The sequence below is a fragment of the Arachis hypogaea genome, chromosome 15 (assembly GCF_003086295.3).
Source record: "Arachis hypogaea cultivar Tifrunner chromosome 15, arahy.Tifrunner.gnm2.J5K5, whole genome shotgun sequence".
NCBI lineage: Eukaryota > Viridiplantae > Streptophyta > Magnoliopsida > Fabales > Fabaceae > Arachis > Arachis hypogaea.
Window position 1 is genome coordinate 126,659,772 of NC_092050.1, and position 72,089 is coordinate 126,731,860.

At 35.1% G+C, this 72,089-nt stretch overlaps 1 protein-coding gene and 2 non-coding genes across 3 annotated transcripts; 1 reads left to right on the forward strand and 2 right to left on the reverse strand.

Annotated features, from left to right (window-relative positions):
• Positions 1-7,300: 7,300 nt before the first annotated feature.
• On the reverse strand, positions 7,301-7,404 carry LOC112752910 (small nucleolar RNA R71). Its single transcript, XR_003177318.1, has one exon. It is a non-coding gene; the product is annotated as a small nucleolar RNA R71 (small nucleolar RNA).
• Positions 7,405-17,114: 9,710 nt separating this feature from the next.
• LOC112752242 (small nucleolar RNA R71) lies at positions 17,115-17,218 on the forward strand. Its single transcript, XR_003176690.1, has one exon. It is a non-coding gene; the product is annotated as a small nucleolar RNA R71 (small nucleolar RNA).
• Positions 17,219-29,624: 12,406 nt separating this feature from the next.
• Positions 29,625-47,576, reverse strand: LOC112747139 (2-alkenal reductase (NADP(+)-dependent)). Its single transcript, XM_025795148.3, has 5 exons — positions 47,285-47,576; positions 38,425-38,605; positions 34,382-34,548; positions 34,193-34,275; positions 29,625-30,128 (listed from the first exon to the last, which is right to left on the reverse strand). The coding sequence occupies exons 1-5, from the start codon at positions 47,516-47,518 to the stop codon at positions 29,750-29,752; spliced, it is 1,044 nt and encodes a 347-aa protein (XP_025650933.1). The 5' UTR covers positions 47,519-47,576; the 3' UTR covers positions 29,625-29,749.
• Positions 47,577-72,089: the final 24,513 nt, after the last annotated feature.

Sequence of the window (72,089 nt, forward strand, 5' to 3'; positions counted from 1 at the left end):
TTGGATGGATTCTAGCACATGAACTCACACTTAAGTACCAAAATAGCATACTTTTGTGTTTGATCCCCAACTTGGACTTAAATGTGAAAACATACAATTTTGTGCCTGAAATGAGCAGTTTAATTCTACTTTTATTTCATTTGATGCCATGACATGTTTGTTGAGTGATCTCAGGTCAATTAGGCAAGAATGGGTAGGAAAAAGTGGAAGAAAGTATGTACAAGGGAGAAAACATGAAGAAAACAAGGAAAAGCACACACAGCGAAGTGTGCGTGCGCACAGCCCTGCGTGCGTGCGCACAAGCGAGGATTTCCACGTGTGCGTACGCACGAGCAGCTGTGCATATGCACAAGTCAATTTTCAGCCGAGTGTGTGGACGCACGCATATGTGAGTCCGCACAGGTCCCTGCACGTGATTGCATTAATGAAACACGTGCTGCGCGAATTCTGAGGCCTCTTGGCCCATTTTGGAAGGCTAGAAAGCTGAAATGGAAGGCTATATAAAAGGGATATCAACACATTTGAAAATGGGGGAGGACTTAGATTTTATTTTTCATAGTTTCATATAGTAGGAGTAGGAGTAGGAGTAGGAGTAGTGTAGCTTTGCTCTCTTAGGGTTTAATTTTCATTTTCATTGTAGTATTTTATAGCAAGCTTTGATCTTTGATTTTGCTTCTCTATTGTAAGTACTCTCAATTTCCTCTTTAATTATAGCACATTTACTTTCATTTGCCTTGGTTCAAGTTACTTTGTTTATAATTGCAATTTTGAGTTTCTTGAAGTTTTGATTGATGAATTTAATGTTTCACGCTTTCTTTATGTTTGTTTGGATGTTTATTGTTGGTATTGTTGATAGTTGGTTATAGTTTGTTAAATTTTCTTGCAATTTTCTATGTTTTACTTTTATGCACACAAGGTGTTTGTGAAAATGCCAACTTTAGAATTTGAGTAGATTTTCCCACCTTGGCTTGTAGTTTGAGTTCCTAGGATACTATAGTCATAATGTCCGACATTTAGTGGTAATTCTTGGGTAGTTAGTTGACTCTTGTTTCCATTGACGCTAGCTTTTTTATCAACTAATTTGGTAAGTTAGCTAGGACTTATGGATTAAGGTCAATTATGCTTGCTTGACTTACTCCTCGATGGTTAGGGTTGACTAGGCGAGATTGACTCATCATAATTACCATAGTTGTGGTTATGGCAATGATAGGAATCCTTGGATCCTCATTCCCAAGTCAAGGCTCTTTATTGCATTTGTAGCTTTTTCATTAGTTTTGACCTTACCTTCTCTTTACTTGCATTAACTACAATTTTGATAATTGTTTAGTTCCTTTATTGCTTAGTTCTTTTAATCTTTTGTTCTTTGATTACAAAACCCCTTTTCCTCACAACCGAAAGAGAAACACTTTCAATTGCATCCTAGGGAGAACGACCTGAGGTTGAAAGACTCTCGGTTTAGATTAGAAATTGTAAACTTTGATCGAGCATTACTTGTTGGTTGAGAACTATACTTGCAACGATGTTATTTCTCCTTTACCGAGAAGGAATTCTTAACCGACGATTTTGCTCGCATCAGCTGATGCGGTATTTTTATAACCACACTTACTAACCGGCAAGTGCACCGGGTCGTACCAAGTAATACCTTACGTGAGTAAGGGTCGATCCCACGAGGATTGATGGATTAACCAACAATAGCGTTTGATAGGATTAGTTAGACAGACAGAAAATAGTGTTGAGATGCAATATAAAAGACATTAAACAATATCAAAAATATTGAAGAAAGGCAAGTAATTAAGATGGGAATAATATATGGAGAAGATAGTTAAGGTTTCAGAGTTATCTATTTTTCCGGATTAACTTTTCTTACTAACTAATTTAATTATACAGGATTTAATTTATGGCAAACTGTATGTGACTAGACCCTAATTCCTTAGACCTTCCTAGTCTCCTCTAAAATTCATCAACAGCCAATTCCTTGGTCAATTAATTCCAATTAGAGGGTGATAATCAATTTCTAGTTTATATGCCACAAAAACTCTAATTACCCAAAAATAAAAAGATTATATGTCACGTATCCCGTTAAATCCAAATAATTAAAATTTAGGAGAAATTGTTTTCAAGTTGTTATTCAAGTAAAGAGCTTTTCCAAGTTTTACAGGAACTCAAATAGAAAGAGGGTCATACTTCCGTTCCACCCAAATTCATAAAATAAAGAGTAAAAACAATTCTTAAATTATAAATCCACACATAAATTAAAATAGTAAAAGCAATAAAATTAATCCATAGAAATAGACAGAGCTCCTAACCTTAACAGTGGAGGTTTAGTTGCTCATGGAAATAAGGATTCAGGTAAAAAAGTATCGTCCTCCAATCTGATGGCATCAGATCCCTTTTTATAACTAATCCTAATAAATTTAAAATCTAATATTTAAAATTAAACTTAAGATAATATTTTTTCCTAATTTAAGATTTGAATTTAAATTTGAATTAATTAACAGATCTTCAGTTGATGGGTGGGGACCACTTGTTCTGTCTATTCTGCAGCTTCTAATCTGTGTTTTCTGGGCTGAAAATTGAGTTAAAACAGCCCAGAAATCGCGCCCAGCGTTTTTCTGTATTTTCTGCACGTGGCGCATGTGACGCGTCCGCGTCGTCCACGCGTTCGCGTCATTTGTGCAGATTCCAGTCCACGCGTTCGCGTTAGGCACGCGATCGCGTCATTGCGATTTCCTCCATTCCGCGCGGTCGCGTGAGCCATGCGTCCGCGTCGGTATTCGCTGGTCATCTCCTTGGCTTCTTCTCTTTCTCTGCAGAAACTCCATCAAATTCCGCCAAATACTACCTAAAATAAACAGTATTGTACAAAACTCAAAATAGCATCCATAGTGGCTAAAATATAAATAATTCTTAATTAAATTCAACAATTTAGATGCAAATTCACTAGGAAAAGATAGACAAGAAGCTCACGCATCACAACACCAAACTTAAACTGTTGCTTGTCCTTAAGCAACCAAAACTAATATAAGCTTAGGATGTGAATTTGCATGAGAATGAGAGTTCGATTAAGCCCATGTCTTCTCTTATAGTGGGATTTACAACTGCAATCCTGAACAGTTTTGGCATCTCACTTTATCCTTTGAAGTTCAGAATGATTGGCATCTGATGAGCGGATAATTTATACGCTTTTTGACATTGTTTTTAGTATGTTTTTAGTAGGATCTAGTTACTTTTAGGGATGTTTTCATTAGTTTTTATGTTAAATTCACATTTCTGGACTTTACTATGAGTTTGTGTATTTTCTGTGATTTCAGGTATTTTCTGGCTGAAATTGAGGGACTTGAGCAAAAATCAGATTCAGAGGTTGAAGAAGGACTACTGATGCTGTTGGATTCTGACCTCCCTGCACTCAAAGTGAATTTTCTGGAGCTACAGAACTCGAAATGGCGCGCTTCCAATTGCGTTGGTAAGTAGACATCCAGGGCTTTCCAGCAATGTATAATAGTCCATACTTTGCCCAAGTTTAGATGACGCAAACTGGCGTTCAACGCCAGTTCTCTGCCCAATTCTGGCGTCCAGCGCCAGAAACAAGTTGCAAAGTGGAGTTCAACGCCCAAACTGGTACCAAAACTGGCGTTCAACTCCAGGAATGACCTCTACACGTATAACACTTAAGCTCAGCCCAAGCACACACCAAGTGGGCCCCGGAAGTGGATTTATGCATCAATTACTTACTTCTGTAAACCCTAGTAGCTAGTTTATTATAAATAGGACTTTTTACTATTGTATTAGACATCCTGGATTGTACTTTGATCCTGTGATCTCGTTTTGGGGGCTGGACATCTCGGCCATGCCTGGACCTTTCACTTATGTATTTTCAACGGTAGAGTTTCTGCACTCCATAGATTAAGGTGTGGAGCTCTGCTGTTCCTCAAAGATTAATGCAAAGTACTACTGTTTTCTATTCAATTCATCTTATTTCGCTTCTAAGATATTCATTCGCACTTCAATTTGAATGTGATGAACGTGACAATCATCATCATTCCCTATGAACGCGTGCCTGACAACCACTTCCGTTCTACATTAGATTGAATGAGTATCTCTTAGATCTCTTAATCGGAATCTTCGTGGTGTAAGCTAGAATGATGTCGGCATTCAAGAGAATCCGGAAAGTCTAAACATTGTCTGTGGTATTTCGAGTAGGATTCAATGATTGAATGACTGTGACGAGCTTCAAACTCGCGATTGCTGGGCGTAGTGACAGACGCAAAAGGATAGTAAATCCTATTCCAGCATGATCGAGAACCGACAGATGAATATCCGTGCCGTGACAGGGTGCGTTGACCATTTTCACTGAGAGGATAGGATGTAACCATTGACAAGGGTGATGCCTCCAGACAATTAGCCGTGCCGTGACAGGGCATTTGGATCATTTTCCCGAGAGAAGACCGAAAGTAGCCATTGACAATGGTGATGCATCACATAAAGCCAACCATGGAAAGGAGTAAGACTGATTGAATGAAGATAGCAGGAAAGCAGAAGTTCAGAGGAACGAAAGCATCTCTATTCGCTTATCTGAAATTCTCACCAATGATTTACATAAGTATTTCTATCCTTATTTTATTAATTAATTTCGAAAACCCCATTACTATTTTATATCTGCCTGACTGAGATTTACAAGGTGACCATAGCTTACTTCATACCAACAATCTCCGTGGGATTCGACCCTTACTCACGTAAGGTATTACTTGGACGACCCAGTGCACTTGCTGGTTAGTTGTGCGAAGTTGTGAACCATGGTATTGGCATCATGTTTTTTGGCGCCATTACCAGGGAAAGAAAGAGCGATGAATTTTACATAATCAAAGTGTAATCACAATTTCTGCGCACCAAGTTTTTGGCGCCGTTGCCGGGGATTGTTCGAGTTTGGACAACTGACGGTTCATCTTGTTGCTCAGATTAGGTAATTTCCTTTTTGTTTTGTTTTCAAAATTTTTCAAAAATATCTTTCAAAAATTTCTCCTTTGTTTTCGAAAAAAAAAATGTTTTCAAAAATATATTTCTCTTCAGAATTTTTAAGAATGAATTCTAGTGTTTCATAAAGCATGTTGAAGCCTGGCTGGCTGTAAAGCCATGTCCAAATTCTTTTGGACTGAGATTTTACTTATACTCAAGAGAAGAGTTTCTTTGTCTTTCTTAGCAAATTAGCTGATGCAAGTAATAGCATACTAAAGCTTGGCTGGCTATTAAGCCATGCCTGACCCTTTGATTGGAGCTTTAGACTAAAGAGCATAAGATTCCTGGAATTCATATTAAAAATTTTGGAATCCTTATTTTTCCTTTTCAAAATGATTTTCGAAAAAAATTAAAAGAAAATACAAAAAAATCATAAAATCATAAAAATCAAAAATATTTTTTTTTGTTCCTTGTTTGAGTCTTGAGTCATGTTATAAGTTTGGTGTCAATTGCATGTTCATCTTGCATTTTTCGAAAAAATTCATGCATTCATAGTGTTCTTCATGATCTTCAAGTTGTTCTTGGTAAGTCTTCTTGTTTGATCTTTGCATTTGCATGTTTTGTGTCTTTTCTTGTTTTTCATATGCATTCCTGAATTCTTTATGTCTAAGCATTAAAGAATTCTAAGTTTGGTGTCTTGCATGTTTTCTTTGCATTAAAAATTTTTTAAAAATATGTTCTTGATATTCATCATGATCTTCATAGTGTTCTTGGTGTTCATCTTGACATTCATAGCATTCTTGCATGCATCACATGTTTTGATCTAAAATTCTCATGCATTGCATCATTTTTCTTATTTTTCTCTCTCACCATTAAAAATTCAAAAATAAAAAAAATATCTTTCCCTTTTTCTCTCTTAAAATTTCGAAAATTAGATTTGACTTTTTCAAAAATTTTTAAAATCTAGTTGTTTTTATGAGTCAAATCAAATTTTCAATTCAAAAATCTTATCTTTTTCAAAATCTCTTTCAAAAATCAAATCTTTTTCATTTTTCTTAGTTATTTTCGAAAATTATAAAAATGTTTTTCAAAAATCTTTTTCTTAGTTTTATCTCATAATTTTCGAAAATAACATCATCAATTAATGTTTTGATTCAAAAAATTTCAAGTTTGTTACTTGCTTGTTAAGAAAGATTCAAACTTTGAGTTCTAGAATCATATCTTGTGATTTCTTGTGAATCAAGTCATTAATTGTGATTTTCAAAATCAAATCTTTTTCAAAAACTAATTTCTATCATATCTTTTCAAAAATATCTTCTTATCTTACCTTTTTTCAAAAATGTGTTTTCAAAATATCTTTTCTAACTTCCTAACTTCTTATCTTTTCAAAATTTGTTTCAACTAACTAACTAACTTTTTGCTTGTTTCTCATCTTTTTCAAAACCACCTAACTAACTCTCTCCTCTAATTTTCGAAAATATCTTTCCTCTTTTTCAAAAATTCTTTTTAACTAACTAATTATTTTAATTTTTGATTTTCGAAAATTACTAACCTTTTTCAAAAACTATTTTCAAAAATCACTAACTCTTTTTCAAAAATTATTTTTGAAATTTTCCCTCTCTCATCTTATTCTATTTATTTATTCATTTACTAACATCTCTCCCCCACCCACCAAAAATCCGAACCCTCTCTCTCTCTCTCTCTTTTTGAGTTCAGATTTTTCTCTTCTTCTTTTCTTCTACTAACAATAAGGAACCTCTTTACTGTGACATAGAGGATTCCTCTTCTTTTCTTTTTCTCTTCTCTTTCTTATGAGCAGGGACAGAGAAAAGGCATTCTTGTTGAAGCTGATCCAGAACCTGAAAGGACTCTGAAGAGAAAACTAAGAGAAGCTAAATTACAACAATCCAAAGACAACCTTATTGAAAAATTTGAACAAGTAAAGGAGATGGCAGCCGAACCCAACAACAATAATGCAAGGAGAATGCTTGGTGACTTTACTGTACCTAATTCCAATTTACATGGAAGAAGCATCTCCATTCCTACCATTGGAGCAAACAATTTTGAGCTGAAACCTCAGCTAGTTTCTCTGATGCAGCAGAACTGCAAGTTTCATGGACTTCCATCTAAAGATCCTTTTCAGTTCTTAACTGAATTCTTGCAGATCTGTGATACTGTTAAGACTAATGGAGTAGATCCTGAAGTCTACAGGCTCATGCTTTTCCCTTTTGCTGTAAGAGACAGAGCTAGAATATGGTTGGATTCTCAACCCAAAGACATCCTGAACTCTTGGGATAAGCTGGTCACGGCTTTCTTAGCCAAGTTCTTTCCTCCTCAAAAGCTGAGCAAGTTTAGAGCTGATGTTCAAACCTTCAGACAAAAAGAAGGTGAATCCCTCTATGAAGCTTGGGAAAGATACAAACAGTTGACCAAAAAGTGTCCTTCTGACATGCTTTCAGAATGGACCATCCTGGATATATTCTATGATGGTTTATCTGAGCTATCAAAGATGTCATTGGATACTTCTGCAGGTGGATCCATTCACCTAAAGAAAACACCTGCAGAAGCTCAAGAACTCATTGACATGGTTGCTAATAACCAGTTCATGTACACTTCTGAGAGGAATCCTGTGAGTAATGGGACGCCTATGAAGAAGGGAGTTCTTGAAGTTGATACTCTGAATGTCATATTGGCTCAGAACAAAATATTGACTCAGCAAGTCAATATGATTTCTCAGAGTCTGAATGGAATGCAAGCTGCATCCAACAGTACTCAAAAGGCTTCTTATGCAGAAGAAGCTTATGATCCTGAAAACCCTGCAATAGCAGAGGTGAATTACTTAGGTGAACCTTATGGAAACACCTATAATCCATCATGGAGAAATCATCCAAATTTCTCATGGAAGGATCAAAAGCCTCAACAAGGCTTTAATAATGGTGGAAGAAACAGGTTTAGCAATAGCAAGCCTTTTCCATCATCCACTCAGCAACAGACAGAGAACTCTGAACAAAATACTTCTAATTTAGCAAATTTAGTCTCTGATCTATCTAAGGCTACTTTGAGTTTCATGAATGAAACAAGGTCTTCCATTAGAAATTTGGAAGCGCAAGTGGGCCAGCTGAGTAAAAGGATCACTGAAATCCCTCCTAGTACTATCCCAAGCAATACAGAAGAGAATCTAAAAGGAGAGTGCAAGGCCATTGACATAAGCACCATGGCCGAACCTGTAAGGGAAGGAGAGGACATGAATCACAAGGAGGAAGACCCCCTGGGACGTCCAGTGATCAATAAGGAGCTTCCCTCTGAGGAACCAAAGAACTCTGAGGCTCATCTAGAGACCATAGAGATTCCATTGAACCTCCTTATGCCATTCATGAGCTCTGATGAGTATTCCTCTTCTAAAGAGAATGAGGATGTTACTGAAGAGCAAACTGCCAAGTTTCTTGGTGCAATCATGAAGCTGAATGCCAAATTATTTGGTATTGAAACTTGGGAAGATGAACCTCCCTTATTCACCAATGAACTAAGTGATCTGGATCAACTGACATTGCCTCAGAAGAGACAGGATCCTGGAAAGTTCATAATACCTTGTACCATAGGCACCATGATCTTTAAGGCTCTGTGTGACCTTGGTTCAGGGATAAACCTCATACCCCTCTCTGTAATAGAGAAACTGGGAATCTATGGGGTGCAAGCTACTAAAATCTCATTAGAGATGGCAGACAATTCAAGAAAACAGGCTTATGGACAAGAAGAGGACGTGCTAGTAAAGGTTGAAGGCCTTTACATCCCTGCTGATTTCATAGTCCTGGATACTGGAAAGGAAGAGGATGAATCCATCATCCTAGGAAGACCTTTCCTAGCCACAGCAAGAGCTGTGATTGATGTGGACAGAGGAGAATTGATCATTCAATTAAATAAGGACAACCTTGTGTTTACAACTCAAGGATCTCTCTCTGCATCCATGGAGAGGAAGCATAAAGAGCATCTCTCAAAGCAGAGTTAAACAAAGCCCCCACAGTCAAACTCTAAGTTTGGTGTTGGGAGGCCACAACCGAACTCTAAGTTTGGTGTTGAACTCCCATATCCAAACTTTAAGTTTGGTGTTGGAGAGTCTCAACAATGCTCTGAACATCTGTGAGGCTCCATGAGAGCCCACTGTCAAGCTATTGACATTAAAGAAGCGCTTGTTGGGAGGCAACCCAATGTTTATTTATCTAATTTTCATTGTTTTTCATGTTTTATTAGGTTCATGATCATGTGGAGTCACAAAATAAATATAAAAATTGAAAACAAAATCAAAAACAACAGAAGAAAAATCACACCCTGGAGGAAGACCTTACTGGCATTTAAACGCCAGTAAGAAGCATGTTTTGGGCGTTCAACGCCAGAACAGAGCATGGCTCTGGCGCTGAACGCCAGAAATGGGCAGCATCTGGGCGTTTGAATGCCAGAAATGCACCCTGGAGAAGAGCTGGCGCTGAACGCCCAGAACAAGCATGGTTCTGGCGTTCAACGCCAGAAATGGGCTACAAATGGGCGTTCAACGCCCAGAACAAGCACCAATCTGGCGCTGAACGCCCAGAGTTGTGTGCAAAGGCATTTTACATGCCTAATTTGGTGCAAGGTTGTAAATCCTTGAACACCTCAGGATCTGTGGACCCCACAGGATCACCTCACATACCTCCACTCACCTCACCTCCTCATAATCCTATATCACCCTCTCTCTCCATTCATAATCATCCCTTCTGTTCTCCATTCACCACTCACATCCATACACTCATCCCTCTATCTCCTCCATATCTTCTTCTTCTTCATCTATTCTTTCTTCTCTTGCTCGAGGGCGAGCAATATTCTAAGTTTGGTGTGGTAAAAGCATAAGCTTTTTGTTTTTCCATTACCATTAATGGCACCTAAGGCCAGAGAAACCTCAAGAAAGAGGAAAGGGAAGACAAATGCTTCCACCTCTGAGCCATGGGATATGGAAAGATTCATCTCACAAGCCCATCACTAAGAAAAGGATGGAGCAAACAAGAGAGCGCATTCATGAATCTCAACAGGCACATGAAGAAGCTCATCATCAAGAAATCCCTGAGATACATCAAGGGATGCACTTGCCTCCACAGAATTTTTGGGAGCAAATCAACACTCCCTAGGAGAATTAAGTTCCAACATGGGACAATTAAGGGTGGAACATCAAGAACACTCCATCATCCTTCATGAAATAAGAGAAGATCAAAAAGCAATGAGGGAGGAGCAACAAAGACAAGGAAGAGACATAGAAGAGCTCAAGGACATCATTGGTTCCTCAAGAAGGAAACGCCACCATCACTAAGGTGGATTCATTCCTTGTTCTTATTTCTTCTGTTTTTCGTTTTCTATGTTAAGTGCTTATCCATGTTTGTGTCTTCATTACATGATCATTAGTAGTTAGTAACCATGTCTTAAAAGTTATGAATGTCCTATGAATCCATCACCCCTCTTAAATGAAAAATGTTTTAATTCAAAAGAACAAGAAGTACATGAGTTTCGAATTTATCCTTGAACTTAGTTTAATTATATTGATGTGGTGACAATGCTTCTTGTTTTCTGAATGTATGCTTGAACAGTGCATATGTCTTTTGAAGTTGTTGTTTAAGAATGTTAAATATGTTGGCTCTTGAAAGAATGATGACAAGGAGACATGTTATTTGATAATCTGAAAAATCATAAAAATGATTCTTGAAGCAAGAAAAAGCAGCAAAGAACAAAGCTTGCAAAAAAAAAAAGAAAAAAAAATAGCGAAAAAAATAGAAAGAAAAAAAAGAAAAAGCAAGCAGAAAAAGCCAAAAGCTCTTAAAACCAAGAGGCAAGAGCAAAAAGCCAATAACCCTTAAAACCAAAAGGCAAGGGCAAATAAAAAGGATCCCAAGGCTTTGAGCATCAGTGGATAGGAGGGCCTAAAGGAATAAAATCCTGGCCTAAGCGGCTAAACCAAGCTGTCCCTAACCATGTGCTTGTGGCGTGTAGGTGTCAAGTGAAAACTTGAGACTGAGCGGTTAAAGTCAAGGTCCAAAGCAAAAAAAGAGTGTGCTTAAGAACCCTGGACACCTCTAATTGGGGACTTTAGCAAAGTTGAGTCACAATCTGAAAAGGTTCACCCAATTATGTGTCTGTGGCATTTATGTATCCGGTGGTAATACTGGAAAACAAAGTGCTTAGGGCCACGGCCAAGACTCATAAAATAGATGTATTCAAGAATCATCATACTGAACTAGGAGAATCAATAACACTATCTGAACTCTGAGTTCCTATAGAAGCCAATCATTCTGAACTTCAATGGATAAAGTGAGATGCCAAAACTATTCAAGAGGCAAAAAGCTATAAGTCCCGCTCATATGATTGAAGCTATGTTTCATTGGTAGTTTGAAATTTATAGTATATTCTCTTCTTTTTATCCTATTTGATTTTTAGTTGCTTGGGGACAAGAAACAATTTAAGTTTGGTATTGTGATGAGCGGATAATTTATACGCTTTTTGACATTGTTTTTAGTATATTTTTAGTAGGATCTAGTTACTTTTAGGGATGTTTTCATTAGTTTTTATGTTAAATTCACATTTCTGGACTTTACTATGAGTTTGTATGTTTTCTGTGATTTCAGGTATTTTCTAGCTAAAATTGAGGGACTTGAGCAAAAATCAGATTCAGAGGTTGAAGAAGGACTGCTGATGCTGTTGGATACTAACCTCCCTGCACTCAAAGTGGATTTTCTGGAGCTACAGAACTCGAAATGTCGCGCTTCCAATTGCGTTGGAAATTAGACATCCAGGGCTTTCCAGCAATGTATAATAGTCCATACTTTGCTCAAGTTTAGATGACGCAAACTGGCGTTCAACGCCAGTTCTCTGCCCAATTCTGGCGTCCAGCGCCAGAAACAAGTTGCAAAGTGGAGTTCAACGCCCAAACTGGCACCAAAACTGGCGTTCAACTCCAGGAATGACCTCTACACGTATAACACTTAAGCTCAGCCCAAGCACACACCAAGTGGGCCCCGGAAGTGGATTTATGCATCAATTACTTACTTCTGTAAACCCTAGTAGCTAGTTTATTATAAATAGGACTTTTTACTATTGTATTAGACATCCTGGATTGTACTTTGATCCTGTGATCTTGTTTTGGGGGCTGGCCATCTCGGCCATGCCTGGACCTTTCACTTATGTATTTTCAACGGTAGAGTTTCTGCACTCCATAGATTAAGGTGTGGAGCTCTGCTGTTCCTCAAAGATTAATGCAAAGTACTACTGTTTTCTATTCAATTCATCTTATTTTGCTTCTAAGATATTCATTCGCACTTCAATTTGAATGTGATGAACGTGACAATCATCATCATTCCCTATGAACGCGTGCCTGACAACCACTTCTGTTCTACATTAGATTGAATGAGTATCTCTTAGATCTCTTAATCGGAATCTTCGTGGTGTAAGCTAGAATGATGGCGGCATTCAAGAGAATCCGGAAAGTCTAAACCTTGTCTGTGGTATTCCGAGTAGGATTCAATGATTGAATGACTGTGACGAGCTTCAAACTTGCGATTGCTGGGCGTACTGACAGACGCAAAAGGATAGTAAATCCTATTCCAGCATGATCGAGAACCGACAGATGAATAGCCGTGCCGTGACAGGGTACGTTGACCATTTTCACTGAGAGGATAGGATGTAACCATTGACAAGGGTGATGCCTCCAGACGATTAGCCGTGCCGTGACAAGGCATTTGGATCATTTTCCCGAGAGAAGACCAAAAGTAGCCATTGACAATGGTGATGCATCACATAAAGCCAGCCATGGAAAGGAGTAAGACTGATTGAATGAAGATAGTAGGAAAGCAGAAGTTCAGAGGAACGAAAGCATCTCTATTCGCTTATCTGAAATTCTCACCAATGATTTACATAAGTATTTCTATCCTTATTTTATTAATTAATTTCGAAAACCCCATTACTATTTTATATCTGCCTGACTGAGATTTACAAGGTGACCATAGCTTGCTTCATACCAACAATCTCTGTGGGATTCGACCCTTACTCACGTAAGGTATTACTTGGACGACCCAGTGCACTTGCTGGTTAGTTGTGCGAAGTTGTGAACCATGGTATTGGCATCATGTTTTTTGGCGCCATTACCAGGGAAAGAAAGAGCGATGAATTTTACATAATCAAAGTGTAATCACAATTTCTGCGCACCAGCATCCATAGGAACTCATAATTCAGATAGTGTTATTGACTCTCCTAGTTCAGTATGTTGATTCTTGAACACAGCTACTTTATGAGTCTTGGCTGTGACCCTAAGCATTTTGTTTTCCAGTATTACCACCGGATACATAAATGCCACAGACACATAACTGAGTGAACCTTTTCAGATTATGACTCAGCTTTGCTAGAGTCCCCAGTTAGAGGTGCCCAGAGTTCTTAAGCACACTCTTTTTGCTTTGGATCACGACTTTAACCGCTCAGTCTCAAGCTTTTCACTTGACACCTTCACGCCACAAACACATAGTTAGGGACAGCTTGATTTAGCCACTTAGGCCATGATTTTATTCCTTAGGGCCCTCCTATCCATTAATGCTCAAAGTCTTGGATCCTTTTTACCCTTTGCCTTTTAGTTTAAAGGGTTATTGGCTTTTTCTGCTTGTTTTTTTTTTTTTTTGCAAGCTTTGTGTTTTTCACTGCTCTTTCTTGCTTCAAGAATCAATTTTATGATTTTTCAGATTATCAATAACATTTTTCTTTTTCATCATTCTTTCAAGAGCCAACAATTTTAACATTCATAAACTTCACTATCAAAAAATATGCACTGTTCATGTCATGCATTCAGAATCACAGAAAATACCACCACATCTCAGTAAATCAGACTATTTTTAAAATTAACTCAATTTCTCATGCAACACATCACTTCTTTTTCTTTTCTTTTTAAATTCAAGTTCAGTGAGTGGTACATGAAACATCTTTTCAGTCATTAAAGCAATTAAAAGAAAACTAAACTAGTCCTAGGATTCTAACTAATAAAGGATCATGCAACAAACAAAGCAAAATAATAGAAAACCGGAACATAACATAGATAAAGAGGGGAGGAATAAAAAATGAAAGGAACTCAACCACCTTAATTATCCTAGCGGTCGCTTTATTCTTCAGGTTGTGCTCCTTCGTGAAGATGATTCACCTCCCTTTTGTACTAGAAAACCTATAAGCGCAGCGTCAACACCAAACTTAAAGGTTTGCTTGTCCTCAAGCAAATAAGAACTGAAAATAGAGGAGACAAATATTAAAATGAAAGAAAAAAATAAAAGGATAAGAGAATAAGAGAGAATTAGGATTGGGAGAGAGAGAGAAAGAAAACTGGGCGGTGCAAGCGACGCGTTCGCGTCAATGACGCGATCGCATGCGTCGCGCATTCTTCATAATGACGCGTTAGCGTCAGGCACGCGTCCACGTGGATGGCCATGTATGCAACTGACGCGAACGCGTCAGTCACGCGTCCGCGTGACCAAATTTGTGCTTTTAGCACATTTCTTGCCCCAAGCTGGCACAACTCTCTGCCCAAATGCTCTTTTACGTCGAATTTGCAGGTCACGCGATCGCGTCGGTGACGCGACCGCGTGAATGACGAAAATCACAAACGACGCAAACGCGTGAGGTACGCGATCGCGTGGGATCGTTTGTGCGAAAGGCTCCATTCTGGAGCTACTCCCGCGCAACTCTCTGTAACTTTTTATTTTTTTCTTGCACCCCTAGATGACGCGTTCGCGTCAGCGACGCTGGCGCGTCGGGTGCTTTTTTTTTTTTTTGAAATATAGCTTGAGGTGTTCAGTTCCTGGAAGAACATAGCTGCATGATCAGAAAATTAGTAAGAACTCAAAAAAAAATAAAATAAAATAACTAAGAAAACTACTACTACGAAAAATAGCTAAGGATACGAATTTATCGGGTTGCCTCCCGACAAGCTCTTCTTTATCGTCACTAGCTTGACGGTCAGCTCCTCTAAGGAGGAGGATCATAGGGGCTCAGCTCTTCACCCCTTACTTTGAACTTCTTTCCTATGTCTCCATAACGTAGCTCAATATGCTCCAGAGAGAGGATTTTGATTACTGTATAAACCCATGCTGGATTGCTGGTCAACACCACCTTCATTCCTGGGGAGAAACCTTCAGTGGGGATCTTTTTGTTTCTCCATCCTCTGGGTATTTTTTTTCTTTTTGGGGATCTCCTCTTTGGTAGATGATGCAGTTTCAACACCAAACTTAGGTTTGATGTCAGGCGGAATTTTATCGGTTGTCACCACAGGAGGTTTGAGTTGCAAATTCTGCTGTGCATCATCAGGGGGTTCTTGAAAGTTTGGATCAATAAGCTCAGCCTGCATGCACCTCTCTTCTTCACCTGTTGAATGTACATCTTTGAAGACATGAAAGACCAGTTGCTCATTATGCACTCTAAGCACCAATTCACCCACTTCTACATCAATCAGTGCTCTTCCAGTGGCTAGGAATGGTCTTCCTAGAATTATAGAGGCATTCTCATCCTCCCCTATATCAAGAATCACAAAATCTGCTGGGAGGAAGAACTTACCCACTTTGACCAAGATATTCTCCACTAATCCGTATGCCGGCTTCATAGATTTGTCCGCCATCTGTAATGCTATCTTTGTGGGTTGTGCCTCTTGGATATGCAGCTTCTTCATCAAAGATAAGGGCATTAGATTTATGCTTGCCCCTAGATCACATAGGGCTTTCTCAAAGGTTGTGCTCCCAATGGTGCATGGAATTTGAAAGCTGCCTGGATCTGGCATCTTCCTTGGCAAGTTATTCTGAATGACAGCACTACATTCCTTAGTCAGGACTACTGTCTCATCTCCCTTTAAACGCTTTTTCTTTGACAACAGCTCCTTCATGAACTTGACATAGATAGGCATTTGCTCCAAAACCTCAGCAAAAGGAATATTGATTTGTAACTTTCTGAAGATTTCCAAGAACTTTGAAAACTGCTTGTCCTTGGTCTCCTTTTGAAGTCTCTGAGGATACGACATCTTAGGCTTGTACTCAGGAGCCTTTGGCAGTGTAGGATAAGTGTCAAGAGAGTCTGGGAATGGGTTGTCTGCACGCTTTGGAGGGGCGTGCTCTACTTCTTCCTTCTTTTCATCTGGAGCTTCCTTTTCAACTAGCTCTTCATTGGCCTTGGTCTCAGAGCCAGCTACTTTACCACTTCTCAATTGAATAGCCTTGCAATCTTCTCCTGGGTTTACCACTGTATCCTCTTGAAATGTACTTGCAGACTTCTCAAGTATTTGCTTGCTCAGTTGGCCCACTAGCACCTCTAAGTTTCTAATAGAGGCTCTAGTTTCCTGTATAACTTGTGCTTCCGTACTTGCCACTTGTTCACTTATTACAGTGATAGCCTTGCATTCCTCTCTTGGATTTGGAATTATGTTACCAGGAAGGCTATTAGTGGTCCTCTGATCAATTTCATTAACCTTTGTGGCTAATTGACCCATTTGAATCTCCAGGTTCTTGATGGATGCTTTGGTTTCTTGTCTAAAACCTGTCAATATTGCTTCCAAATCATTGTTTTGTTGGAAACTGCCCTGAGAACTATTGTTGAAGTTCTGAGGTCTCTGAGGTTGGTCCCTCCACCCAAAGTTTGGGTGATTTCTCCATCCCGGGTTGTATGTCTTAGAATATGGATCATTGTTAGGATTCCTAGGGCCACTCCCCATGTAATTCACCTGTTCAGAAGAAGGTTGAGCATAATCATAATTATCATTTTGCATAAAGTTACCTGCCATGTCATAGGAGACTTTCTGTGGTGGATTTTGGGTGTTGATAGCTGAGACTTGCATGCCACCCATCTGTTGAGTAAGTAGATTTATTTGCTGAGACATCAGCTTGTTCTGAGCAAGAAGAGCATTAACAGCTTTTACTTCCAACACACCTTTCTTTTGAGAGGTTTCAGAGTTCACGGGATTCCTGTTAGATGAGTAGAGATATTGGTTGCTTGCAACTAATTCAATCAGCTCAATAGTCTCCTCTGGTGTCTTCTTCTTGTGCAATGAACCGCCTGCAGAGATATCTAAGCTCATCTTTGACATCTCTCCTAAGCCTTCATAAAAGATATCCAGTTGGGTCCACTTGGAGAACATGTCAGGAGGGCATTGCCTAGTCAGTAGCTTGTATCTCTCCCAAGCTTCATAAAGAGTTTCACCCTCCTTCTGTCTGAAAGTCTGAACCTCCAACCTAAGCTTAGTCAGCTTCTTTGGTGGGAAAAATTTAGTGAGAAATTCAGTAACGACCTTTTCCCAAGTATTCAGACTCTCCTTTGGTTGGGAATCTAGCCATAGCTTTGCTTTATCCCTCAGAGCAAACGGGAAAAGCATGAGTCTGTACACCTCTGGATTCACTCCATTTGTCTTCACAGTATCACATATCTGCAGAAAATCAGATATGAACTGATTTGGATCTTCATGAGGAAGTTCATGATACTGGCAGTTTTGCTGCACCAGGGTGACCAGTTGTGGCTTCAACTCAAAGTTATTTGCAGTTATAGGAGGCACCACAATACTTTTTCCATAAAGATCCGCAGTAGGGGCAGAATAAGAGCCAAGCACTCTCCTCTGTTGATCATCCCCATTCGGATTTACCATATTGGCATTAACATTATTATTCACCATAGTAGATTCTGCAGCCTTGCAAAGTCTTGCTTGTTGTAAACGTTGCCTGAAAGTTCTTTCAGGTTCAGGATCAAAGTCTAAGAGATGTTCTTTGTCTCTATTCCTACGCATACACAAGCAGAAACAACAAAAAAAATGGGACTCTCTACGTCAGAGTGCAGAGAAGTCCCTGTGAGGTAACCTATGTAAAATAATAAAATAAAAATACTAAATAAATAACTAAAAAATTTGAAAATTTAAAAGAAAAAAATTAAACAGAAAAATTAAAATAACATTAACTGAGTAACACCAAACTTAAATTCAGAAATTTAGAAAAAAAAAATATTAATACTAAAATATTTATTTATATATAAAATATATTTTTTTTGGAAAATCAAATAATAAAAAAAATTAAAACGAAACAGGGGGAGGGGGGTTCACGGAAAAATAAGAAAGAAAAAAAAATATATTTTTATTTATTTATTTAATTATTTTTTTTTTAATAAAAGTAAAATAAATAAATAAAAAAGGTACGGCGTAAAGGGTGGGGGAAATAAACGAAAAGGAAAAAAAAATAACGTAAAGGATAAAAAGAAAAAAATCAACGTAAAGAAAAGAAAAAAAAATAATCGTAAGAAAAAAAAATGCAAAATAAAAAAAATTAATAATAATAAAAAAAATAAAAAAATTATCTAATCTAAGCAATCAAATAACGAGTAGTTGTTAATCACAATCAATTCCCGACAACGGCGCCAAAAATTTGATGCGGTATTTTTATAACCACACTTACTAATCGGCAAGTGTACCGGGTCGTATCAAGTGATACCTTACGTGAGTAAGGGTCGATCCCACGAGGATTGATGGATTAAACAACAATAGCGTTTGATAGGATTAGTTAGACAGACAAAAAATAGTGTTGAGATGCAATATAAAAGACATTAAACAATATTAAAAATATTGAAGAAAGGCAAGTAATTAAGATGGGAATAATATATGGAGAAGATAGTTAAGGTTTCAGAGTTATCTATTTTTCCGGATTAACTTTTCTTAACTAATTTAATTATACAGGATTTAATTTATGGCAAACTGTATGTGACTAGACCCTAATTCCTTAGACCTTCCTAGTCTCCTCTAAAATTCATCAACAGCCAATTCCTTGGTCAATTAATTCCACTTAGAGGGTGATAATCAATTTCTAGTTTATATGCCACAAAAACTCTAATTACCCAAAAATAAAAGGATTATATGTCACGTATCCCGTTAAATCCAAATAATTAAAATTTAGGAGAAATTGTTTTCAAGCTGTTATTCAAGTAAAGAGCTTTTCCAAATTTTACAGGAACTCAAATAGAAAAAGGGTCATACTTCCGTTCCACCCAAATTCATAAAATAAAGAGCGAAAACAATTCTTAAATTATAAATCCACACATAAATTAAAATAGTAAAAGCAATAAAATTAATCCATAGAAATAGACAGAGCTCCTAACCTTAACAGTGGAGGTTTAGTTGCTCATGGAAAATAGAAAATAAGGATTCAGGTAAAAATGTACTGTCCTCCAATCTGATGGCATCAAATCCCTTTTTATAACTAATCCTAATAAATTTAAAATCTAATATTTAAAATTAAACTTAAGATAATATCTTTTCCTAATTTAAGATTTGAATTTAAATTTGAATTAATTAACAGATCTTCAGTTGATGGGTGGGGACCACTTGTTCTGTCCATTCTGCAGCTTCTAATCTGTGTTTTCTGGACTGAAAATTGAGTTAAAACAGCCCAAAAATCGCCCCCAGCGTTTTTCTGCATTTTCTGCACGTGGCGCATGTGACGCGTCCGCGTCGTCCACGCGTTCGCGTCATTTGTGCAGATTCCAGTCCACGCGTTCGCGTCAGGCACGCGATCGCGTCATTGCGATTTCCTCCATTCCGCGCGGTCGCGTGAGCCATGCGTCCGCGTCTGTATTCGCTGGTCATCTCCTTGGCTTCTTCTCTTTCTCTGCAGAAATTCCATCAAATTCCGCCAAATGCTACCTAAAATAAACAGTATTGTACAAAACTCAAAATAGCATCCATAGTGGCTAAAATATAATTAATTCTTAATTAAATTCAACAATTTAGATGCAAATTCACTAGGAAAAGATAGACAAGATGCTCACGCATCATCAGCGTGGCACGCCAGTTCAACAAGGCAGAGGGGACTGGAAGGTTCAGCACAAGGGCGTGTCACTTGAGCTCGAAGGCGTGGCACACCAACCTTGTTTATTCCCTGGGCGTGCCACTTGAGCTCTAGGTGTGGCATGCCAAGCTAGAAGAGCTCAATACCATAATGGGCATGCCACTTGAGCTCGAAGGCGTGGCACGCCAACCTTGTTCATACCCTGGGCGTGCCACTTGAGATCGAAGGCGTGGCACGCCAGTTCATTGGTCCAGAGAGGAAGGATGCAGCATCCACCATGGGTGTGCCACTTGAGATCGAAAGCGTGACACGCCAACACAAGCCTCCAAAGAAGAAGATCACTGGGTGTGCCACTTGGGATAATGGGCGTGCCACTTGATGATTGAGGCATGGCACGCCAACATTACTTGCACCCAGGGTATGCCACTTGAGACCTAGGCGTGGCACGCCAGTGTAGTTGACCAGAGAAGAGAATGAAGTCCTTATTAAGGGCGTGGCACGCCAGCTACTAGGCGTGGCATGCCAGTTCAACATTCCAGAGAAGAAGGATGAAGAGTTTACTAAGGGCGTGGCACACCAGACTTGGGCGTGCCACGCTAGTTCAAGTCTCCAGAGGAGGATGATCATGCTTTATTAAGGGCATGGCACGCCAGACCTGGGCGTGCCACGCCAGTTCTAATTTCCAGAAAAGAAGGAAGGAAAAGCCACAATGGGCATGCCACTTGAGCTCGAAGGCGTGGCACGCCAAGCTAGCTGGAAGAAGGGAGTGTGCCACTTGGGAGTAGGCATGGCAGGCTAAGCCAAGCTGAGGAGCTGGGCGTGGCACGCCGCTCAACCGCCACTCACACGCCAGGCACATGGTTCATTTTATTAGAATTTCCTTTTCTTTTCAATTGTAATTTTCTTTCCCTTTTTGTAATTTTCCTTTTCTAGTAATAGGAGTAGTATAAATACCCCCTGAGAATACTGAAAAAGGGATTAGACTAGTGGTTAGTTTTAGTCTTACTTTACCCTTCACTTCATCTTCTTTCATCTCTTGTACTTTTCTCTAAGTTATGAGTAGCTAAACTCCCTCTCATTGGGAGAGGGAGCTCTGTTGTACTTGATAGATTAATGATAGTGAATTTCTTCTTCTCTTTATCTTCTCTTTGATTTGCTAGAAGGAATTTCGTTCTTCATGCTTAGTGTTCAATCGTCTTGGAAAAGAGGTTGAATGCAAAATGGGTTTCATAGGAACCTTGGAAAAAGAAACATGAAACCATGCTTGAAATCCCTTCTCACACTTGGGTAGATTTGGGTTTTGGAATTGGATATGGTGACATGAAATCCACCCACTATTTGGATCTATGAGGATGTGCGGTATAATCAAGGACCAAGCATATCTCTCTTCATGAGCAATTAGACCAAGGAATTGGCTGATTATCAAGATTTGAGAGATTGAATCACCAAGGGATTGGGGTTCAATTAATTTTGATTGCCAAGAGGTTAATGAGTTGCATGATCGAAGATGAGATGATCTGAATTTAATCCAAAGAGAGCAACATCTCCTAATCCCAATGAATCTTCCCTATTCTTATCTTCCCCATTCTTTATAGCTTTCTTTTAATTTATACTATTACCCATTCCCCCTTTATAATTCAGTCATTTATATTCCAGCACTTTACAATTCTGTTATTTACTTTTCTACACTTTATTGCTTTCCTTTACCTTTAAGTCATTTAAATTTCTGCTATTTAGAATTCTGCACTCAATAATCTCTATTGATTAGCTTGACTAAATCACCTATTAACTAAATTTGTTCAATCAATCAATCTCTATGGGATTCGACCTCATTCTTTATGAGTTATTACTTGACGATAATTTGGTGCGCTTGCCAAAGAACGGATTCATTATATAGTGAGTGAAATCCGGTCATCAGTATATACGAGATAAACCCAAAAAGGCCCAAAAGACAGCTTACCAAACCTGTTTCTCCAAATAAACCTCTAGGAGGGACAAAGTATAATATATACATAGTGGAGAGATAAACAACAAATATTCGTATAGAATGAGAACCGGAGGTTCTCAGCATGGTAGTGGTGCCGCATACATAAGATATAAGTTCCCGGGAAAGCCAGAGGCAATCCTAGAACTCCGACACTCAGATTATAAAACTTAAAGATTTAAAAACGAAAACCAGAAGTAGGGTGGTTCTCTAAGCTTCCTAAATTTAACTAAAACTGTACTAAAACCCTCAATCCTCCGCCTTTCCTCCAATCCTCCAACTCTGGTGCACAAACAAGCAAAACAGACAAGACAAGCACATACAAAAAGCATATATAACAAGTAGACAATTAGCAATTAACATGAATAAACAATTAAGCAAGCCAAGACAATGCACACTCAAACAAACATACAAATGCACATGATTCATGCCTTTTCTACTGACTGTGAGCTTACATGTCAGTTATATCACCAGAACCCGACACATCCGGCAGCTAACCCGGATATCATCTCTCTAACATGCCTCTACACTCTTGGGATATAGTGCCCGTCACACTCTTGGGATATAGTGCCTGCCACACTCATAGGATATAGTGCCTGTCGCATTTCCTGGGACAAAGTGTTTTCACACTCTTGGGATATAGCGCTAGCCATGCTCTCAGAATATAGTGCCTGTCATACTCATAGGATATATTGCCCGCCACATTTTCGAAGGTAAGGTGCTCCCACACTCTTGGGATATAGCGCCCGCCACGCACTCGGGATATAGTGCCCGTCACACTCATGAGATATAGTACCCGACACACCTTACAACAGAGAGAAACTCAACATACTCATCATCATCAATCATCCCAAATAGAGTTCAATTATCATATTCATTCATAAACATTCATTCAATATTATTATGGCCAAATATTCATCAATTGCATAACACTTTCACACTTCTCAACCATGATTCATCATGTTTTCAAGATTTTTTCTCTTCCAAGCTACCATCCCTTCCTAACTCCACCTTATCACTAAGCATACAACTAAAGTTTAGGGTTAAAAGAGTAAAAATAGAGGTTTAGAGGCACGAAATTATGTTTTAAAACAAAAAATCTACTTTGCTGAAAACAAGGGTCACGCATACGCGAGATGCCCAACCCAAAAGGGTTGGTCGTGTCGCGTGTAGGTGTTCGCATACGCAAGATATGCAGAGTGGCAAAAATGTTGAATGCTGCAGAATTTTAGTTTTGCACTCCGAACTTCCGACACTCATAACTTTTTTGTTTTAAAGCATTTATCATCTGTTTTTTGAACGGCGTAAACTTTACCGAGCCAATTTGCATATGAAAGAAGTTTGAAACAATTTGGGAGTTTGAGGACTAAGTTATGGCTCGCCAAAGTTTGGCCAAAAATCAGTTTTTCGCATAACTTCTCCAACCTCTATTTTACCAATAATCATAACTCATTTCTAACATTCCAAGCTTACAAACAATATCAAGACATACTAAATCATACCTCCTCATCCCACATTCATATTATGACATCTTATATACAATTTATCAAGTCCAACTTCAATAAGCTTAACACCCACAATCATTCCACATAACTTATCATCAATACATAAGCATTCTCAACCCCCACAAATAATCATTATTCATATCAAATATTATCATCATAAATCCATATCATCTCAAATATCACATAGTCTCATCAACTTCATCACTTGAAACAATTATCATCAATTATTTAACATACAATCTAATCACCCAACTCAACAACACTAAGAACAAGTACTCATATGTTCACTAATATCATCAAAGGTACTAAGCATTTAGCATACTCATGCACTCCAAGCTATCCTATGGTCATCTAGCCTAAGTTTTCACAAGACATTATATATTAAATACGAGAAACCAAAACCATACCTTGGTCAATTTTCCATTAATCTCGGAACACCTCAAGCATTCACCGCACCGCAAGCTCCACCACTCCAGTCCCTCACCAACAAACCCAGCCTCCAAAGTTCAATCTCTAGCTTTCAATTTCTCAACTTGTCTCTGATCCACAACCAATTTCAATCTAACATCATAATATTCACTATAATCAACATAGATTTCACTAATTCAACGTTTCACAAAGGGTTTGAGGGTGCTTTCCTGACCCACAGCTCCAATGAGCTAAACCCGAGAAAACCCGCAAGCTAATTCGAACCTAAACACCGAAATTAAACAATTTTCAACATAATTGTTCATCAAATTTTTGAAATTGGGAAGGAAAAAATTGAGGAAGAAAACATGGATTCCTTACCTGATTAGGTACTGGGTTTTGTAGAGCTTGACGCGCTGGTCACGTAACCGCAAACGGTACGGCGATCGGAGTTTCGGATCAAAAGTTATAAGGATTTGAATTAAGGACCAAGGGTTTGTAATTTGAGAATTGTTCTCCCCTCTTTTGCTTCTAAGTTCAGCATGTTTCCATTTCCATTTAAGGGAGAAAGGGCTGATGCCCTTCATTTATATAGCAAGTGGGCTGGACCTTGGGCCCATTTTGGGCCTGTTCACTCGATTTGGCACAATCTTGGGCCAAATTCTTTAGAATTAGTGTCAAATTTTTATTTTAATTAGTTCTACCTCACTAAACTATAAAATTCTATTTTCTAATTTATTTGCTTAATAATTAATTTATTAATTAATTATTCACTCATTTTGCAGGTTTTACGCATCATGTGCATTGCATGTTTTGCTTGAGTGTGCATTATTTTGTTTTGCCTAACTGCTTATCTTTGCTTATCTGCTACTTGCTGTATCTTTACCATTATCTATGTTTTCCTTATTTGATTTGTATGTGTATGTATTTGAGAGATCCCTCATGCTGGTAGAGGTACTGAGAGTAGTTCCACCGGTGATGAGGAGATTTGAGATGACAGGAGGTGTAGAGTTAGATTGGAAATAGAATCCCTTAGATAAGAGTACTGAGTTTCTGGCTTAGTATAATCTTTAAGTTAAAATCTGAGTGTCGAATTTCTAAGAATGCCTCTGGCTTTCCCGAGACCTTATATATTATCTATGTGGATACCTTTATCATACTGAGAACCTCCGATTTTCATTCCATATATATATTATTGCTTTCAGATGCAAGACGTGAGACACTACGTTGAGATTGCTGAAAACTCTTTGGGAGCAAAAATCTACATTTTGGGCTTTTTATATTATGTATTTAGTTATCTATATGTGTACCTTCTCCGATTTTGTATAAAAATATGTTTTGTCCCTCTTAGAGGTTGACTATGGAGAACTAGGTTTTGTATTTGTCTTTTGGTTCACTGTTGGGTTGTGTGTGTGTGTGTATATATATATATATATATATATATATATATATATATATATATATATATATATATATATATATATATATATATATATATATATATATATATTATTCTAGCCGGCCTTTGTTTCGCAGGTCTAGTCTAGAGCTTGATTATGTAACTATCCTTTGGAATTCTACTTATACATACATGTCTCTTGGTTTTTTTGTATAAGCTTTCGATCTTAACGCTTTTCGAGTGTGACGAAATTGTCTGGTCTTGGTTTTTGCATAACTTTTTCCTTCCCGGCTCTATTTTGTTTTTAGAGGTCGTAACGCCTTACCACATTTGATTTACGACCTACGCGTAAAGCTGATCAGCGGATATTTTATACGCTTTTTGGGGGTATTTTCATATAGTTTTTAGTAGGATTTAGCTACTTTTTAGTATAGTTTTATTAGTTTTCATGCAAAAATCACATTTCTGGACTTTACTATGAGTTTGTGTGTTTTTCTGTGATTTCAGATATTTTCTGGCTGGAATTGAGGGACCTGAGCAAAAATATGATTCAAAGGCTGAAAAAGGACTGCAGATGCTGCTGGATTCTGACCTTCCTGCACTCAAAATGGATTTTCTGGAGCTATAGAAACCCAATCGGCACACTCTCAATTGCTTTGGAAAGTAGACATCTAGGGCTTTCCAGAAATATATAATAGTTCATACTTTGCCCGAGTTTTGACGATGCAAACTGACGTTTAAACGCCAACTTCCTGCCCTATTCTGAAGTTAAACGCCAGAAACAGGTTACAAACCAGAGTTAAACGCCACAAACAAGCTGCAACCTGGCGTTTAACTCCAAGAGAAGCCTCTACACGTGTAAAGCTCAATGCTTAGCCCAAGCACACGCCAAGTGGGCCCTGAAAGTGGATTTCTGCACTATCTATCTTAGTTTACTCATTTTCTGTAAACCTAGGTCACTAGTTTAGTATAAAAACTACTTTTAGAGACTTACTATGTATCTCGTGACATTTTACATCAGAACTTGTATTCTCTACGGCATGAGTCTCTAAACTCCATGGTTAGGGGTGAGGAGCTCTGCTGTGTCTCGATGAATTAATGCAATTACTACTGTTTTCCATTCAATCACGCTTGTTTCTATTCTAAGATATTCACTCGCACTTCAACATGATGAATGTGATGATCCGTGACACTCATCATTATTCTCACCTATGAACGCGTGCCTGACAACCACCTCCGTTCTATTTGCAATAGCTTGAGTGCATATCTCTTGGGTTTCTAATATAAGATTAGAACCTTCGTGGTATAGGCTAGAATTACTGGCGGCCATTCTTGAGATCCGGAAAGTCTAAACCTTGTCTGTGGTATTCCGAGTAGGATCTGGGATGGGATAACTGTGACGAGCATCAAACTCACGAGTGCTAGGCGTAGTGACAGACGCAAAAGGATCAATGGATCTTATTCCAACATGAGTGAAAACCGACAGATGATTAGCCGTGCAGTGACAGCACATTTGTACCATTTTCACTAAGAGGACGGATGGTAGCCATTGACAACGGTGATCCACCAACATACAGCTTGCCATGGAAGGAGCCTTGCGTGCGCGAAGAAGAAGACAGTAGGAAAGCAGAGATTCAGAAGAAAGAGCATCTCCAAAACCTCAACCTGTTCTCCATTACTGCATAACAAGTATTTATTTCATGTTCTTTTACTTTTTACAATTAAAACTAAGAATCATTACTAATATCCTGACTAAGAATTACAAGATAACCATAGCTTGTTTCAAGCCGACAATCTCCGTGGGATCGACCCTTACTCACGTAAGGTATTACTTGGACGACCCAGTATACTTGCTGGTTAGTTGTGCGGAATTGCAAAAGTGTGATTGTGATTTCGTGCACCAAAAGCTCTATGTGATAGGGTGTTACAAAGAAGGGTTGAGAGATGTTTGGTTGGATAGGACCCTTGAAAGGTGGAAAAGTTTGAATTTTAGCAGAGTTTATGCCGAAAATTTTATAAGAATCTGCTTCAAATTGAATAAATGATTATGTTTTTAATTAAGATTATGCTTGGAAAAATTAAATGATTTTTGAGTCTTTTTAGAAAAAGTTTTAAACTTAAGATGAATTTGAAGTTAATTGATAAAACTTTGTTAAATGAAAGATTTTAATATTGTCGGGATGGTGATTCGTTTCGCCCATGGTGAGGGCGGCGGCATAGTCCCGCTCACAAATTGATGAGGTTGATTACTTTAATAAATGAATGGGTTATGATGAGTTATATCTTCTGAAATTGGTTGAGATTGTGATTATAATTGTAAATGTGATATGATGACCGGATTGGCAAGGACGTGAGTTTTGTCCTGCTTGCGTGAAAAGGATGTGGATTTTGTCCCGCGTGCGTTGTTGATAAGGCATCGCCACCGGACAAGGATGATGGTTTTATCCCACTTGCTCGGAGTTGTGGTGTAAATATAGGAAAGGTAGAAAGACAATCTTCTTTGTGTTATTCTCCTACATTCTTTCTGGTTGCAAGGTGAGAAGACACTCTCCTTTGTGTGGGATAGCACTCTCCGTTGTTTTATGTGGCATGGCCTCATAGGAAAAACTGGAAAGACACTCTTTTTCATATTATTCCCCCTGGTAATACCTCCAAGAGAAGGTGAAAAGGAACTCTCCTTCGTATTATTTCTCTTGGGGATGCGCAACAGAGATACGATATCTGTGTTAGATATCGGATGTGTTGGGTCTGACAGTTTAACCAACACATGAGCTCACGGCTAGTAGGACAGACATGCATCATATGTATTTATTTGGGTGCACATAATTATTTAGTTTGCCTACTTGTTAATATATTTATTTACTACTTGTACTACTTGAATTATCTGTACTTTGTTGTGCTTGATTTTAGGTGAATTGCTTGTGTTTGTTTTCCACGAGTAATAAGGCAAGATTTGATGATGGTTTTGGTTGGTAACTTGGATTGCGACTAAGTTTGATGTGCTTGGTTAACTTTACATATTGAGATAGTAAATCTTGAAAGAAGTAGGAAGTGAGTAATGTGCCCGATGATCAAAATTAAGAAAAGTAAACGACAGTTGAATTAAATTGGCCAATTTATATTTTCAGGAAATAGAGGAAGAAGCCTATGAAGAGTTTACTAAGCTTTTGGTTGTGCTTTATTTATTGTATTCTCTTAGATCTTTTTCCTCGCCTTTGTTATCGTTATTTATATATCTTTAAAGAGAGATCAAAGTTGTGATTTTATATTATATATTTGTATATTACTTGTATATATTATTCTAATGAATGTAAAAGTGTTGTGATGAGTTGTATGTTTGTATGTACGTATAAAAGAAAAATATTTTCGGTTATTCAAGAAAAAGTCAATAAAAATTTCAGGTAAAGGCTCCTATTTATCATAGTTATATATATAGAAGTCATCGTAATATTCTCATTATCAAAGTGGTGCAACCAAAAACATGACATTCTAGTGGTGTGGGTGTTACAGATTCTGTTATTACTTCAAAAAAATTAATTTCGGAATTAGCTTAAAACTCATCTTATAATCTTCAATTATTTAGAACTAGTTTTGAATACGTGATATATAATTCAACTAGGGATAGTTTTTGAATATTGTGTGGCTTAAAAATCAAAACCGCTTTTCATCTCTTCTCTTGATTAGTTGACCAAAGAATTAGCGATTAATTGGGTTAAGAGAAATTAAATTACCAAGGAACTGGAATTTGATTATAAATTATTTGCTGTGAAAAGATTTTTGCATGAGTTAAAATAAGAAAGGATAAGCATTGTATTTTAAGAATCAAACATCTTCGAGGCCTTCAACTTCCTCATCCATTGATTTTCTTCCAACCTCATAAAGCATTCTCTCGTCATCTTCTTCAGTGTTCTTGCTTCTAATTCAAATCTACAATCCTCTTGCCAAAGTTTGATCAATCTAATTAGAGATTTAATTAGACGTTTCTTGTCTCAATCTATTAATTCTCGTGGGAATAATATTCACTCACAATGGTATTACTTGAACGATTTGGTACACTTCCCAATATCTGAATACATTGATTTTTTGCTCATCAATTAACGAGTTAGACACATCGACTCATTTGACTCATGTTTTTTTTAATTACTTCGTAAGTTTTTAGTAATTCTTTTATAATAAATTATCTAAAATCTAAAAACTAGTTAGTTTATTATGACTCAAACACAATGAATTATATTGTGAGTGAGTTACACGTGCCAAGATATAGTTAGGTAATGTAGCATAGTCAAGTGTATGCATGTCTGATCCATCATTGATATAGGTGCATACAACTTTTCCAACTTAATCTGATAACTTCGAAAGTGTTATTCATTTTACTACACCATCCTAATGTCAAAATAGATAATAAATTATTATTATTATTATTATTATTATTATTATTATTATTATTATATCTTTTTGAGTGACTACTTTTTTTTACCTCAAAATACCAAATTGTGTGTATTATCAGCTTTCATGGTTTCATTTGGTGATTTAATGGACAATAAGGAATATTAATTTTATTAACTTTGCTCATCATTACACACTATTTACCTTCATAAAGGTTAAATTAGTTACACCAAATTTTATTAAATATCATCTGTAACTTATTTGCTTATTATTCTTCAGCTACCTTAACAATTTTCTTTCCAACATTATTTCCATTGAAGATTCCTACAAAAGCAGAAGGGATGCTCTCAACACCAGATGACACGTCTTCAATCACATGCAACTTTCCAGTTTGAAGATAGGCTGATGTTTTCGCAATGAAGTCTGGAAAAACATTCATAAAATCTGCAGCCAAAAATCCTCTAATGTTGATTCTGTTATACACAACATTCAACATGTTTGGTGATGATCTCTTTTCTGCATCAGTATATTGTGAGATTACTCCACAAATAGATACTCTACCAAATGTATTCATATTCGCAATTGCTGCCTCTAGCATTTCTCCCCCAACATTGTCGAAATATACGTCAATTCCATTAGGAAAGTACCTAAAATTAAAAATAGAATAAACAATTTCATATATGTTCGTTTGATTATTAATTACTAGGTGCATTCGAGTATATCTATGCTACAGTAATTACAGTATTTCAAGAAGTATGTTAAAATTAGAGTTAAACATTTTTTTTATAATTTAACAACACTTTTTAAAAAGTGTTACTAAAAGAAATGTTACCAAAATATAAAAAAAAAATTGTGACTTTAATTTTTATAACACTTACATAGTTACTGTAGCTACCATAAACACATACATAGTAAAATCCATTTTATTACTAACGCTTTAAAAGTACTTTTATTCAACTAAAAATATTGAAAAGAGGCCAGGACATGATAAATGTTTTTTATTTAAATTAGGGTTTAGATTTTAACAACAACAACAGCAATAATAATAATATTAGTAGTGGTAGTGATGATGATCAACCATGTTAATTAGATGTGTACTAAAATCAACCACTAGTATAAAATATATGTTAGAATATAAGATATATATTAAAAATAAGTTAAGCAACATATATACATGCATGTGTGTATGTGTGTTTTCTTTTTGGGTAATTTACGTATTTAAATGATATGAACACAAAAATTATTAAATTGTCCTAAAAGCAAATCCTCTCACCGTTAATATAAATTGTGTGATTTATAAATATTTTAAATGAAAATGTAAAACCAACAAAAAAAAATCCACGATTTGTTGGCTTTTAAGCAAATACGTGAAATAATATATAACATAAATAGTTGGCTTTTATTGGGTTTTAAAGTCTTCAAAAATCTATACTAAAATACAAGAAAATACTATGATTTAGTGGGTTGAAGATGCTGAAATACAAATCATTTTAAATGCCACGATTTATGAGGATATGATATAAATCTAAGATGATACCTACGATTTAGGAACGTCAGGAATCAAATTCGTTGAAAGGTAATAATTTAGTGTATGGATTAGAGCATTTTGACGGTATAAATTGGCCAAAATAATATAGAAGAGTGTAATAGAGTGAAAAAATGGATAATAGTTTCTTAGCATTTGTTCATTGCGAAAATTTTTTTTTAAAGAAATTAAATAATCCACCAATCTATTATTGATTAAGTTGATCTTAGTTTACATTTTTTTCTCAATACTTTTTTGAAGTGCTAATATAAAGACAATATTAATATTACAATCCTATATTAAATTGACATATTAAAAATTATAATTTATAATATTACAATATAGTAAGTTAATCTTAGTTAAAATATTTTTTATCTACTCTTTTTAGTATTAACCGAGATGTTAGTTTTAGTTAAAATTTGGATGAAATGTTAACAAATTTGGATGGAATATTAACAAGTAAATTAAATTACACTGTTAAAATTTTTAACTAAAACTTGCATCTCAATTAGTATTAAAAGAGTACATGAAAATATTTTAACTAAGATTAACTTACTGTATTGTAATATTAATATTGTCTCTATTAGCACTCCAAAAAGCATTGAGAAAAAAGTTTTAACTAACATCAACTTGATTAATAATGGACCGAGAGATTATCTAGTTTCTTTAATTTCTCCCATACAATGAACAAATGCTAAGAAACTATCACCTATTTTTTCACTCTACTACACTCTTCTATATTACTTTGACAAATTTATACCATCAAAATGTTCTGATTGACATACTAAATCGTTGCCTTTGATTGAGTTTTGATTCCTTATGTTCCTAAATCGTGGGTATCATCTTGAATTTATATCATATTCTCATAAATCATGACATTTAAAATAATTTTATGCTGCAATATCTTCAACCCACTAACTCGTGATACTTTTCTGTGTTTTAGGTTAGATTTTTGAAGACCTTAAAACCTAATAAAAGCCAACGATTTATGCTACACATGTTTTACGTTTTTGTTTAAAAGCCAATAAATTGTGGGTTCTTTGCTAGTTTTACGTTTTCGTTTAAAACATTTATAAATTTTATAATTTATATTAAAGGTGAGAGGATAGAATGGTAGAAGATTTATTTTTAGGACAATTTAGTAATTTTAGTATTTATATAATTTAAATAAGTAACTTACCTTATATTCGTATACAAATATATAGTAACTAATTTTAATGGCTGATTTTGGTATACTAATAACTTTTTTAGATGATGATGATAATAAAGAAAAGAAACCCAAGCATAAAAAACAAAAACAGACAATGAAAAAAGTGAGAAAAAGAGCTTGGTGGATATATATTATCTAAAAAAGTGCATGTTAGTTGTAGAATAAAATAAATTTTAAAATAAACTAGCATTTTATTCATGAAATTTTAAAATACTAACAAATTTTCTTGTCAATGAACAAAATATTACCTTTGTATCTACGAATGATAAATAATTAAACTACTATTTTTACCAATAAAAATTCAAAATGTTAATAAATATATTCATAAATAAATTAATATTTAGATATTTTTGTTATATGAAATCAATTTTTTATTAGTACAACATAAATTTTATTCATTTATAAATAAATTTTCCAATGTTTTGAATTTTATAAATAAAAATAATAATTTAATCTTCATAAGAATTTTTAATACACAATAGTATCACATGTTCTTTTTATTAAAACTCTTCATAGAATCTTTTATTAAGAAAAAGTAAAATACTATTTTGGTCCTCCAATATTTTGGTCATATTTTAATTTGATTTCTAATATTTCAAACATCCTATTTTTGTCCTAAAAAGTTTTAAAGAGTTCAGTGTTATCCTACCATTAAATTTGCACGAATAATTAATCAGTGAGTGACGTAAATGTTAACAACGTTATTGTTAAGTCATATCTTTTTCCTTATGTTAAAGAAATGTAATCAAAACCTTCTTATAACACTTTCTCTTTTCAATATCCTTTTTGTAATAAAATTCCTAATCCTATCAATCAATCATCAACGTTCCATAATCAAAGAAAAACTTTTACGTTGGTAATCATTGATAGATCAATTTTATTTATGTACTAAAATCAAACATTATTATCTCTTAAATATGCTAATTGTTCATATCAAATTTACTAGTGAGACAACATTGAATTGCTTAAAACTTTTTGGAACTAAAATAAAATGTTTGAAATTTTTTGAGACTGAAATAAAACTTTTAAAATGTTAGAAACTAAATTAGGACTTGATTCAAATGTTGGAGACCAAAATAATACTTTACTCTAAAAAAAACCTACCTTTTCCCTTTACCTGTCCTTAAACAAAACTCTCTTCTCTCCCTTTGCAAAGACCAAGTACCTAACGCTGGAAGGCTCGGTATTGTGTTGGTAGCAGTATAATGGTTCTCTCTCTCTCTCTCTCTCTCTCTCTCTCTCTCTCTCTCTCTCTCTCTCTCTCTCTCTCTCTCTCTCTCTCTCTCTCTCTCTCTCTCTCTCTCTCTCTCTCTCTCTCTCTCTCTCTCTCTCTCTCTCTCTCTCTCTCTCTCTCTCTCTCTCTCTCTCTCCTTTTTCCTTCTTTCCTTCATCTTTTCTCTAGTTATCGTCTTCCTTCTTCCTTCTGCCTCTCTTTTTTTTCCTCTCCCATTTCTTTTCATTCTTCCTCTCCACCTTTTTAATTTTTATTGTTTTGAATTTTACATCTGAATTTTTGAATTTTAGTTTTATTATTCTGATTTTTATTCTAAATCAATATAACTTTTTTTGTGGTTTATTTATCCTCTTTTGTAATGGTAATAATTTTTTATGGGTGTTATAGCTTTGGTAGTATAGATTTTCTAAGTTTAAAAAGAATATTCATAAAAATTTTTATATATTTGAAAAGTATTCAGATTTATTAAAAGAAGAAAAGGTAGTTTATTGTCACATCTATGTATGTAGATTTAGAAACAAAAAACACTTAGATTTGTTTCAATTTTTACTCATTAAGATTTTTCGGAATCAGATATTGTGAATTATATCAATTTATTATTTATCATAGAGGATATTTATCTTCGTTTTTAAATATAAATATTATATTTTTTCTGCTATCTATAAGTATGGTTTGATTTTTTTATGATATTCAGAAAAAACTAATAATTTACTAAATAATTTATCACAAATCACTAACAAACCTTGCCAGGATAGAGGTTAGATCTTTTTCTTCTTTGTAGTTAAATGCATCGTCAAATCCAAGCTTATCTTTGAGTAATGTCACCTACAACAAATTACAATGAATTAGGCTTTTGAAATAACACTAATGTTGGGTTCATATAATGGCAAACTACTTGTACAATGTATAGTTGTAGTGTTGCATAGTTGACCTTGTCTTGGCTCCCAGCACAGCCAACAACATTGCAACCGAATAGTTTGGCATATTGACCAACTAAATTGCCCACAGCTCCACATGCTGCTGACACAAAGACATTTTCACCCTTTTGCGGTTTGCATACTTCGAAAAATCCCGCGTAGGCTGATAATCCATTAAAACCTACAAGCATCAGTGAAAAAAAAGACCAAAAAAAATTATTGAATTTGATATTGATTTTATACTAAATTCAAAGAATAAAACTAGTTTTCTGATGTTCTCATATAACTAAAGCTTATTCAAATTCAATAAATATAGAACTAGTTATAACTATATCTTTAAGAGTTATTCATGATCGGTTAAGAATTTATTAAAACTAATATTTTTATATTTTTAAATTTTAAATTAGACATCTTAGTTTTTTAAAATATTATTTTCTAATTCTTTATTATGAATTTTAGTTTTAAATCATAATCATTTTAATTAATTCATTATGAAGAATGAACATAATTCAAAAAACTAAAATATTACAAAAACAATAGAAGTGGATAAAGTCAATAAGGAGAAAATGTCCTGTTAATTAAGTATATGATACAAGTAACAACTTTTATGAAAATTGTCTCTCAAATAAATAATAGGTTTATTGTGAAAATCTAATCATAGGATAAGTCACAAGGTAGCATTAGAAAAAATAAATTGCATATAGTAATATTTTATTTTTATCAATATACTTCATTAATATTTTTGTTTTTTGAAAATAATGGATGTTAAATGTTTGCCAAGTTAATTATTGGTTAAAATGTTACATCACAATGCTTATTTTAATTTTTTACTCTCAATCAACGTTTTCTTTTCTTTTAATTTATATTTTAAATTCAATTATTTTTTTAAAAAAAATTATTTTCTGCTATTCTAGTTAATTAAAAAAATATATTAGACTTATATCTTTCTTAAGATAAGTCACATATTTAAATATAAATTTTATCCTAATTTATTAGGGTAAAAAACACATATAAGCCAATGGCAGACTAAAATTACACAAATCAGCCAAAACAAAAACTGCTTCATGAATCTACCAATACACGTTTATATGTAGTTCGAACCAGCTAAATTCGAACTCTATTTCTACATAATTCGAACCCGACACACACTAATTCGAACCAGGTGGGTTCGAATTACACACACAGTAATTCCTATGCTGTTAAAAAATTAAAAATATATATTTTATTTCATACATTAAAAAAAAGCTAACAAAATATTTAATTACGAGACTTCTTTAAAATATTTGTGATCTATCAATTCGAATTTCATACAATACTCTTTTGTCCATTTTTAATAGCTCATGAATATTTTTTAATAAATTTTTTTAATAAATTTATTTAAATTATACTACAAAAAATATTTTATCCTATGCAAAATAATTTATAAAAAATGGTTTAAAAAATGTTAGGAGTACTATAAAAATTTGTAATGTTCTAATAACTTAGGTAAATACATGCATGTACTCAAATTTTAAATAAAATACTCTACATAGTCAATAATAATTTAGAAATGAAAGAAAATATTTTATTCCATACAAAACAATTAAAAAAAATTATTCTAATACAAAATAATTTTAAAAAAATGGCTTAAAAAATGTTATGAGTACTATAAAAGTTTGTAATATTCTAGTGATTTAGGTAAATACATGATAAAAATATTTCTTCTTTAATTTCTAAATTATTATTGACTATGTAGAGTATTTCTTTAATGTCCTAAGTCATTAGGATATTACAAATTTTTATGTAGAATATAATTTGAATCACCATATAATTTAGGAGTACTATAAAAATTTATAATATCCTAATGACTTAGGACATTAAAGAAATACTCTACATAGTCAATAATAATTTAGATCTTAAAGAAAAAATATTTTTATCATGTATTTACCTAAATCACTAGAATATTACAAACTTTTATAGTACTCATAACATCTTTTAAGCCATTTTTTTAAAATTATTTTGTATTAAAATAAAATATATTTTTTAATTGTTTTGTATGGAATAAAATATTTTCTTTCATTTCTAAATTATTATTGACTATGTAGAGTATTTTATTTAAAATTTGAGTACATGCATGTATTTACCTAAGTTATTAGAACATTACAAATTTTTATAGTACTCCTAATATTTTTTAAGCCATTTTTTAAAAATTATTTTGCATAGGATAAAATATTTTTTGTAGTATAATTTAAATAAATTTATTAAAAAAATTTATTAAAAAATATTCATGAGCTATTAAAAATGGACAAAAGAGTATTGTATGGAATTCGAATTGATAGATCACAAATATTTTAAAGAAGTCTCATAATTAAATATTTTGTTAGCTTTTTTTTAATGTATGAAATAAAATATATATTTTTTAATTTTTAAATTATTAATTTTTTAATAAATTTTTTTAATAAATTATTAATTTTTTAACAGCATAGAAATTACTGTGTGTAATTCGAACCCACCTGATTCGAATTGGTGTGTGCGTGTGTTTGTGTATAATTTGAATCCACCTTGTTCGAATTATGTAGAAATGGAGTTCGAATTTAACTGGTTCGAACTACATATAAATAGTGGATTCATGAAGCAGTTTTCGTTTTGGGCTAATTCGTGTAAAATTTTACTCCCCTTAATTTATTATTGTGATTTGCCCAATTTATTATTATATATGTCATATATACTATTAATCCTGTATTTGAATTGTAATGATACATGAATACAAAATTCTATTTATAGTTTTATGAATTTGAGAATTTTAAATATAAAATCATCAAATGGAATAAAAATTCTATCGAAAAGGGAATAAGAAAAACTTTTGCATTTTATTACTAGCTATTTACCTCAGTAGTGACATATAACTAAAATGATAATACTATAGAGACAATATGTAAAATTATTTTATAAAACATAGCATTTGTAATTATATATTTATTACATCTAAAATTATATAATTATTCTAGTATTAATTAATGAATTTTAAATAAAATAATTTTAAATTATTTGGACTAATATTTTTATTATTTTTTAAATATTAAGGACTAACAAAATGCAGTTTCAGCCTTTAAGAGTTTAGTTATTAATTAGAATGGATTAACTAGTGAAACAAGAGTTTAGTTTATTTTTAACGGTGTTTGTTTTCAGTTAATATATATGAATGGGTCCATATTTTATCATTTGCCCTAATAAATTGATGCCACTTAACATAGGGGTAAAAAGTATTTTACCCTCAAAATAGTGAAAGGTCCCGGAAAATTTGCTCATTTTTTTATGTATAGTTTTTATAAATAATAAATAATTTTTATATATTATTCAATTTTTTTGTGAGAATATTCGAGAATTATTTAAAAGGTTCAAAAAAATAGTCAAAGTTCTATTTATAAATTTATGTTTGCATTTTATTTTTCTGCCATAGTAACAAAATGTCGAAGTTTGATTTCCAAGGCTCTCTATACGTCTCTTTATATTTGGTATATTTTTGTGTGACAAATATAATTTTTAAGTATATATAAGTTTATGATGATAATTATTATTATAGATTTAGGTAGTTATACAATTTTGATAATACTTAAAAAATATTTTAAAAATTTAATTTTGATATATTAACATAATAAATTATTCTACATAATTATTTAATTATATTTATATTTTTGGATAATTATTTACGTATTAATTATAAAAAATAATTATTTTTATAAATATGACAATATATAATTTGATATACGTATAAAAAAGTTTTATATTATTAATATATCAATATAAAATTATATTTAATGTTTTTAAATATTATTAAAAATTAAATAATTATCGTAATCAGTAATCACCATAACATATATTATTATTATCAAAAAGTTAAATCTTTTGTGTAACAAAATAATAGTTTAATTTGCTCAGTAATTGTTTTCGTTAAATAAATAGTCTCAAGAACATTTTTGATTGTCTTGAAATAATTGACACAACTTCTTCCATGTGCTTTGATTTCTTATTTATGCTTAACTTGAATTACTTAATAAAAATGTACCGACAAAATTACCTAAAACTCCAAGATGATAAGTGAGTGGAAATTCAGATGGCTCCAACTTTTTTATTATGCTCTCTTCCTTAACGAGACTGTACTCTGCCCAAGTGAAAACTCCCATAACCAAATCGTCTTTCTGAAATTTACCGTTGTCAGAAGCCACCAGAACTTTTCCAATAGCAAGACCATCAATTGCCTGTATAAAAGTTGCAAGGTATGAGAGGACACAAACATTAAGGACATCAATTAGTGGAATATTTTCGACTTACCTTAACAAATTTTTTGTTTTTTAAAAATTATAACATCTATTAATAAATTAAATTAAAAATAATTTTAAATAAACACAAATAATAACAAATATATTTAATAAAATAATTTTTAAAATTTAAAAATATTATAATAATTTTTAAAATTTAAATATTAATTAATATATGAAATTATATTAGACTTTTTAATTTTAATAAATACAAGTTAATTTTAAAAAATTCCTCCTAAATATTTTTAAAAACACTGCTAGCTTTTAAAAATTACAAACAGAAACATATGAGCTTTTTTATTTATCAAAGATAAAATAAGCACCTTTTCCAAAAAAAATTAAACTATACTTATATTTTTACATAATATATAGTGACTAATTTTTAATATACATCTAATATTTTTTAACAAATAAGATACTTGATCCATCACCTTATAACTCGGTCTTTATTGTGTATTATGAGTTATAACTCGGCGTTAATTATCATTTATTCTTTGCTTGTAACCGACACCTTCATTACCGACTTAATGACCATCATTTCAATCTTAATGACCAAACGGTCATAACATGAATATCATTCATCAATTCTATGCCTATAAAAGAAATCTTCTATATCTAATCTCAGGGGGCAACATAATACATTCTATATTCATAGAATTATTATAAACACAACATAACACATGATAACTTTCATTTCATGTCTTACATTCTATATTCATAGAATTATTCTTATACTACCTCTTAAACACTTACTGACTTGAGCGTCGGAATGTCTTTTGCAGGTACCCACCCCCTTGTTCTCTCATTGCCGATGTATACCTCATATTTACGGAGAGCTTACAAGTATTCACCGGCGGACGAGTTATACACTGGTCAACCTCAGCAAGAACAATTGGCGCCCACCGTGGGACGAGTAAAATAATTCCCACTCCCCTTAGGTTCATAAAACTTGATTTACATTCAAATTTTTTAACCAATCTCAACAATCTTATTTAATATTTTATTTAATACCTCTTATCAAATTTTAATCTATCGTAACTTTTTATAAAGTATGTACTTTATACATTCAAATTGTTTCAGTTTTACGTATCATAATATTTCACATCTCATAATCGATCAATGAACCAATCCGGAAACAAATTCGGCTTTCAATCAATCCGAGAACAAACTCGATTTTCAATCAATCCGAGCACAAACTCACTTATCAATTTTGCTTACTTTTTCAAAGTTCTCTACTTACACAAATAACATTATTTATTTTATTCACATATATTTTTGCATTTATATTTTGTGTAACTAATATTTACTGATTTATTAGTTATATTCAAACCTCAATATATGTTTTATACAATAATGACATATAACAACCATGTCAATTGAATTTTTATTTCATTAGGTGCTATATTCTTATTGCTTAATGATTTCATTTATATAATTAAATGACAGTAATAATGAGTTCAAATCTTAAAATTGGATTCCATCAAAAATTAATTATATATCAATTGTATATAACTGTTACACTATTCATTTTATACTATTAAATTTTATGTTACTATTTGTTTAATGTAGAAAATTAAACAGGCAATTTACTATTATTGCACGAAGAATATCCCTTGTCATACTATAATTGCTAGAAACATTATGCTAAATGTATCATTCAATAACTGTTATCTTATTGTTTTATTATCAAATTAAAGCATGTTCTACAAAACAAAATTCAAATATTCACATTTGACATGTATGACATTCATATATGTCGTCTTCTTCTCTACAATTATCAACTGTAAAGGTATATTTTTTTTTTACTTTGAACTATTTTACTTTTACAATATATATTACTCAATATATGTTGCGACTTTATACCTATTCATTTTCTCAATTTATCTTATTCATGTCAGATCTTCATTGTAAATTGTAAATATTCAATAACTAATTATTTTGAGAGAGAAATTTATCAATAAGTTGTTGTGGGTCGGAAAAATTTCCAAGACAATTAATCATTATATCCTCGGATCATACAATCGATTCCGTCAATGGATATCTATCTCTGAACTTTTCAGTTCACATTCAATCAAATGCTAAAATTGTTCTTAAGCGGAAAAGTATCCCCCACACAACTATCTTGATTGAATGACTTTTATCACTCAATTATTTTTTGAATAAGTGCCGACATAATAACCCGACTAAGCTTGGGGGCTCACCATATCATTATTCACTTATCTTTTAACAGAATTATAACTCATTTTATTTTCTAAGCTTAGCCTGGATCATATGATCGGCAGACAAAGCTTGGGGCTGTGATCCGTCACCTTATAACTCGGTCTTTATTGTGTATTATGAGTTATAACTCGGCGTTAATTATCATTTATTCTTTGTTTGTAAACGACACCTTCATTACCGACTTAATGACCATTATTTCAATCTTAATGACCAAACGGTCATAACATGAATATCATTCATCAATTCTATGCCTATAAAAGAAATCTTCTATATCTAATCTCAGGGGGCAACATAATACATTCTATATTCATAGAATTATTATAAACACAACATAACACATGGTAACTTTCATTTCATCTCTTACATTTTATATTCATAGAATTATTCTTATACTACCTCTTAAACACTTACTGACTTGAGCGTCGGAGTGTCTTTTGCAGGTACCCACCCCCTTGTTCTCTCATTGCCGATGTATACCTCATCTTGACGGAGAGCTTACAAGTATTCACCGACAGACGAGTTATACACCGGTCAACCTCAGCAAGAACAATACTTAAAAGTCTTAATAACTATATTAAAAAGGACAATAAAAAGAAATTTTGACTATTTCAAACTTTTGTTCTTCTACAATATAAATTTTGACACATTCTTTTATCATCAATAATTTCATAATTTGTTACTCGTAATTAAAATAAGAAAGAATAAAATACTATTTTAGACCCTAAAAATTGAGTTAAATTTAATTTTATTTCTAATATTTAAAATATTTTATTTTATCCTATTTTAGCCCTCATATCAAAACTAAAATTTTATCTTATTGTTGTAGTAATTTAAAAATAAATGCAACATAATAATAATAAGAGAGAAAAAATATAATAATAATAAAAATAATATTTTAAAAAAATAATTTAGACCAGATGAATAAAATAACACAAAATAAAATGTTTAAAATAATAATAAAATGTTTCAAATATTAGGGACGAAATGAGAATTTAATCTAAATAATAACGACTAAAACAGTTTAATCGGGTTAATTAAAAATTTGATCACCAACAAACCGATCTATAATTCAAACAAAAAATTAATTGACAACTAATGATTAATGAACCGAAAAAGTCTATCTAAGAACATATTAATTGATTTTTTAAAACAGATTTAAAATAAATAAATAAAAAATTATGTTTTTCTAAATAATATATCTTATTCTACTCAGTCCACCTTAATTAGACCTTCAGACCATTAAATCTCTAAGGCTACCAATTCAATTGTCAGAAGTCAGAACATTGAGAAATATGCATGCTATACGCTCACATCAATTTTCAAATGGTGATTGATAATCGACTTTAGCTTTTACACTATAAAAAACAAAAAACGTTAAATACCATCGATTTTATTATCAGATTTAACGTCCTAGAGTAGTAAACTTATCGGTGGTAAAAATATCGAATTCAAAAAGTTAAATAATTATCGGCAGATTTATGTTTTTGACGCTAACACTATGTTTGGTTTAAGAGAAAATAAGAGGAAAAAAATGGTGAAAGAAAAATGAGTGAAAAATTTTATTTTTCTTTGTTTGGATACAAAAGAAAATGGGAAGAAAAAAAAATTTTGGTGTAGGTCTCATAAAAAAATTTTCCATTCATTAAAAGCAAGAAAATTAGAAAGAAAATGTTATTTTGATGTATTTACAATATTACTCCTAATTCTATTATTATTAATAATTATTAATATAAATTTAATTTTAATAGTTTTAATACATTATTATAATAAATATTTACATTTAAACATTATATATGTATTAGATAAATAATTTATAAGATTATAATATTTTATAATATTTATAAAATGCAATAAAGCATAAATAAATAAAAATATTTATAGTTTATTTTATTATAAGGACATTAATGTAATTTTATACCATTATGATTTTCTTTCTTCTCACTTTTCTTCTCATCCAAACAAAAGAAATTTTTCTCTCTATTTTCTTTTCATTCATTTTCTCTTCATCCAAACAACACACAAATAACTCTACTTTTCTTTCTATTTTCTTTCCTCTCATTTTTTTCCTCTTATTTTCTTTCCTTCTATTTTCTTTCCTATATCCAAACAAAGCCTAAATTTGCCGGTAATAATTGGTGTATCTTTTAAGGTTGGAATTACCATCGAATTTATTCGACGGTAAACTCACTTAATAAAATGCTGTATTTTGGTGACCCGCAATAGTTTACTGTCAGAACTTTTTCATGGTAATTGTGCCGTAAAATTGAAGTGCAAACCCTTTTTTCCCCTCTCTCTCTAACCCTCTCACCTCCCACTCTCTCTACCTTTCTCATATCCCCGGCAGCCCCTCCTTTCCAGGAGCCACTCCTCCTTCACTGTCACCGTTGTAGCTGCCGAACTCTGAAGGAGCTGCTACCGCTGCTGTCGTTGCCACCAATGTCGATGTTTTTACTGCTGTTGCTGCCGCTGCTGCCGCTGCCTACATTGCTTCTTCTTCTTCTCACTTCTGGTCCTCTTTTTCAGGTAATATTTCTAATGTTAGGATTTTCTGGAATTCTGATTTGTTGATATAATTTATTAGATTTATTTGCTGTTTTAAGATTTCTGATTATTGTTGATTATTTAGTTCTGAATTTAGGATACTGAACTTGTTTAGTTTCAATTTTAATTAGAAGATGTTCTGATTTATGTTCCTTATTTAGTTCTGAACTTAGGGTAATGAACTTGTTTTGAACTTATGGTTTTTTAAAATTCTGAACTCAGGATATTGAACTTGTGTAGTTTTAGTTTTAATTAGATCATTGGCAGATTTGTGTTCCTTATTTAGTTCTGAACTTAGGATACTGAACTTGTTTTGGACTTAGAGTTTTTTAAAATTATGAACTTAGGGTACTGAACTTGTTTAGTTTCAATTTTAATTAGAATATGTTTGATTTTTGTTTCTTATTTAGTTCTGAACTTAGGGTACTGAATTTGTTTTGAACCTATAATTTTCTAAAATTCTAAACTTAGGATATTGAACTTGTGTAGTTTCAATTTTAATTAGAACATTGGCGGATTTGTATTCCTTATTAGTTCTGAACTTAGGGTATTAAACTTGTTTTGAACTTAGAATTTTCTAAAATTCTAAACTTACGGTACTGAATTTGTTTAGTTTCAATTTTAATTAGAACATATTTTAATTTTTGTTGCTTATTTAGTTCTGAATTTAGAATATTGAACTTATTTTGAACTTATGGTTTTCTAAAATTCTGAACTTAGGGTACTGAACTTGTGTAGTTTCAATTTTAATTAGAACATTAGCGGATTTGTGTTCCTTATTTAGTTCTGAACTTAGGGTTTCTAAACTTCTAAACTTAAGGTATTGAACTTGTTTAGTTTCAATTTTAATTAGAATATATTCTGATTTCTGTTCCTTATTTAGTTCTAAACTTAAGATACTGAACTTGTTTTGAATTTTTATTTTTCTAAAATTCTGAAGTTAGGGTACTGAACTAGTTAGTATAATTTATAAGGTTGATTTGCTCTTCTGAACTTCTGATTATTGTTGATTTGTGCTGATTATTTTTTATTTCGTTCTCTTTGTTTGATTTCTGAACTAAGTTTAACATAGTTTATTTTGATTAAGGATTTTGAATGATGTTGTGAATATGTTTAGCACATTTTTAATTGGTATACTCTTTGCAGACATGACGACAGGTAGTGGTGTTGCGGATCATGGTTGTGGTCGTGGTAGAGAGAGTTTCTGCCAATACCGCTGGGAATTCTGGATCCTCACCCTCTACTCTGACTACCCCGGGAACGTCACAAGTTGCAGGTGCATCGGACCAGCCGTTCATCATGGTCCCTAACTCCAACTACGTCATGCGTCTACGGCGACGATACCGCCTCCATCCGGTCAGCAGCTCAATGACTCAGTGACGCCGCCTCCAGCGACGGATGCCGCAGTCTCGGAATCCTCTCACGAAAGTGAGCCAGTTGATGTCCCTCCACTACCTCCCATCATACGCTTGAAGATTTGGCCTGATGGCGGAACGATGTAAGTACTACTTTAAGTCTTCTATATGTTGAAAGTGTCTGATTATTGATTCTAGTTTAGTGGATTTAGGGTTGTAGGTTTGAACTACTGAAAGTATTTGATATATCGTGATTAGTGATTCTTGATAGTTGATTCTAGTTTTAGTAGATTTAGGGTTGTAGGTTTGAATTGTTGAAAATGTTTGATATATCCTGATGATTGAATTGCTGAAAGTGTTTGATTATTAATTTTAGTCTAATGGATTTAATGCATTTATGGAGGTTGCATCTTGGTTATTGCCTGTTGTTCATTGATGGTTGACATTTAGTGTTGTTTAAGTTAATCATTGATAGATAGAGTTTGTGGCGCATTCCAGTTATAGATGAAACTCTGCCGAAATTTCTAAAAGAATCTCTATATATTATGGTTATTTGCTTCTAAAATTTTAATTTATATTGCCATATTAGTTTGTTTGTGAATTGTTGATAGGTTTGCGCTAACAATGTAACAATGCATGTACTCAGGAGATAACCAACGTCTTCAAGCTGATGTACGACCATCCATAGCCGAGCTACAAGAAGATCTCCTCTAAGATTAGAGAGTGATGGTTTCAGAAGTGTTTAGGGTTTAGAACTTAATATAGTCAAACCTTCTTAGCTAGTTTATATCTTCTATTTGTTTAATACGATATATTTTGATTAACTAATTTTAAATTTACTTTGTGCAGCTGAATTTTATATGGGACAAAGAGCACGATCTCATCATCAAGAAGATATACGACCATCGTATGGGTATGCGGCTGCAATAGATGTTGGAGGATGTACATAAGCGGCACGACTACCTCACTTCTTGGCTCCGCTGGGAAATCAAGAAGGCTTTGTATGTTCATTGGGAGACTGATAAGGAGTTCAGGCATCGGCGTCTCACAAAAAAAGCTAACAGGGCATCGGCCAGGTCGTCCAAGTATACTGGAGGCTCAGCGACTTTCATAAAGACTAAGGTCAGGCTAGTATGTGGCTTCTCTAATTTTGATATTAACTTAGTTATATTCTTTGACATATCATTAGTATGCATCCTAATAATTTGTTTCAATGCAACATGTGTAGTCGAAAGTTGTTGGATTGCGATGGAACGTTGGCGGAGACCTTCAAGTACACCCACATGTTGAAGGATAACAAAGAGAAATTTGCTGATAAGTGGTCTTAGGACATTATGTGAGTAAACATATGATCTTGTGATATAAAATTAAAGATTAATTGTACAGTTGTCGTCCTAATCATAATAACATATGTTACACAAGAGTCCTATACGCAGAGAGTAGAGGCTGTGACTCACCAATCTCAGCAAAATAGCGAGAACGCCAATGACTCTGCTGCTTCAGTTGTCGATCCTGATGCGATTTGGCGTGAGACCCTCAGTGGCCATACAAGAACTATGTATACGGGTTGGGGTCGTTCTTCGCCAGTACCCTCCGCACCTCTACGTTGAGCCCATCGTCTGCCTCAGCAAAGAAAGGCATTGATTTGAGACTACAGGTGTAGGAGCTCACCCGCAGCCTCCACGAATAGGCTCAGAAGCTGACCGAGACTCGAGAGAGGTATAAGGAGATCTTCACATGTGTGCCATGGATGACCTCAGGTTGGAGTGGTGGGAACAGCTAGAGCGGCTTCAGCGGATGGAGGCTCAGATGGAGGTGCACCAGACTCAAATGCGCGCTGCTAGCATCAACCCTGCTGGTGGCAGCGTGCTGTTGGTGGGACACAAACATCACCGCCTTTTCTTTCGCCTCAACAGGACCATGGGAACGACGACGACGACAACTACCAAGATCTTTAGTGATTATGGCTTTGTGTTCACTATTTCATTGTATTTATTTGATCTATTTGTCTTTAATTTATTTAAATATTTGATATTTAATATTACATATATAGTTTCTATTATTTGTAAGTTGACCACTAATTGTATGAAAAATAAATTTAAATAAAAAATTAAAAATAAAATTAAAAAATTGCGTCTCAATATTAAAAAAAATTAAGATTACCGTCGGATTTACCAAGGGAATAATCCGACAGTAATAGCGCGAGAAACAAAATATTGTGGAGCTAACATTATCGTCGGAAAAATCCGGCGATAACCAAATGTTTTTTTCGGCAGGTAATCAATCGCAGAATTCGACAAAAATTATTGTCAGACGAAAAAATCTAATGACAAATGATTATCGGTAAGGTTTATACTGTCAAATTCTTTTTTATAGTAATTAATTTACCATCAAATTTTATTTATTTTTATGACGATAAATTAAATAGTACTCAACGTTTTTCTTATAGCGTCAAAATATCAAATTGAGAATCAGTGGCAATATGGCAAATATATATACGTACCTCGCCTGGCGTTATGGGAGCAGCAAAGCTTATAGAAGTTTGCGAAGGGTCGTTGCTCTTCATGCGGTTTATCTGATATGGATCAATAGAGATATACAGATTCTTCACAATTACATCATTGGATCCTGAATCAACTGAAAGTATCAAAGCCCTAATTTTGATCTCAAAATCAGACTCTTCTGGTGCATCTTGAATATGATGCTTTACCACAACGTATTTGTTGCTCACTTCCATATAATAAATTTTTCACCTTATTCCCTAATTGGTTTGCTAACTGTATGAGATCAATGAGGTAGGAGAGTTCGGATGTATATATAATGTACAGGGAAAAAGGAAACAATATTATATAGTGGTGGCTGAATAATTAAGATAGAAAAGCCTTGGCAGTATCGGGAGTCTCTACATTGTGAACGTTAGTTTTGATGCTTTTTAATTTTTTATATTCAAGAACGTTTAGTTTTAAATTTGGTTTTACTCCTTAAATGTTATAATAATAATTTAGTTTATATATATATATATATATATATATATATATATATATATATATATATATATAACGAAATAAAAGTACTATGTGCACACTAAAATTAGTTATTATATATTTATGTATAAATATATGTATAATTTATACTAATAACTAATTTTGATAGTTAATTTTAATATATATTTAAAATATTTTATAATAAAATAATTAAATAAGAAGTAATGGAAGTATATATAGCTAATTAGTTGTTAGTGAACTAAACCATAACATATGTACAGATTCATCTCATTTAGCATGTTCGGCAGCATAATAGTATTAATTAATAACGTCATATGTCCAACGATAACTTATTGACAAAGCGTCTAACGATAACTAATTAACAAACAAATTATCTGAATATTTATTTTAAAAATATAATAATAAATAACTTTAAGTTTTTTATGTATTTAATGCATTAAAAGTATAAAAATATCTTTTAAAAAAAACCTTTATAGTATTTTAAAATGTATTCTTAAAATATATATTAGCAAAACTTTATAAATAATAAAAAGAGTTTAATTTTAATACACTCACAGTGTAAAAATATTTTATACACAATTATATTTGTTTTTTTACATGACTATTTACGCAATTAATATAAAAGATAGTTATTTTTACTAATGTGGTATTATATAATTGAATACACATGTAAAACTAATTTATTACATTGACAGCACATGAAAATTAAATTTATAATAAAAAATATTTTATTAATTTTAATACAATATTAGTATAAAAAATTTTATATATATATATTTAGTTATATAATATAATATCATTAAAATTAAATAATGATATAAAATATTTTATAATATTAATAATTAAAATTAAACTCAAATCATTAGTGATGGCCAATGCCCTTTAATTTTATTGACAACTTGGCCTGCAAAAGACATCACTCCTGGCGACGACAAAATGGAATCACATGTCGACGTGAACCCTTGATTCGGTTGTTTAAATTTAATAAATGCAATTACTGGCTAAAAGATTTAGTCTGGGTTGGGACTTGCGATAATTGTGAAATGCGAAACAAAAAGAAGGTTGAATATGTAAAATTGTTAAAAAGTTAGGATGACTTCTTCTTTAATCAATAATTAGATAACATAATTATTTTGGAATGATCAAGTAATCAATTTATTCATTCACTTAAATAAATATCAAAAGTTTAAATTTTACTTTATGTTTGTAAAATAAATTAAATGCCATTCACCATAAAATAGTAGATCATCAAAAATTAAAGATTTCAATTGTTATTGTTAACAGAGTATATTTAAAAGAAAGAAAAACGTTGATAAACTGCTTACTCAAAAATTTAATTAAATCCCAAAATGGCTTTTAAATTGTATCAAACTTTAAATTAGTCTCTAAATTTTTAATCGCCTCAAATTAAATTTTGAATTTTTACATTATGGTTTACATTATTAGTCATTCAAGTGTTTAATTTTTCGTTAATGACGTACTAGTATAGCATGCTAATATCACGTGTCAAAATATGACATGGTGTAATAAAGATGATGACATGTCAGTTTAGTAGCATATAGCATATTGATGTAAACAATAATTTTATATGTCATAACATAGTTTGTCCATGTGTTATTTTGTTGTCATATTAGCAACATAATTTATCTATTTATTATTAGCCTGTCATCAATACAGGTATGTGGACCAAGTTTTTTTCATTTTTTTTCATAAATTCAAAAGGGCCTTGCTATTTTACCAACTGATTCGTATGTTATCAACCGCCAACTACGAATATATAGCATTTATGGTGATAAATGTTTGTTTCATTTGTAAATGCTATTTTTAATGGGTTGAAAACTCTAAGCGGATGAGTTTTAGGTTAATTGCAACCTATAAATTGGCATTAAAATTTTGTGTGCAAGTTATTGATCATTGGTTAGTTCGGTCATAAAGTTTTTCATGATTACCTGGATCAAAATGTGGTCATTGAGCAGAGAACCTAATTAGTTTTTGTGTTAAAAGTACAATTTTGGTATTTAAAGTAGGGATTGAAAAATTTTTTCGTCTTCAATCTTTTTTTGTTTACAAAATCGTCTCCAAAGTTTAACTTATTTTTAAAATCGTCCATCGGACTAAAATACCCTTCTCCTTCTTCACTAAAATACCCCATTTCTATTCTTCTTTTTCGTTCTTCTCCATCAACAACAATAATAAAATCACCAGCAACAATAACAATAAAATCAGCAACAATGAATCAAAAGAAAAAACAATGAAGCACAAGAACAATGAATCTGAATCCGAATATGAATAAGAAGACAAGAACAATGAATCAAAAGCAAAAACAATGAAGTCATCTTTTTTTTTCCTTCTTCAGCAATAACAATGAAGCAGAAGCATAAGCAGAATCGAAAACAAAAGTTAAAGCAAAATTAGAAATAGAAATAGAAGCAGAAACTGAAGTAACAGAAGCATCAAAATTAAAAGAATAAAGAATCAGATGCAGAATTAGAAACAGAAGCAAAATCAAAAGCATCAAAATTAGAAACAAAAGCAAAACCAGATGTGGAAGTAATAGAAGTAGAAGAATAGAATTAAAATTGGGAACAATGTGATTAACAAAATTAGAATCAGAATCAAAATTGATGGATTAACAAAATCAGAATAAGAAACATGTGATTAACAATCTGATTAACAAAACCAAAAACAGAAGCAAAATTGGGGATAAACGACGATGCGACACGAAGAGGGAGAAACTGCTGCCGCCGTTCGTGCATGTCGCGACCACTGGAAGGGAGCCTGGCCACCGTCGTGGTCACGGTGGGTTGAAGCCGTCGCCGTGCATGCTGTTGCAAGTGGAGTAGAACACGAGGAAAATGAGCGGCGAGGACCGAACGATGAGGAGCAGCGACGGTGGCGAGGACTGAATGACGAGCAGCAGCGGTGGCAGATTCCTTCCCCTTCTCTTCCCCACCTTCCCTTCCCCTTCTTCTTCCCTGGAAAAACCCTCCTCCCCCAGCGTGATTCCCTTCCCCCTTTCCCTTTAATCCGTTTTTTTGTCTTTTATATTTTTTAATTTGGGATAATTTGGTAATAAAAATTAAAATTTTGGTAAAAAGAACGATTTTAAAAATAAGTTAAACTTTAGAGACGATTTTGTAAGCAAAAAAAGGTTGAGGACGAAAAAAATTTTCAGCCCCTACTTTAGGGACCAAAATCGTACTTAACCCTTAGTTTTTCATGTAAATTCTCCTGGTTGCATTTATGTTTAGTTATTTGATTTATTATGCTTTGTTTGGTCCTGTCTTTATGTTGTTGTTAGAGGCATTTGTAGTAAGAGGTTATTTTATTTTAGTATTTTGTGATTTCCTTTCAGGAAACTTTAGATATGTGTTATTAATTTAGGCCGCTGCTGTCATGGAACCTCAATCAGAAATTGGTGATGATGTTCTTGTTGTTAGCATGGAATTTGAGTTTATGGATGCAGTGATCAAGTTTTACAAGACTTATATGAGAAGAGCTGGCTTTGATTGGAGTTTTTTCTTCATAACAGACACCACTCCCAGTGAATAAGCTTTCAAATTCCTTTTGGATATACTTTATCTCACCCTATTCTTCACCCGAGTGGCTATTCCAAATTGGTTTACATGTACATTAAGGGGGCATGAATAAAAATTCATTTCCTCTTGGCCTCCTCAAAGTATTCATTGACATGGTCAATTAGTTCTTCTCGGTTAGTGTTCAAGTCACTCAGCATGCACACGAGAATGAGTTCTTTTCAGAAAAACACAGCTTATTCCTGCAACATTGCAAGACCAACAGAACAAAATAAACAATTAATCCACATCTGATATTCTTCACAACTTTCGATTACGACAATAATTCACACTATAATAGCATTTGAAGAAACTAGTGACTAAGAATAACTTGATTGTAACCCAGCATCAGGTGTCAAGAGTCCAATGATGTAGGTACTTGTACACAAAAGCTCTGCAATTATCGCTATACCACAAAGACAACAAGGTCAGCATCATCTATAACAACTCTTTATAGGAAAAAATATATAAAAAAATTCCAAAACAACTTCAAATGAATGTTTGATCCAATGTTATTAGCTCACCTATTATGTTTCCTAGGTACATGGCCATAAATGATGCGGAGTCCATTATTGGTCGGATTGTGTTCAGGTTTACCACAGAAAGAATCTGTCCTAGCCTCTTCAACTGCACACATACAAGATTAATTATTCAACATAAAAAAATCACTTTAAGCAAATTCTGTGTTTTAAGACAGCCAAATATTCTACTTACCACTAAGCCGTCCAGTTGCCTTCTTTTAGCATTCGGGTACCTTCAATGGATTGAGTTAAGCATGTACACCAACTTATGCTTCCAATCAAGGGCATAACACTACCAGTGCTCATTCCACAAAAATGGTGCCATAATCCAAAAAGAAATACTCATTCAACAATCACTCCAAAAGTAATGTAACAATGCATAAAAAGACAGGAGAAATAGCGCTTTTATCATATTTTGACCTTATATCTGCAGCTGTATGAAGTAAGGATGGTTTTCTAGGTGCTCGAGGGGTTGATGTGTTCTTGATTGGTATTCTTTAAGATCCAATACAAGGGACGCCTGAAACAGCCAGATGTTAGGTCAAACCACGGATTTAATGATAATGAAAAAGGATTAGAAAAAAGAGTCTCAACTGATGTATACCATCAAGAATAGGATTAGGCAAACACATTATTCCAATCGCTCGTCCGCGCCTTCAGTATTAAGAACCTCCGTGACAAAATGCATAAGTTGTGTATGACAGTGCAAAATAAATAATTACAATGAGAGGTAATGTACTACGAACATAAAACATACATGGATGCTTATCCAAGCCGCAACTTTTGTTGTCCATCCAAGCCAGATGGTGGTTAAACTCAGTCACAATCACCCTAACAGAAGTAAAGAAAGACTTGTAAGATGACTATCAAACTCTGAAGCAATCCTCCAAAAGGTGTCGTCTACATTTAGTAGTAAATATAAACAAACTCAGCAGGATCAAAACCTCATGACTGAAGAATCATCATCCGTGGTAACATAGTATAAATACATCTTCTTTCTCAGCTCATTTGGAAAATGATTCGGGGCCTTGAAGACAACCAACTCCTTTGACATAGAGGTTATTGCCATTGTAATAGGTGGCAATGTCTGATCTTTATTTATATATTGTGCCTAAAGAAGAATGGCATGCCACGCCATGCAAGAAGCGTGCAATGCCTTCGGCCAGGATGAGAAGTGGCGTGTAATGCCACTAATTGGAGTGCAACGCCTTGAAGTCAAAGTTGGTGTGCCACACTAGCATGGGCGTGCAACGCCCTCAAGAAAAGTATTGAAATTGGCGTGTAATGCCATTCGTGGACATGTAACGCCCTTAAGGAGTAAGTTAATTGGCGTAAAACCCTTTCAAAGAGAATTTGCAAATGCCGTTAATCCTGACCTCTCCATACTTAAGTGATCATAACGTGACCTAACATCCAAAGTTTCAGAATGATATGCATATGTTTATTGTGGACATTCAGTTTGAGCCACACACGACCAGCACCTTTTAGCTCGTAAAAACAGTGCCCTAAGAGAAAAAAAGCATGGCGTTTAACGCCCAAAACAGGCGTGTAACGCCTTCGAAGAGGGCCAAGGGCTGGCGTTACACACCCAAACTTCAAGTGCCATGCCCAAAAGCCTAAGTGCCATGCCAATTGAAGCCCACTCTCCCAGAGATGTAATTTTGGTTAAGATTATGGAAGATTCTGTAAGATAGGATTTGATTTGAATTAGTTTTAATTAGGATTTGAATTATTGTTATTAGTTATCTTATTCTTCCTAAAAGATTAGATAAAGATTTAGTTTTTGAATTTGAATTTTAGGTAAACCTAGGATATAAATAAGTGAATATTGTTCATAAGAAGGATTATCCAGGGTCTTTGAATCCTTGGAAAACTCTAGCCGCATCCTTTCATCTTTTGTTTTTCATCTTTTTCCATGAGTAACTCCTCTGACAAAGGGACTAGGAGCTTTGTTATGTTCTACGGATTATTAAGCTAAGTTTTATTCTATTTTGAAGTAATGCATTGATCTATTTTGTTGAGTTTAGCAAATAATAATAACAATATTTGATGATGACAAACATGTTGGTGATTGGGTTAAAAACCCAATTGGGGTTTGATCCAATGTATTTGTGATGTAGGCTCAAATATCATTAATCAGTCCAATAAAAGAAAACCAAGCATATGAGCCATAGCTTCTTGGATCAAGATTGCTAAATGGAGATGAGTCCATAACCCAACCTATTGCCCTTCAAGGAAAAGGAAAGCAACCCTCAGTTGATGCTATGTTGCTTCGGGTAAGGCACTGAGGAGAAAGAAAAGGTTCACTTTCTCACTAATCATCAAAGTAAAAAAAGGTGTTTCACTTTTTCACTAAACACAAAATCAGAAGATAGGAAAGCAAATTAATGAAGCTGGGTCAAATCAAAATCAACATGCACAACTCAAGCATAATCAGAAGAGAAAAGGTAATTTGTTTTCCTTAACATACAAGTCAATTACTTGCTGATTTCTCCTTCTCTCTACACAACCATTTCGAGTAAATTGAAGCAAGTTCTGGCCACTTTTCTCTACTGTGAATTAATGGCTAATATTAAAACTTGGAGCCAATGCATAAGGTTAATAATGGTTTAGATTTATCAAATCCATTGAGGATCTATTTTCAATGAAGCTACGTTGCTTAACTCTGATTCAAATATCCGAGTTTATGGTCTTATTGAAGAAAAAAGAAGTAAATCCTCAGCTCGCTCAAGATTCAAGGAGTTGACTTTGTGAAGCAAGTCCTAGGTGTGGAAACAGAACTGATACAAAAAGAAAAATCAATCCAGTTTACAAGCAAAGAGAGAGGACCCGAGAGAAGAGAAGACAGAAACCTCATAAATCTACATTTGAAGTTTTGGAAGAATTGCACTTACACTAAAGAGAGCATTCTGCCAAGATGAATAGCTACATTTGAGAGTTCAGAATCTGAGTTTAGTTTATAGAGTTTGAGCTGTTTAACATCACCTCCTTCATTATCTATTATTGAATATTTAATTTGTATGTTGTATCTTTCTTTGTTTCTATTCAATAGTAAAAGGCATATAAGAGAGGCATTAAGAAAGAGAAAAGGTAAAGAGCGAAACTTAGAGAGAAAAGCCATGATTTATTTCTAATCTCCTATTTTATTGTAATTTTGTTTTGTGTCTTGATATCTGAGTTGTATCCCTTGCTAAGTTGGGTAAGCACTTAGTGTGTTGAGAGTCTAGAAAGTTACATAGCCAAGTCAAGTTTATGTTGAAGCTTGATTTGTCCCTGATAGAATTAGGTCGAATCCTTGGGAATTGGCATATGTAATACTTGAAAATTTTACCAACATTGTAGTGGAGACTGGATGTAGGTTGCTGATGGGCGGAAAATTGCCGATTAAGAATTTGTAATAAGAACAGCGTTGCAAGTACAGTTCTTAACTGACGAAAATTTCACTTATCAATTTAGAAGAGTTGTCATAATTTAAGAATAAAATACTGGGAGTAAAATTCCCAGGTCATCTCCCAACGAGTTAATAAAAGAGTACAATTTATTGGTCAGGAATTTTTCGAGAAATTTTTGAGTTGGAGAATAGAAAAATAAATGATTATAAATTAAAACAATGAGAATTAACAAGAGGTTTTGAGTAATTGAAATAAAAAAGGCCTTGACCAGGAGAAGATTAATCGGAAGTTCTATCCTTGTTGAATTCTCCCAAGTGTAATAGTAAGAGGTTGTTGTTTTTACTTAGTTAACCTTTACCGAATAAAGGAAAGTCAAGTAATTGAGCCAATTCTGATTCACAAATCCTAATCCTCTCCTATGGAAGGATTAGCGTTACTGACTAGAGAATTAGCCAACAACTTCCAATTGCAAATTTACACTTGAGTATTCCAACTCAAGGGTCTCCTATTAATCAACTCCAAAGTCAAGTTAAGAACCTACTCCATTGACATGGATGCCAATTTCGCATACATGTAAAGGGAATAGAGAAGAGACATGGTAACTAAAATTAAATTAATAAAAGATGATTTTGAAATAATAAATTTAGGGAAGATAATACTCAAGCCAATGATGAAATTAAATGTAAAAATAATTCTTGCATTAATAAATTCCAAAATCAAAGATATCCATATGTAACTCTGAACAGGGTAAATGGGTGATAAAAGAGTAAGGAAATAAGAAAACAAACTAGAATGATAGAAACTTCAACGGAGGTAGTAACTCTTCTCAATATCCCAATTAAAAGCATAAAACTCTAAAACTATGAATGTGAAGAACCCTAGAGGAAGTAGTGGTTTTTCTCTCTCTAAGATTCAAAACTAAAACTAACATTGTGTAAATGTGAATGTGTGTTGAGTCTCTGCTTGTTCCCTGGCTCTAGTCTGTGTTTCTGGGCCAAAAATTGGGTCCAAACTCAGCCCAAAATTGCCCCCAGCGTCTTCTGCAGTTTCTGCACATGGCGCACGTCACGCGTACGCGTCGCTGTGCAATTTCGCTTGTCACGCGTACGCGTCAGGTATGCGTATGCGTCACTGTGGAAAGCTTCAAGTCACGCGCACGCGTGAGCCATGCGTGCGCGTCGATCTTCGTTGGTCATCTCCTTTGTTTCTTGTGTTCCTTCCATTTTTGCAAGCTTCCTCTCCATCCTCTAAGCCATTCCTACCCTATATAGCCTAAAAACACTTAACACACAGATCACGGAATTGAATGGTATATAGAGGAATTAAAAATACACAATTTAAAGGCTTAGGAAGCAAGTTTTCAATCATAGAACAAAATTGGGAAGGATTTGCAAAACCATGCAAATTGTATGAATAAGTGTGCAGAGAATTGATAAAAACCACTCAAATTAGTACAAGATAAACCATAAAATAGTAGTTTATCAATCTTCCCACACTTAAGCATTAGCATGTCCTCATGCTAAGCTCAAGGAGACTAAAAGAGTGAATGGGGGAAAAGTAAGACTCATGCAATGCAACCTATATATGTGAATGCAACTATATGCTAAGATGTTTCTATCTACTTGGTTAAAAGTAAACAAGTTCTCCAAGACAAACATAAATCAGGTTCCACCAATTCAAATTACATAATAAAAGGCAAGTAAACTTGTAAGAAGATGGCTCATGAAAGCAGGGAACATAGAATCAAGCATTGAACACTCACTGGAAGTGTATATGCACTCTAAACTCTCAGGTGTCTAAGGTCAATCCACTCTACTCTTCTCTAGTCATGCTTTCTAAAACTTTGTTCTTCATCTAACCAATCAACAAATATTTAGTGTACAAATGCAAATATCATGAGGTCTTTTCAAGGTTGTAATGGGGCTAAGGTAATGGTGAGGATATATGTATGGCCAAGTGAGCTATAATATGAATCTTTGACTAACCTAAGTTCTCACCTAACACACACACACACTCTATATAACTCTAAAATCATGCCTAGCTCCCCAAAATCCCACTTTTTCATCACATACTCATGTATCAATTTTTTAATTCTATCACATTTGCATTGATCTTTTATTGAACTTAGCATTGGAGTGGTTTTATCCCCTATTTATTTATTTATTTATTTATTTATATTGTAATAAATTTTTTTATGAAGGTAAAAGCAAACATAACATATCAATGCATATGGTTTCTCTGGTTTCACATGAGTATGCACCCAAATTCTCAATATTTTTGTTAATATTCTCATCAACCCAAGTTCCCACAATTCCCCACACTTAGTTGAAATACAATCTCTATCTTAAGCTAACCAAAGATTCAAATGGGATAATTAATTATTTTTCCGCTTAAGGATAGTGATGTGGTAATATAAAGAACAAATGGGAATTAAAAGGCTTAAAGTGACAAACAAGGGTAATTGAAATGGTAGGCTATTTAGGATAAGTGAGCTAATAACAATTAATAGCCTCAATCATATGTATGCATGCAAATACACTAAACAATGGACATATAGAATGGAATAAGTTTAGCATATACTTAAGCTCAAAATCTCACAGGTTGTGTGTTCTTAGCTATAAACCATGTTCCAAATTACAATCTTCAAATAAGTTTAGCACAAATTTTCGATTTAAATTAGTGAAATACTATAAAATAGGGTCTTGAAAGAAAACTCATTACTTTAACCAAGCAGAACATACATGCAAGCAGTTATTACCATGTAATCTATCCTATCTAACAAAATAAAATAATATAAAATATTGGTGTTAAGAGAGAGAGAGAGATTACCTCCGGAAGTCAGGGACTGATCTTCCCATACTTAAGGCTTGGCACGGTCCTCCGTGCCATCAGTAAGGAGCAAGGTAGGGCTGAAAGCATCGCCTCCGCTGTCTGGCTCGCCATGGCTCCCTGTGCTACTAGGTGAAGAGGAGTTTGGGGTGTCCTTTTGTTCCAGAGGTGGGTGGGTACTAGCAATGAGCTCCTTCAGATAGTTGTATCGGCGCTTGTGGTGGCGCTCCAATTACTCCATTCACCGGTCTTCCCGGTCGAACCTCTCAAGAATTTGAAGGAACATCTGATGGGTGGATGGTGCTTGTGGTGTGGATGATGGTGGAGTAGAAGAAGGAGAAGTGTCCAAAGATGGGCCTGGAGGCCGGCTTGCAGAGGGAACTGGAGGTCTGATGTACTTGCCATTCGGGACATACTGAACAGCCCTTGGGATCATGGTCTTGGTATCCCTAGCCCTATAGGAAACACCTGGTGCAGAGACTAAATCTGAAACCAATGCGGGAAAAGGCAGGTTACCTGCTATCTGCACGTGTCCCATGGCATGCCGGATGTGTCGGGGCAGGTTGAGAGGTTGCTCTGTCTGGATGCACCAGATGAGAATAGCCATGTTTGCTATGAAGGTCGACTCGTGAGTGCTCGGGAAGATATAGTGGGACATAATCTGTTCCCACACGCGAGCCTCCAAGGTAAGTGATTGGGCTGAGATGCTCTTGGATTTTGATCGGTGTTGCCCATAGATCCAGGTGCTGTCAGGTTGGGGTATAACTCCAAGGACGCTATCCCAGTCGAACTGATAGATCTGGCGCTTGAGAGATGCCTCTTGATAGGCGTCCAATCCCTCTGGGTTAGGTGGAAGATCCAATGCTCTCTGTATGGCACTCTCGGAGACAGGGACTTGTTGCTGACGAACATAGACAGTCTGCAAGGTAGGCGAGTAGAAGTTGGAGTAGAATTCAACTACCCATGATAGGTTGGCCTCCCACGACTGCTGGTGCACGAATTGTGAATCACACTTTTCACAACTCGTACCACTAACCAGCAAGTGCACTGGGTCGTCCAAGTAATACCTTACGTGAGTAAGGGTCGAATCCCACGGAGATTGTTGGTTTGAAGCAATCTATGGTTATCTTGCAAATCTTAGTCAGGAAGTCAATTATATTTATCAGTTGAATTGCGAATAAATAAGAGAGCATGGGTTAAAGGTTACTTGTTATGCAGTAATGGAGAATATGTTGGAGTTTTGGAGATGCTTTGTCTTCTGAATCTCTGCTTTCCTCTGTCTTCTGATTCACGCACGCACGTCCTTCTATGGCAAGCTGTGTGTTGGTGGATCACCGTTGTCAATGGCTACCATCCATCCTTCCAGTGAAAAGGGTCCAGGTGCGCTGTCACCGCACGGCTAATCATCTGCAGGTTCTCAGTCGTACCGGAATAGGATTTACTATCCTTTTGCGTCTGTCACTACGCCCAGCACTCGCGAGTTTGAAGTTCGTCACAGTCATCCAATCCCAGAATCCTACTCGGAATACCACAGACAAGGTTTAGACTTTCCGGATTCTCATGAATGCCGCCATTAATCTAGCTTATACCATGGAGATTCTGATTAAGGAATCTAAGAGACATTCATTCAATCTGATGTAGAACGGAGGTGATTGTCAGACACACGTTCATGGATTGAGGAAGGTGATGAGTGTCACTGATCATCACCTTCTCCATAGTTAGGCGCGAATGGACATCTTAGATAGGAACACGCATGTTTGAATGGAAAATAGAATTACTTGCATTAATTCATCAAGACACAGCAGAGCTCCTCACCCCCAACAATGGAGTTTAGAGACTCATGCCGTCAAAGAGTACAAAATTCAGATCTAAAATGTCATGGGATACAAAATAAATCTCTAAAAGTTGTTTAAATACTAAACTGGTAACCTAGGTTTACAGAAAATGAGTAGACTATGACAGATAGTGCAGAAATCCACTTCTGGGGCCCACTTGGTGTGTGCTGGGGCTGAGACTAAAGCTTCTCATGTGCCTGGGCTGTTTTGGGCGTTCAACGCCAGGTTGTAACCTATTTCTGGCGTTGAACTCCACTTTGTAACTTGTTTCTGGTGCTGGACGCCAGACAGCAGCATGGAACTGGCGTTGAATGCCAGTTTACGTCATCTGGAAAGCCCTGGATGTCTACTTTCCAACACAATTGGAAGCGCGCCATTTGGACTCCTGTAGCTCCAGAAATTCCATTTTGAGTGCATAGAGGTCAGAATCCAACAGCATCAGCAGTCCTTTTTCAGCCTGAATCAGATTTTTGCTCAGCTCCCTCAATTTCAGCCAGAAAATGCCTGAAATTATAGAAAAACACACAAACTCATAGTAAATTCCAGAAATATGAATTTTGCCTAGAAACTAATGAGGATAAACTAAAAACTAACTAAAATATACTAAAATCTATATGAAATTAACCCCAAAAAGCGTATAAAATATCCGCTCATCACAACACCAAACTTGAACTGTTGCTTGTCCTCAAGCAACTAGACAAATAAAATAGAAGACTAATAAGTCAAGAAGCAATAATATCTCAGAGTTTTTGAGTGAAGCTCAGATTCTAATTAGATGAGCGGGACTAGTAGCTTTTTGCTTCCGAACAGTTTTGGCATCTCACTTTATCCATTGAAGCTCAGAGTGATTGGCATCTATAGGAACTTAGAATTCAGATAGTGTTATTGATTCTCCTATTTCAGTATGATGATTCTTGAACATAGCTACTTTATGAGTCTTGGCCGTGGCCCTAAGCACTTTGTTTTCCAGTATTACCACCGGATACATAAATGCCACAGACACATAATTGGGTGAACCCTTTTAGATTGTGACTCAGCTTTGCTAAAGTCCCCAATTAGAGGTGTCCAGGGTTCTTAAGCATACTCTTCTTTTTGCTTTGGACCTTGACTTTAACCGCTCAGTCTCAAGTTTTCACTTGACACCTTCACGCCACAAGCACAAGGCTAGGGACAGCCTGGTTTAGCCGCTTAGGCCAGGATTTTATTCCTTTAGGCCCTCCTATCCACTGATGCTCAAAGCCTTGGGATCCTTTTTATTTACTCTTGCCTCTTGGTTTTAAGAGCTTTTGGCTTTTTCTGCTTGCTTTTCTTTTTCTTTCGCTTTTTTTTTTATTTTTTTTTATTTTTTTTTCTGCAAGCTTTGTTCTTTGCTGCTTTTTCTTGCTTCAAGAATCATTTTTATGATTTTTCAGATTATCAATAACATGTTTCATGTTCATCATTCTTTCAAGAGCCAACATATTTAACAGTCTTAAACAACAAATTCAAAAGATATATGCACTGTTCAAGCATTCATTCAGAAGACAGAAAGCATTGCCACCACATGTTACTAATTAGAATTTTTTCTTATTAAAACTCGAATTTTATTGCCTCTTATTCAAAAGATCTACTATTTTATTCATGTTTGCTGATGATGAGAAAAATAGACTATAACTTAATTGGAGATAAAATCAAAATAGACACTAATTACTAATATATGACTCCTAAGGTAAACTCCTATAATGACAACTATCACAGAGTTAAAGCAGAAATTGGAATTTAACAACCTTTGTTCTGAGAAGTAGATGTTCCTCGGATCTGTGGGGTGCTTGGTCCTTCAAGAGATAACTTCTGGCGCTTTAATTCCCTCAAGTCACGCCCTTGCTCTTCCTGTTCTTTAATCAAATAGCAAAGAATTTGACTTTGTTCCTTCTGTTCCTTTATTATTTGTTCCATAGCTTCTTGCATCTTGGTAACTGATGTTTCAAGATACTCCCAATATTCAGATTGAGGGATTTCTGGGAGAAATTTCTGTGTTTTCTTCTTGATGGGGTCATCCTGTGCTTGTTGTTTTTCCATTGATGCTTTGGTGATTGGTTTCTCAATTGAGGTATACTCAGTTATTCCCATCCTTACTCCAGCGTCCTTGCAGAGCAGAGAAATCAAGCTTGGGTAAGCCAACCTGGCCTCTTTAGAATTTTTGTTAGCAATTTTGTAGAATTCAGTTGAAATCAGTTGATGAACTTCCACTTCTTTTCCCATCATGATGCAATGGATCATCACTGCTCTTTTAACAGTGACTTCAGAACGGTTGCTAGTGGGCAGCAGAGAATGCCCAATGAAGTCCAGCCAGCTTCTGGCTACTGGTTTGAGATCTTCTCTTTTGAGTTGATTAGGAACACCCTTCGTGCTGGTGGTCCACCTGGCTCCAGGGATGCATATGTCCTCTAGAATCTTATTCAGGCTCTTGTTTGTTCTCATCATTCTCCTATTGAAGGAGTCTGGATCATCTTTCAGCTGAGGTAGCTTTAAGATCTCTCTGATCTTGTCAGGGTGGGTATGAATAATCTTTCCTCTGACCATGGTTCGATAGTCATAGATATCAGATCCAGATAGTCTTTGCCTGTCTGTATGCCACATATTAGTGTAGAACTCCTGGACCATATTCCTTCCCACTTTCGTTTCAGGATTGGCTAGGATCTCCCAGTTCCTGATTCGGATTTGCTCCTGAATCTCCGGATATTCGTCTTCTTTCAGATCGAATCTAACTTCCGGGATCACTGATCTTAGACCCATTATTTTATAATAATGGTCTGAATGTTCTTTAGATAAGAACTTTCCTTGATTCCAAAGTAGTTTTGGAATGCTCTCTTTCTTGCCTCTTGAAGTGGGTTGTTTTCCCTTAGGAGCCATGCTCTTAGTGATCACGGATAAACACACCAAACTTAGAGGTTTGCTTGTCCTCAAGCAAAAGAAAAGAAAGGAGAGGGATAGAAGGAGAGCTAGGTGCAATTGTTGATGGAGGAGGGTGGAGGCCGAACCCATATATAAAGGGAGGGGGGTGGGTTCGAAAATTTTGAAAAGATATGATAAAAAGATTGATTTGGAAAAGATAAGATAGAAGATATGATAAGATAGGATATAGTTTAAAATTGAAAAGATATGAAAAATTTTTGAAAAAGATAAATCTAGATTTTGAAAAAGATAATGTGGAGATTTGAAAAAGATATTAGTTAAAAAAATAGATTTGTTTTGAAAATTTGAAAAAGAGTTGGATTGAATTTGAAAAAGAGGGTTTGTGCTTATGGATTAAGATACATTTATTATTTTTAAGGTAGGGTTTTTAGAAATTAGGGATTTTAGAAATCAGGGTTCTTAACATGTTTATGCAAGAAATCATGAATTGAAGCATGAAAATTAAGATTAAAATGAAAAATATGAAGAAAAAATGAATTTACCTCCTCCCCACCATCCTGGCGTTTGAACGCCCAAACTCTGCATGTTTTGGGCGTTCAACGCCCAAATGCTGCCTCTCCTCGGCGTTCAACGCCCAGCTGCTGCTTCTTTCTGGCGTTGAACGCCAGGAAGTCCTTTGTTACTGGGCGTTTTTCTGAACACCCAGAATGTTGTAAATCTGGCGTTAAACGGCCAAAAAGAGCTTCTTTCTGGCGTTTAACGCCCAGATGGCTATCCTCACTGGCGTTCAACGCCCAGTGGATGCTTCTGTTGGGCGTTGAACGCCCAAAACAGACTTTTACTGGCGTTTTCTTGCCAGCGAGCTCTTTTTCTCTGTTTTGTGTGCAGAATCCTTCTATAACCCTGTGAACTTATGCAATTGATTCTTTACCTTGTTATCAATGAACTTTATATAAACAAATAAAAATAAAAATAGGGCAAAATGCTTAGAGGATTGATGCCCCATGGCTGGGTTGCCTCCCAGCAAGCGCTTCTTTATTGTCTTTAGCTGGACCTTGCTGAGCTTTTAGTCTAGCTTCAGCCTTGAGCACTCTTGCTCAACATTGCCTTCAAGGTAGTGCTTGATTCTCTGTCCATTGACAATGAACTTCTTATCAGAATCAATATCTTGAAGCTCCACATAACCATATGGTGATACACTTGTAATCACATATGGTCCCCTCCACCGGGACTTAAGTTTCCCGGGGAATAGCCTGAGCCTAGAGTTGAACAACAGAACCTTTTGTCCTGGTTCAAATATTCTAGATGACAGCTTTCTGTCATGCCACTTTTTTGATTTTTCTTTATAAAACTTGGCATTTTCGAAAGCAGTGAATCTGAATTCCTCTAGCTCATTTAGCTGGAGCAATCTTTTTTCTCCAGCTAATTTGGCATCAAAGTTCAAGAATCTGGTTGCCCAGTAGGCTTTATGTTCCAGTTCCACGGGCAGGTGACATGCCTTACCATAGACCAGTTGGTATGGAGAGGTCCCTATAGGAGTCTTGAATGCTGTTCTGTATGCCCACAGAGCATCATCCAAGCTTCTTGCCCAATCCTTTCTACGGGTATTTACAGTCCGTTCTAGGATTCTTTTTAGCTCTCTGTTAGAGACTTCAGCTTGTCCATTAGTCTGTGGATGATATGGAGTCGCCACCTTGTGGCGAATCCCATACCGGACCATGGCAGAGTAAAGTTGTTTGTTGCAGAAGTGAGTGCCCCCATTACTGATTAGTACTCTAGGGACCCCAAACCTGCTGAAGATATTTTTCTGGAGGAACTTCAGCACTGTTTTAGTATCATTGGTGGGTGTGGCAATGGCCTCAACCCATTTTGATACATAGTCAACTGCCACCAGAATATAAGTGTTTGAGAATGATGGTGGGAAAGGTCCCATGAAGTCAATTTCCCATACGTCAAACAACTCAATCTCCAAGATTCTTTGTTGAGGCATGACGTAACCATGAGGCAGATTACCAGCTCTTTGGCAACTGTCATAGTTACGTACAAACTCTCGGGAATCTTTATAGAGTGTGGGCCAATAGAAGCCACCTTGGAGGACCTTGGTGGCTGTTCGCTCACCTCCGAAATGGCCTCCATATTGAGATCCATGGCAATGCCATAGGATCCTCTGTGCTTCTTCTCTAGGAACACACCTACGGATTATTCCGTCTGCACATCTTTTAAAGAGATAGGGTTCATCCCACAAGTAGTACTTTGCATCAGTGATTAATTTTTTTTGTTGCCTGTTGTACTCTTTGGGTATGAACCTTGCAGCTTTGTAGTTTGCAATATCGGCAAACCATGGTGTTTCCTGAATGGCAAATAAATGCTCATCCAGAAAAGTCTCAGAGATCTCAAGAGAGGGGAGGGACGTCCCTTCTACTGGCTCTATCTGGGAAGATGATCAGCCACTTGGTTCTCTGTCCCTTTTCTGTCTCTTATTTCTATATCAAACTCTTGCAGAAGCAACACCTATCTGATGAGCCTGGGTTTTGAATCCGGCTTTGTGAGTAGATATTTAAGAGCATCATGGTCAGTATACACAATCACTTTTGATCCTACTAAGTATGATCTGAACTTGTCAATGGCATAAACCACTGCAAGTAATTCTTTTTCTGTGGTTGTGTAATTTTTCTGGGCATCATTTAAAACGCGACTAGCATAATAAATGACGTGCAGAAGCTTGTCATGCCTCTGTCCCAATACTGCACCAATGGCGTGATCACTGGCATCACACATTAGCTCAAATGGTAATGTCCAGTCTGGTGCATTAATAACTGGTGCTGTGACCAGCTTAGCTTTCAGCGTTTCAAACGCCTGCAGACACTCTGTGTCAAATACAAATGGCGTGTCAGCAGCTAGCAGATTACTTAGAGGTTTTGTGATTTTTGAAAAGTCCTTTATAAACCTCCTATAGAATCCTGCATGCCCCAGAAAGCTTCTGATTGCCTTAACATTGGCAGGTGGTGGTAATTTTTTAATTACCTCTATTTTTGCTTGATCCACCTCTATTCCCTTGTTTGATATTTTATGCCCAAGGACAATCCCTTCAGTCACCATGAAGTGACATTTTTCCCAGTTTAAAACTAGGTTGGTCTCTTGGCATCTTTTCAGAACAAGTTTCAGGTGATCAAAACAGGAGCTGAATGAGTCTCCATATACTGAGAAGTCATCCATGAAGACTTCCAGAAATTTTTCCACCATATGAGAGAAAATAGAGAGCATGCATCTCTGGAAGGTTGCAGGCGCATTACACAGCCCAAATGGCATCCTTCTATAAGCAAACACTCCAGATGGACATGTGAATGCTTTTTTCTCTTGATCCTGGGGATCTACTGCAATTTGGTTATACCCTGAGTAGCCATCCAGAAAGTAGTAATAATCATGACCTGCCAGTCTTTCTAGCATCTGGTCTATGAATGGTAAAGGAAAATGATCCTTTCTGGTGGCTGTGTTGAGCCTTCTGTAGTCAATACACATACGCCACCCTGTAACTGTTTTTGTAGGAACCAGTTCATTTTTTTCATTATGAATCACTGTCATGCCTCCCTTTTTTGGGACGACTTGGACAGGGCTCACCCAGGGGCTATCAGAAATAGGATAAATAATCCCAGCCTCTAGTAATTTGGTGACCTCTTTTTGCACCACTTCCTTCATGGCTGGATTTAGCCGCCTCTGTGGTTGAACCACTGGTTTAGCATTATCCTCTAATAAGATTTTGTGCATGCATCTAGCTGGGCTTATGCCCTTAAGGTCACCTATGGACCACCCAAGAGCTGTCTTGTGTGTCCTTAGCACTTGAATAAGTGCTTCTTCTTCCTGTGGGTTTAAGGCAGAGCTTATGATCACTGGAAAAGTATCACCTTCTCCCAGAAATACATATTTCAGGGATGATGGTAATGGTTTGAGCTCGGGTTTAGGAGGTTTTTCCTCTTCCAGAGGAAATTTCAGAGGCTCTTTCATCTCCTCTGAATCCTCCAAATCAGGCTGAACATCTTTAAAGATGTCTTCCAACTCTGATTCGAGACTCTCAGCCATGTTGATCTCTTCTACCAAGGAGTCAATAAGATCAACTTTCATGCAGTCTTTTGATGTGTCTGGATGCTGCATGGCTTTGACAGCATTCAACTTAAACTCATCATCATTGACTCTCAGGGTTATTTCCCCTTGTTGGACATCAATGAGGGTTCGTCCAGTTGCTAGGAAGGGTCTTCCTAGAATGAGAGTAGCACTCTTGTGCTCCTCTATTTCCAGCACTACAAAGTCAGTGGGAAAGGCGAATGGCCCAACTCTGACGATCATGTCTTCAATCACGCCTGATGGGTATTTAATGGAGCCATCAGCAAGTTGGAGACATATCCGGGTAGGTTTAACTTCTTCAGTTAAACCAAGCTTTCTGATAGTGGATGCAGGTATTAGGTTGATGCTTGCCCCAAGATCACATAAAGCTGTCTTGGTGCAATTACCTTCTAATGTGCATGGTATCAGAAAACTCCCAGGGTCTTTAAGCTTTTCAGGAAAGCTTTTTAGGATGACTGCACTGCATTCTTCAGTGAGGAGAACTCTTTCTGTTTCTCTCCAATCCTTTTTATGACTCAAGATCTCTTTCATGAACTTGGCATAAGAAGGTATTTGCTCTAGTGCCTCTGCAAATGGAATCTTTATTTCAAGAGTCCTGAGATAATCTGCAAAGCGAGCAAATTGCTTATCCTGCTCCTCTTTCCGGAGTTTTTGAGGATAAGGTATCTTGACTTTATATTCCTCAACCTTAGTTGCTGTAGGTTTATTGCCTACAGAAGTGGTTGAAGAAGCCTTTTTTGAGGGATTGTCATCAGCACTTGTGTGCGTCTGATCCCTTACTGGCAATTGAGTGCCAGAGTTAGAAGCTGGAGTGATGTGAGACGCCAACTCCTTGTCTGTTTCTGGCGTCTGAACGCCAGAACTGTGCCCATTTTTGGCGTTCAGCGCCAGATCTTGCCCATTTTGGGCGTTCAGCACCAGATCCTTGCTTGTTTCTGGTGTTGAACACCAGTCCTTGCTTGTTACTGGCGTTGAACGCCAGTCTTGGGCATGGTCTGGGCGTTCAGCGCCAGCCTTCCACCAGATTGCTGGCATTTTAATGCCAGAATTACTTTTCCCTGGGCTCTTACTGTCCTCAGGTGAATTTTGGGTGGTTTGCTCATTCCTTAGCTCTTTGCTGCCTTGAGGTGGGGTATTTAATGTTTTCCCACTTCTCAATTGAACTGCTTGGCATTCTTCTGTTATTTGTCTTGACAGCTGCTGCTTTGTTTGCTTCAATTATTCTTCCATATTTATATTAGCCATCCTTGTCTCTTGTAGTTTATCCTTGAATTCGGCTAACTGCTTTGTTAGAAAGTCCAATTGCTGATTGAATTCAGCAACTTGTTTTGCAGGGCTGAGTTCAGCAGTTACTGTTTTAACCTCTTCTTTCATGGAAGGGTCACTGCTTAGGTACAGATGCTGATTCCTGGCAACTGTATCAATGAGCTCTTGAGCCTCTTCAATTGTCTTTCTCATGTGGATAGATCCACCAGCTGAGTAATCTAGAGACATCTGAGCTCCTTCTCCAAGCCCATAATAGAAGATGTCTAACTGAACCCACTCTGAAAACATTTCAGAGGGGCATTTTCATAGCATCTCTCTGTATCTCTCCCAGGCATCATAAAGAGACTCTTTATCTCCTTGTTTAAAGCCTTGGATGTCTAGCCTTAGCTGTGTCATCCGTCTTGGGGGAAAGTATTGATTCAGGAATTTTTCTGTCAGCTGTTTCCATGTCCTTATGCTGCCCTTAGGTTGGTTATTTAACCACCTCTTAGCTTGATCTTTTACAGCAAATGAAAACAGTAATAGTCTGTAGACATCCTGATCTATTTCCTTATCATGTACTGTGTCAGCAATTTGTAAAAATTGTGCCAAAAACTCTGTAGGTTCTTCCTATGGAAGACCGGAATACTGGCAGCTTTGCTGCACCATGATTATGAGCTGAGGATTCAACTCAAAGCTACTGACTCCAATGGAGGGTATGCAGATACTACTCCCATATGAAGCAGTAGAGGGGTTAGCATATGACCCAGAGTCCTCCTAAACTGTTCATTTCCACTTAGATCCATGATGGAGAAAGGGAGATGATGTCAAATAAAAAATTTATTTTTATTTATTTATTTATTTCGAAAATAAAATAAATTAAAATAAAATAAATAAAAATATGTGAAGATTTTCGAAAAAATAAGGAGAGAGAAAGTGGTAAGGAAGTTTTGAAAAAGATATTATTTGGAAAAGATTTTAAATTTTGAAAAAAAATCTGAATTTTTTTTAAAAATAATTTTCGAAAATTTGTTTTAAAAATAGGGAGAAAAGATATTTTTGAATTTAGTGAGGAAAGAGAAAAACAATAAAATAGCACAAGATTTAAAAGTTTTAGATCTAATGCTCCTTGTTTTCGAAAATTTTGGAGGGAAAACACCAAGGAACACCAAACTTAAAAATTTTAAGATCAAGGCACAAGGACAACTCAAGAACACTTTGAAGACTCACAAGAACACCAAACTTAAAATTTTCAGAAAACCAAACTAAAATTTTCGAAAACCAAAGGGAAATCAACAAGAAAACACCAAACTTAAAGTTTGGCACAAAATTTAATAGAGAAATTATTATTTTTGAAAACGATTTTTAAAAAAGAGTATACCAAACTGCCACGGACTTAGACCAACGCTCTAGCCAATTGGGCAGTAAATGTAACACTTGTTTTGAAGAAGGATATTTTTATCCAAGAACAATAATAAGAGACTCTAAACCAAAAAGAAAAATTTTCCTAATCTAAGAAACAAAATAAACCGTCAGTTGTTCAAACACGAACAATCCCCGGCAACGACGCCAAAAACTTGGTGCACGAATTGTGAATCACACTTTTCACAACTCGTACCACTAACCAGCAAGTGCACTGGGTCGTCCAAGTAATACCTTACGTGAGTAAGGGTCGAATCCCACGAAGATTGTTGGTTTGAAGCAATCTATGGTTATCTTGCAAATCTTAGTCAGGAAGTCAATTATATTTATCAGTTGAATTGCGAATAAACAAGAGAGCATGGGTTAAAGGTTACTTGTTATGCAGTAATGGAGAATATGTTGGAGTTTTGGAGATGCTTTGTCTTCTGAATCTCTGCTTTCCTCTGTCTTCTGATTCACGCACGCACGTCCTTCTATGGCAAGCTGTGTGTTGGTGGATCACCGTTGTCAATGGCTACCATCCATCCTTCCAGTGAAAAGGGTCCAGGTGCACTGTCACCGCACGGCTAATCATCTGCAGGTTCTCAGTCGTACCGGAATAGGATTTACTATCCTTTTGCGTCTGTCACTACGCCCAGCACTCGCGAGTTTGAAGTTCGTCACAGTCATCCAATCCCAGAATCCTACTCGGAATACCACAGACAAGGTTTAGACTTTCCGGATTCTCATGAATGCCGCCATCAATCTAGCTTATACCACGGAGATTCTGATTAAGGAATCTAAGAGACATTCATTCAATCTGATGTAGAACGGAGGTGATTGTCAGACACACGTTCATGGATTGAGGAAGGTGATGAGTGTCACTGATCATCACCTTCTCCATAGTTAGGCGCGAATGGACATCTTAGATAGGAACACGCATGTTTGAATGGAAAACAGAATTACTTGCATTAATTCATCAAAACACAACAGAGCTCCTCACCCCCAACAATGGAGTTTAGAGACTCATGCCGTCAAAGAGTACAAAATTCAGATCTAAAATGTCATGGGATACAAAATAAATCTCTAAAAGTTGTTTAAATACTAAACTGGTAACCTAGGTTTACAGAAAATGAGTAGACTATGACAGATAATGCAGAAATCCACTTCTGGGGTCCGCTTGGTGTGTGCTGGGGCTGAGACTAAAGCTTCTCACATGCCTGGGCTGTTTTGGGCGTTCAACACCAGGTTGTAACCTATTTCTGGCGTTGAACTCCACTTTGTAACTTGTTTCTGGCGCTGGACGCCAGACAGCAGCATGGAACTGGCGTTGAACGCCAGTTTACGTCGTCTATCCTTGAGCAAAGTATGGACTATTATATATTTCTGAAAAGCCCTGGATGTCTACTTTCCAACGCAATTGGAAGCGCGCCATTTGGACTCCTGTAGCTCCAGAAATTCCATTTTGAGTACATAGAGGTCAGAATCCAACAGCATCAGCAGTCCTTTTTCAGCCTGAATCAGATTTTTACTCAACTCCCTCAATTTCAGCCAGAAAATACCTGAAATTACAGAAAAACACACAAACTCATAGTAAAGTCCAGAAATATGAATTTTGCCTAGAAACTAATGAGAATAAACTAAAAACTAACTAAAATATACTAAAATCTATATGAAATTAACCCCAAAAAGCGTATAAAATATCCGCTCATCAGCTGCCTCCTCAAAAATCCCCACTGTCTCCTCTCGATGTGGGGCTCCACAAAATTAACAAAATGGGTTGGGACAATGAGTAGATGTTCATTATTGTAGTTCCTCTCAGCTAGGATAGGGAACATCTGCTCGCAATAACGGTTGGTGAACCGTGTGGAGTCCCGTGCGGGAAAGGCTTTCTCTACTTCATCAACTTTAATGATCCTCTTCATCCACTTTATTGGCGGCTTGATGCTGGTAGATGGTAGCGCCTTAGCTGGAGCTTTCTTGGTTCCTCTCCTTGCTGGTGGCTTTTCAAAAGCCTTCTCTTTTCCTCTCTTAGTGGCCATCCTAAAGAAGGAAGAAAGAAAATTATTTTCAGATATAGATTACTAACAATTGGAAGGAGGGAAATCCAAGTAATAATAAGTGCCAAAGTAATAATGATGTCCTATACATGGTATCTACAACATGCATGAAAGATATTAAGTAAAAATTAAAAAGGCAATTCATAACAATTAGATGCAAGAGGGTTAAAAGCATGCAAGTAATAGGCATGAGAAGCATAACTCAAGCATCAATTATTAAATGTACCAAATTAAAGAGCACTTGTGTGATCACTGATAAACCCATATTTTATGATATATTTTGTGCTTAATTTGAGTGATTTATTCAATCCTTCACCCACTTATTCATATTAATTGCATGGTTTTACTTTCCCTTCCTTTTTATGTGATGTATGTGAAAAACATGTTTCCTATGCTTTAAAATTAATTATTTTAATTACCTTTATTCCCAT

Excerpts from the sequence above, each read along its gene's own strand:
- LOC112747139 (XM_025795148.3), bottom strand. The coding sequence starts at position 47,518 with ATGGAAGTGAGCAACAAATACGTTGTGGTAAAGCATCATATTCAAGAT. Across the intron at positions 38,606-47,284 it reads CTCCCATAACGCCAGGCGAG|GCAATTGATGGTCTTGCTAT; the intron begins GTACGTATATAT and ends ACTTTTATACAG. Across the intron at positions 34,276-34,381 it reads GTGCTGGGAGCCAAGACAAG|GTGACATTACTCAAAGATAA; the intron begins GTCAACTATGCA and ends AATTTGTTGTAG.